We start from the raw sequence: 72,089 nt of genomic DNA, 5'->3' as shown, positions 1-72,089 counted from the left end.
TGTTAGTGCGCGTCAATGTCTGTAGTAAACGTCGTCGCTTGGACACATGTTGTGTTTTTCCTATGCTGACGTGGCCCATCTGCATTGGGACCCATACCGACACGTGGCTCCACTTGGACCACATTGTACGTTGTATTGTACCATCATAGTCATTGAATGATGAATTCCATGGCTCCAACCAATAACCAAAAAATTGTTCCTGTATTGTTCGTTTAGCAATCAATAACATCATCTCATCATATATCCAGTTATCCACCATAGTACTATGGACTACTATCTATACCTTATTTAATGGATAAATATAGCATAAATTATAGTATCTTACATTTCATTTCTCTGATTGAATTTACAATACTACTAATCTTTAGTTAATAATTTAAGGTAGTGTTTGTTTTGAGGTATTGAAATAGAGAATGAAAGATTGAAATTTAATATTATGTTTGTTGGTGTAAAAATTGGTATTAAATTTTTTGTATTTATCTCTAAAATTTCAGTATTTCAGTACTTCCAGAAAGCAGGGACATAGGAGACTAAAATTTTTAGAGATAAAGACTGAAACTTTAATAACATTTTATACCTAAAATATCCTCATTTCAATTAATTAATTCTAATTTTATCCTTTGTACAAATTAAATTAGAATTTTATTCTTATTTTAATTTCTGTCTTCCACTTTACACCAAACAGAATACTAAGATTTATTTCAATCTCTGTCTCTTAGTCTCAGTCTTTCAGTCTCAGTCTTTCCGTATCTGTCTCTCCACCAAACGCTACCTAAGTGCAATGTTTTTAAGTACTACATACATTTAATGTTGTTAATTTTTTTTAAATAAATATAAAAAAATAGATTTTAAATGTGTGATTTTTTTCAAATGTTAGAAGTGTAAGAAATTGTGTAAAATTTTCGTCGATTGATTTCTGTTCAGCAATAACTACCTAAATTGATATTGGGAGGACAAAAACAAATATACATGCAAAGAATTCTAACGATAAAATTAGTCATTATCCAAGAGGTATTAATATTAGCATAAATAACATTTTTTTTATAAGTATTTCTACCTTGTATATATATACGTGGCATATTTTGCTGAAGTTAACGAGATATCAATCTTTAAATACTTTGTGATCCAATTATGTTGCCATGTATATTTGGGTCGAATGGGTGCTTCAGATTCAAAATATTTTTTTTTAATTGGTTAAGACATTTTACTTCTACATGCCTATAAATACATTTAAAAACACTCATTTTTATACAAGATTTAAAATACACCAATGCACTAAGTAGTTAACTAATAATATTGTTGTGGCCTGTGATCCATTCATTAATTTCGGTAGCAAATGTTCATGACCACACGTTTTCACATTTAGACTTTAGAGATAATAATCATTTATTTTAGATGCAACTCAAAGGGACCCTAAGTATGCCCTAAGAAAAGAAAAGGTGTTTTTGAGTGTAGAAATTAGAGAAGTGATGAAGGCGACAGTGTGGACAATAAGAGCAAAAGATATCTACCAGCAATGAATGTGGGAAGAGTTAGAAGCACCACTATGAAAGTGACTTTTCTAAGTCTAATGTTTGATTCCATCCAAACCTAAACGAACTTCCCTCTTATACCCACCATGCATATCCACATTCCTTTTCCATCATCATCACCCATGGTTATGTTTCTTCATCCATATATGTAATAAACATATTTCATCTCATCAGTTTGATGAATTTATTATTAGGTTTAATTACAATATCGATCAGTTAGTTTTATCAAAATTTCAATTAAATTTTTAGTATAAATCCAAAGTTTTGTTTAGATAGAGATATAATTACAAAATTTGATATAATATATGAACCTAATTAAAAAAGAAAAAAAAAACATAAAGACCTACTTAAAAATTCGATAAAACTATAGATGTCGACAAAATAATTAAATCTTATTATTGTTGTTGAAGTTGATATATTTTATAACAAACTAACAATATGTAAGATTACAACAATAAAAAAGACAATATTAGATCTTATATAGTTACTATTATAGTTAAAATCCAATAAAAGTTCTCAGTTTAATTAAATAACTAAAAAAATATATATATTTTTATTGATTAAATTTTTAAAGTGATTTTTTAGATTCGATATGTGTACCAATTTAACTCCTGAAATTCAAATTGCATTAATTTAAACATCGAGATTGAACTCCAGACGACATACTAGTTCCTTAGTCTATTTTTTATGTGAGTCAATAGTCGGACTACTGATGTGGCATCATCACTCATCCCACATCGTCATCATCCTTTTTCTCATCCCTATCTCCATCCCTCTCTCCCTATTCTTCCCCCACCCCCCATCACCTCTCCTTCTTCTACCACTTTCTCTCTCATTCCCACCTTCCACCACCTCCTGCTGCAAGTCCCTTTGTCGCTGCACTATCCCCTCCAATCTCCTCCCCTTCCACCGACTCTGTCATCTCTTGAACCCCACACTGCCACACCTTTCTCGTCTCCGATATCACCTATTTCTCACAAATTACTTCAAGCACAAACAACTTCTCTAGCTTCATCCGCCAGCTCAACATCTATGTATGTATCTCTTTAATTTGCTTTCAATTTATATTTGTTTTTTCTATTTTATTCGGTAATAGATAATTGTCAAATACGCATCGGAGATTCAGAAAAATTGATACAGACCGCTGAGAATTCACCAATGACAACTTTGTCAATGGTCAAAATAATTTGTTGGTCAATATTAAGAAAAAGAAACATCCGCATGGTGTAGATCATCAAAAACCACTGACCATGAAAAACAATTCTGATGAAGCACCAGCAAATGATAGCCTTTGGAAGGAAGTGGAGAATCTAAAATCTAACAAAAATTTTCTCATGCAGAAGTTGGTTAAACTCAAGCAGCATCAAGAATATGTCGAGAATAAGCTGCTACTCCTCACTTATCGCCTTCAAGGAATGGAGAAGCACCACCAGCAGTTGTTATCATTTTTTGTCATGGTTGCTCAAAGTCCCGGCTTCAAGGTTCAACTCCTTCAACCTAACAAAAACATTGTTGGAGGAAATGGGAGTGGCGACAGGTGTTATGGCAGTGGAAGGGGAGGAAGAGGGGAGAAAATTAGAGGAGATAGTATGGTGGTAGAAAGACTTGCAGCAGGAGGTGGTGGAGGGTGGGAAGGAGAGAGAAAGGAAAAGGAAAGGGAGAGGTGACGGAGGGCGGGGATGATAAACCGCTATTTTATGGTTTATTTTGTCTTGAATTGAGCAAATTTTATCAATTATTCTCACACTTATTTATTTAATTCGCATGTTTTACATTTTCCTTCCTAATTCCGTGCTTTGATTGAAAACATGTTTTTTGGCCTTAAATTACTAATTTTTAATCTTCTTTTATTACCATTCGATGCCGTGATATATTTGTTAAGTGATTTCAGGTTTTCCAGAGCAGGAATGGCTTAGAGGATGGAAAGGAAGCATGCAAAAGTGAAAAGAACACAAGAAATTGAAGTTTGGAGAAGCTGGTAGCGACGCGCACGCGTGGACGACGCGTACGCGTGATCAGCGCATCAGGAAATCGACGCGTACGCGTGATCAGGATTTTGTCAAGCGACAGGCTGTGCGTACGCGTGACAGAGCGTCACGTGCTGCAGATATCAGAAAACGCTGGGGGCGATTTCTGAGCTGTTTTTGGCCCAGTTCCAAGCCCGAAAACACAGATTAGAGGTTGTATAGATTCAATTTCCTTTTTAATGCAATTTGAGGTATTTCATGTTTATTGCTTCTTCTTTTATTTGTTATCATTGATTCCTTGCAATTGTTGGTTGTAGATTTTACATTCTCTTATTATTTTTCTATGCTTTTATTTTGTGCCTACCAAGTGTTTGATAAAATATTTGGTTGGATTTTAAATTAGATTTTTATGTTCTTAACTTGGATTGATCAATTAGAGACTCTTGAGTTATCAGAATTCTTTTGTTGATTGGTGATTGAGACTTGCTAGTTGGCTTAGGTTTCACTAAATCTAGTCTTTGATTAGGACTTGTGTACTTAAATTGATTTTTGCTCACTTGACTTTCCTTCATTGTTAGAGATTAACTAAGTGAAAGCAAAAGGCAATTACCATCGCAATTGATGGTGATAATAAGGATAGGAATTCCAATTCTCAATTCTTGTTAGGATTGTTCTTAGTTGTTATTTTATTTTCTTGTTATTTATATTACTTGTCTCTTATTACAAAATCCAAAAAGATACCTTTCCATAACCAATAGTAAAAAACACTTCCCTGCAATTCCTTGAGAGACGACCCGAGGTTTGAATACTTCAGTTTATTTTTATTGGATTTGCTTTAGTGACAAACAAATTAAATTTTGATTGAGATTTAATTGTTGGTTTAGACTATACTTGCAACGCGATAATTTTTGTGAAATCTTTACCGACATTTTTCCTCCGTCAGGGGAAGAAGAGGGATGGAGATAGGGATGAGAAAGAGGATGATGATGTGGGGTGAGTGATAATGCCACGTGGTAGTAGTGGTGCCACATCAATAGTCCCGCTGTTAACTCACATTGGAAATAGGCCGAGGGATTAATATGTCGCTCAGAGTTCAATTTCAAGGTTCAAATTAGTGCAATTAAAATTTTAAGGGTCAAATTGGTGCATGGATAAAATCTAGAAAGACCACTTTAGGGATTTAGTAAACTTTTATTATGGCTAGCTGACTAGCTCACTATGAATGGACTAGGGCCGCACCATGACCTAGTAAAGATTATGCTTCAAATACTAGAATCATGCAGCAAAGATATAAACTAAGTGATAAATAAGATTGCCTTTTAAACAAGCTGCACTAGGTTCAAATTTAAGTTAAGACTGAGATGAGGTATAAAAATTTCCAAAATATGAATGTATAAATGTGTGAGTAGTATAATGACAAAAAAAAAACTGTATTCTACTAAATTATAAAAAGATCTATTATAAGAGAATTTTCAGACTAAATCCCCATTTTGGTATCTGAGATTCACGCGATTATCTATTTTGGTCCCCGAAATTCAAAATTACCTATACTGGTCTTCCAGATTCAGATCCGGTCATCAAAGTGGTGCCTCGACTCTTTCCAGCGATGACTAGGCAAATGGAGTGCTGAGATGGCATCCTCCTTACCATGCTGGACGCTGCAACGGCTAGCTGACGTGGCGAGAGTTGTATTTATACCCAATTTAGTCCTTGAAACCCTAATTATCTTATTATTTATCTGAGTTAGATTCTTCTTCAAGCTTCTCCTCCTTCCTCTTGTCATTTTATTCCTCTTTATGTTCTTGTTATTGTTGCTCTTCTCCTTGTTAAAGATTTGTCATTCGTCGCTATTAGTTGAGGCACCATGATGGGTGGTCGAAGTACCGCATATAGAAGCTCGGTTCGCTCTCCTTCGAACAGTAACTAGGTCAGGTCGCAAAGACAGAACAAAAGTGCGAAGGTGCTGGAATGGTGTGGGTGTGGCAGCCGTCCAGTTCTGCAATGGTCTAGAACATAATCAAATCCAAACAAGCCATTTTTTGGATGTCTCAATTATAATGTAAGTTAAACATATGTGAATTTTGTTTGTTTGTTCGTTTGTTTCATTTCATCTTTGGTCGGTTGATTTCAGACAAGAGAAAAGACTCGGTGTGGTATGTTTGTTTGGGCTGATATTAGACAAGATGAAGGTGTTGAGATAGCAAATTCTAACAAAGTCAATGGTGAAATGAAGATGAACCTAGCAATGAGGGTTGGAAGTTTGAAAGCTAATGTAAGGAGTCAAAAATTCATGATCCATTTGTTGCTGGTAGCTGTGTTCATGATGGTGGTGTTTTTGTCATTGATTTGTTACAGATTTTGAAGTAAAAATGATGGAGAAGATTCATGTATAATGTGATGTAATGGAAGGTGTATTGTGTAATAAATATTTGAATTGAATTAATAGTTTAATTTGTATAACTTTTGTCACTCACACATGATTCAACAACAAAAAAGATACATAAACTAACAAAGCTAACCTATGTTTAAATAGGGTTGCATAAAGCAACTTAAACCAACCATCCTGAGTCATATTAAAGTAATTATTATAGTTGAACAAAAGAGATGCAAAAATAAGCATCATGAGTATTAGCATCAAAAGATCTAGTTAGATAACAAAACAACCATATCTTAAGAGGGCTAATCTAAGTAGCCATTGTCTAAATTGTCTAAATTTTAACAAAATACCAAAGATCTAGTGCCACATACTAATGTTCATAACTTTTCTAAATATATTTAATTAATTTCTTCAAATTTTCTTTCTCGGTGCCTTGAAACTGAGAGTAGGCACAAACTTCATGATACTTGTCATTCTTGATGTTGTTCCTGAGCTAGCACCCTGCAATGGATTGACTGTGGCAGAATTTGCTGGTGGAGAACTTCTTCTTATTGCCGGTAACTTTGCAGGCTTTATATTTCTAGTAACCTATATGATGTAAAAATATTCAGGTTTCGAAGTCAGCTTACAGTAACATGTTATGATATAATAATGTCATTTATATATTTACATGCTGAGAGTTCTATTGTTCAGAATAGGTGGGTTGAGACAATTGAATTTCGACTGGTTGGATATCACTGGCTGCTTCAGCAATAGGTGTTGCATCAGTAGGTGGCACATTTCCTTCTTCAGCTTCTTGGTTGGTTCCATCAGGGGCAGCAGCACATGTTTGATCAGCTGGTGGATCACTTTTTCCTTCCCCTTTTTTATTTTTTTCAGCAGTCTTAACCGTAGCAGCAGCAGCTGTAGTAACTGCATCAACCAATTTCTTCTTTTTGCAGTCTCTCTTGATGTGACCTTTATCACTAGTAACTGCAACTAAATTTTTTAAGCTGCCTTTTCAAATGAGTATTATCATTTTTCTTAGTGTCAAGTCTTGATCTCTTTCCACCTCCATATTTTTCATCAGAGTCCATTCTTCTTTTCATCTCCAATTTTCCTGGTAGCCTCTTAACCTTTGGTGTAAGTGGCTTATTGAACTCTAAAACTTTTCACAAAGGTTTTCCATGTATTGGATTTATGTGGTAGTTATATGTTGTCTTGTATGATTCCATTGTCACCAATGTATAACAAAAATCTTCTGGTGGCATGTTCACCCTAGAATGGCAGCACATGCATGTACACAAGAAATTCCTATAATAATCCAGCAAATATGAAAATATTGAGATAACAATACTAAAAGAAAAAGTAGTCCAAACACTATAAATATTACCTGTCAGCATCCAAAATTGGCATATACATAATTTTCTTTTCCAGATCAACAACATGGTTTGTGGGATATCCATGAACCTCAAATTTTTCATATCCATCATCTCCTGTCCATATAGGGTGCCAATCTTAGATTCCTTTCTCACTTTCTCCAACCTACTCTTGATAACTGGTGGTAGTTTTTCAATATGGTTGCTCAATTTGATTTTATTCCTTGCGATGGTTCTCATGACAAATATTCGGACCTCCTCCAAAAAAGTAATGATAGGCTTTGCTCTACTTCCTTAATTTTGGAGTTGAACACCTCACATGCATTGTTGCATATGCTGTTCAACTTTGGGTTATGACTAAATTGGCACTTAGTCCATGACTCTCTTAGCCACTTGTCTAGATATTTCCAAGCATCCTCATTAATCCTTTTGATCTTGTCTATGGTATCCCTAAACTTTTAGAATGTGGTAGCCCAAGCACATTCCCATAGTAAACCCCTTAATTTCATATCTTTCCAGTTCTTGTTGAAGTTTCTCCACAAATGCCAGACATAAAATCGATGATGCACTCCAGGCATCACCTCCTGCAATACAGGAATCAGACCCTGCCACAAAAATGAACAATGTAATCTCATATGCATAAGACTCGCCATTAGAAAAGTCCCTAATTAATATTATCGATCCCTATAACAGTCCCTCACTTTCAGTTATGGCTCAGACATTGAAATTATGGTTGAAAAGCTTATGTAAATGTTACCTTCTGCATGTCGGATATGAAGCATCATCTGTTGTCTTTGTAGTATCCTAAGCCTTGGTGAAGTAATGCGAGAAACTATTTCCAATTTTCTTTGTTTTCTACATCAACAACTGCCCAGGCTATCACATATATACGATGATTGGCATCCTGCCCAACCGCGGATAGAATTTGGCCACCAAATTGAGTCTTGAGGAAGGCACCATCCAACTCAATTAATGGCCTACATCTAGCTTTGAACCCATCCTTACAGCCACTTAAACATACCTACATTTTATCAAATATAACGGTTCCATCTGGTTGAGGAATGGTGCCAATCTGAATAGTTGATCCAGGATTGGCTTTTAGTAATGTCAGACCATAGTCTCGCACCATTATGTACTGTTTCTTTTCATCACCATACACGATACCTCTCGCATCATACAATGCCCTAGAAATTAAATTTTTATTCAAAGTAAGATCAAATCTTGTCTTGAAATATGTCATTGCCTCACAATGCTTGAAATTTGGGTACATTCTAACATTTTCACCAATTTACTACACACCCAATTATTATTGGCAGCCCTATTTCTATCCTCTCTAGCACAAGTGTGATCATTGTTGAATGTTTTTATTTGCCAACAAGTATCCTTAAGGTTTCTTGAGACATATACCGGCCATGGACATTCCTTTACTTTACACATAACCCTCACTCTTTTGCTATTATTTTTTTTTTAATCTAATCCTCTTTTCTTCCTGAATTGTGTGCTCTTTAACAGCCTCTTTGAACTCTCATTTGGTGGTAAATTTCATACCAACCTACAGCACTAACTCTCCAAACCTACCTTCCTCTCTAAACAATGAACAACCATCATCTAAGTCAACATCTGTTAGCTCCTCATCAGAGTTGGAAGGGGTCTTCATCTCTTCAGAATGTCACAAATTAGCCCCATCAGAATCAGCACCAGGATCAAGTCCAAAGTCTGCACCATCACTCGTATTACCAACAAAATCAATGTCAATTTTACCATCTGAGACATCTTCCACTATTCCATCATCTTCAATAACAATCTTTTCCTTAAATTTTGCAAATGTAGAGGCAGGAGCATGTTTATACTTAAGAGAATTTTTCTTACCTGTGACAGGCACAAACCCTTCATCTGAAGATGAAGAACTATCCTCCAAACTTGGCCTATATAATTCATCTTCTGCACTTTTATAAGAGTCAAAAGAATCATCATCATGAACTGAGGCTTGAGGAACATGTGCTACTCCTCTCTTGGAAGCAGACCTTGTGCAAGGCTTTCTGACTTGGGTGGACTTGGTGGAATTTTTTGCCCTTGTGGAGTTGGTGGACTTTTTTGGGTTAGAGGGCTTGGAGGATATTTTTGGGTTAGTGGACTTGGTGTATTTAGTTAGGCTTGTGAATTTGGTGATGTTGATAAGCATGGTGATCATGGAAGGTATAAGGGACTTGGTAGTGCTGTTGGATTTATTAAAAATATTGGTAGGCTTAGATGGTTGTGGTTTAGGTTTGGAGTTAGACTCTTGTTCATTTAGCTTAGAATTTGGAAAGGGAGCATCAACTAAAGTGAGTTTAGAATTGGAAATTGGAGCCTCATTTGGTCCTGTCCAACATCTTCGTCCAAGTAGATAACACTGGTATTACCTTCTAATACCTCAGGAAGTGAGACACTATACTCATAATATACTTCAACCAACCCTTTGTTTCTCTGAGCATGGTAACATATTTCCATAAGTTCATTATCGTTATCTAGATTCCTCAAACCAACTTCTAGGTTCCTCCTAGGCACAAGCCACCAGCACTTTTGTATCTCACCATAATCAAGTTCTTTATAGTAGTTTCTCACATAAAATATGTCCAGAGTGTCCACATCAAAATCACCCAAACAAGCTTTGTTATCTGGAGAATAAACCAGTCTGTCATCTTCATTTTTTTAGAAATTATCCCCGTGATGTATCATGATATCAATAAATTCAGTCATCTATACAATAAAAAAAGAGAGAATATAACCTTAGATTAAAATTATGTAACATTAACATCATGAGTCACAGACAAATAGTATACATTATACACTATTTTTTGCATACTTCTAAAAACTAAAATCCAAAACTCAGTTTAAAATTGCAGAACTCTAAAAAACAGAAAAAAATAAATAAAAATAAATAGAGATTTATATTTTCTTATAAAGTATCAAGTTCTCCACAAAGGTTTTAACATTTTAAGTACTCATTTGTATACTCATTTGTTGAAAATTGAATGTAATGTAATTAAGGTTTACATAAAATTGTAGATAAAATTTTATCCGACTTTTTTTAAGTACTTATTTGATACTCTTATTTTAAAAAAGTAAAATGCTTTAGAAATATAAATAATACAATTAAAACTTTTAAATTTTTGGACAAAATTAAATTTTAGATGAACATTGAAAACATCTAATATAATTTTCTAATATATATTGGTACAATTTCTATAGATTATTGCACATTAGTACTTAAAAAAATAAAATATTACTAAAATTCTAACATAAATTTGTACATAACTGTATTACTATCTCAATTTTCATCGTTCTTGGTATACACATAGTTTTCACTACTTAAAATATTTTTTTTTTCTTTTTCAGCATACATTTAGTTATTTTTTCTTAGTAGAACTGCCTCAAGTAGAAGAAGATACATATAATTTCAATTGGACAATATAGTAACATGCTTAGTTATGGATAAAATTATAGTAAAAATTTTTATAGATGAGTACATGCAGATTTTGGTTTTTTATCAAAATTTACTCCACCGAAGTATTACTACAGTAGTAACTGATCACAATAATCAATAATAATTTTCTTTTAAGATTTCAATTGCAATTATTTTCTTCAAAATGTCAGAGCATTTTTCAGTTTCTATTTTATAGACTTTTGTTAATAAATGCTCTCAGCAACATGTATATTCAGTGTAAGTTTTAAAACAACTCAAAGATGAAAACCAAAATTCAAAAACTAGTTTAAAATTGCATAGCACTAACCCCATCAATATCATCCCATGTTTCATTCATAAAAAATAGAGCACCCCTAATAACCCAACCCAACGTATAAGCAATTAAAGAAACCTTAGAAAAAATAGTAGCAACAAAACATAAAGGTTTTCTATTGACAAGAACACTAACAATATAGAATACAATCATACATGCATTTCAAAAATAAATTTAAAAAAATAAAATCACTAAACTCCAGCATTAACGATTATCTTGGTTAAGAACGAGAGGAGAGCAACCTCCTATTCCTTTGAAACACTGTGATTTTCACTCTAACCTAGCCATGCGTTAATTCAACCTGGATGATAAATGATTTTAGAAATCCTTCACTGACGCCATTGATTAGAGATAAAGAAGAATGATGGAAGTAGAGAAAATGATGAATACTTTATTTGGGTCAAAACCGTTTTTCTCCCTTCATATGCATTAACGACGACATTTTCTACTTATTTGGGCGCCAAAAGGTAAACGACGCCGTTTCTTCATCGTCTAGTGTGGTAGGAAGAGTGCCATCTCAGCACTCTGTTTGCCTAGTCATCGCCGGAAAGAATTGATGGACCATTTTGATATCCGGATCTAAATCTAGAGGATCAGTATAAATAATTTTAAATTTCAAAAACCAAAATAAATAATCGTGTAAATCTCAGGAACCAAAAGAAAAATTTAGTCAAATTTTCAATTGAAAAAAATGAAGAAAATTTATACTCCTACTATAAATACCAAACACGACTTACAAATATTTTTCTAACATAACAAAAATCTTAGAATTTTTTATTCTTGTATTAACTTGTTTGTCGAAATTCCTTGAAAATATAATTTTCCATCAGAAGGAGAGGCAACAACTGACGTAATTAAGATTCACATTCTTCTTTCCCCACATTCTCATTAGATATAATTCTACAGTTGAGCAACTTTTAAGTTTGTTAATAGAAGCCATAAAATCCTTATTTTGAGAATAATAGGTCGAGAATAAAGTTAAATTATTCAAAAATTTATTTTTTCATCTAAATTTTTTTTAAATTAATTCGTGATAACACACTTTCAATATATAATTATTAATAAATATGTTTGCTTTAATCATGTATTTTCTTAGATTTGATCTCAAAAAAATAATTTGAAATAAGTATTGTTCCGATGATTACTTAAAATTAGGTTATTTTTGGAACTGAATGTGAGGTTTAGACTTTTTTGGACAGCGTCTAACTTTTGTTGGTTCCGAGATTCTGCCGTCCAAGTTCTTCGTAAGAAGGAGAAGATGGTACCTACAAGGGATTCTAATTCTTAAATTAGCAAAAATTTTAAGTAGGTTTTTAGTAGATTGGGTTCTGAATATATCTAAGGGTGTCAGTGTATTATTTATAATAGAATCAATAACTACTTTTTAGAGTAGTTTTAATTTTTTATGGTGGATAACCGTTCCTTTTTGTTAGAGAAGTTGTTAAAATCTCATTTCTAGATTACTAGGAAATATCTTAGGAGTCAGTTACTTATTTAGATAAATAGGGCTAGTTCCATGTCGTCGTGTCCGACCTCCATGAGGTTGGGTAAATTTTTTTAAATTGAGTTTTATTCATTTTAGGGTTGGCTGTATTTTTTGGCCAAAATATGAACAAGTACTACATTTGATGTTATTATATATAGGGATAAGTATTATTTTGGTCCCTAACGTTGAGGGTCAGAATTGAAATCGTCTCCATCGTAATTTTTTATTTAAAATCATCCTTAATGTTTTTTTTCGTATTAAAATCGTTCTTTTAATTTTTTCTGGACAAAAATACCCTCCACCACTACCGGCACCTTTACCTCCACCACCAGCACCAGCACCAACACCAACAAGAATAACAATATCAGGCACAAAGCAGAAACAAATGCAGAAGCAGAAATTCAACAAATCAAAGAATCAGAAATTCAACAAATCAACACAAATTCAACAAATTCAATAACTAAATCAACACAAGTAGAAGCAAAAAGCAGAAAAAATCAACACAAACAAAAACAGATACAGAAAAAGAAGCAGATGCAGAAGAAGAAGCAGATGCAGAAGTCGAAGCAGGACCACCGGCAGCTCATGGACGACGGAGCGACGACATAGGTAGTACAGCAGTGGCAGGAGCATGCATGAACGGCGGCGACGCACTCCACGGCTGGGTAGATCGGCAGCTAGAGCTCCCCTTCCCGGCGACGGCAGAAGCATGCATGAACGGCGGCGACGTCTTCCTCTGTTCGCGGTTCTGGCTGCGGCTCGTGGGCGGACCGGCGACGATGCAAGTGTCGGATGGTGGCGGCGGCTATGACAACGGCCTCCTCCCCTCCACTGGTGCTCCCTCTCTCTTTCTCAGATCTCCTCTCTCGCTGCTCGTGCTCGATGGCAAAGGACCCAAAGGTGGCGGCAATGGCAAGAAACGACAGTGGAGACCTGCGATGAAGGCGATGGCCTCCTCCCCTCCCTCCTTCGTGTTTCCTTCCCCCCCAAACAAAAACACGTTTCCTTCCCTCCCCCTCCCCCCAAAACACGTTCTGTTTTTTATTTTTTTAAAATTTTATATTTTTTATTAAAATAAGAATAGTTTAGGAATAAAATTAAAAATTTTATTAAAAAAAACGATTTTAATACGAAAAAAAAATGTTAAAGATGATTTTAAATAAAAAATTACGATAGAAACAGTTTTAATTTTGACCCTCAACGTTAGGGATCAAAATAATACTTATTCCTTATATATATATATATTCTCTCATTTTATTTTAGTTGTTTTTTGTTTTAAAAAAAGAAAATGAAAAGATTGTTGAATCTTCCAAAGGCTCGGTGGAAAATAAAGAAGTTTCATATGAATGAATGATGGTGTGTGTGGGACTGTGGGGCATTAATGGAAGCACGTGCTTGGCATGTGTCCGAGACTTATGGTAATTAGATTCATCTTCACTCACATCACATGCTCATTCTTGGAATGGTAACATCCCTAACTCATATATTCACACTTTACATAGAAATTTAATTTGTATACAAATTTTATTTTTTTATTGACATTTTGGATCAACTTCTACGGGGAACATTATTTAAATTTGACGTGTATGTGTAAAATGTTTGGTATATAAATAGTACTATTGACTATCTTTCTCTTGACTTGTTTTATATATAAAAACTATTTGGAATAATATCTTAAATCAATCTCTAGATAATTTTTAATTAGACACTTTAATTCTTAATAAAATTTTTTCACTAAATCAGTTTTTAATTTTTATTTCATTATTAGATAAATTAATTTTTATATTCAATTTCAAAAAAATAGACAAATTAATCTCTATTATTATTTAATAAAAATATAATAGTCTCTAAAAATTTTTAAATTTTTTGTATTAATTCTTTTAATAGATAAAAAGTAATTCATTTAATGAATTAAGAATTTGACGACTGATTTAATTATTAAAATTTGTTAAAAACTAAAATATTTGACCAAAAATTTTTTGAATACAAATTTAGAATATTGTTAACTAGACACATTAATATATCAGTATTTACTTAAGAACACTAATTAATGTGATGATAGGCTAATATCTTTTATTTTATCAGGATAAAAATTTAAGCCTTGAAATAAATTAAAGATTTTGTGTAATTTTGATATAAATTATTTTAAATAATTTTTAATATTCTCATTATTTAAAAAATTATTCAAATATATAAAAGCTCCATATCTCAATGACTATATATATATATATATATATATATAATTACAAAATAGGATAAATAAGTGTCACTTTAAGGCTGTATTATTACATAAAAAATATTTTATCTAATCACTCATGGCTTTAAAGGTCATAGAAATATAAATATATTGGGTTAAATAATAGGGAGATGCTCCCATAAAGATACGTAAAATGTCTTTTTGTAAAGACATTTACGTATCGCATTATTATTAGACGTATTAATAAATCGGTTATTTTTGAATTTTTTAACAAATTAGAATAAAACCGATTTTTTTATAACAATAACAATAAATTCAATTTTTTTTAGGAATTTAATTGTATTTTTAAATATTTAGGGATTTAAATGTCTGAAAAACAAAAAATCAGGGATATAATTATATTTTTATCAAAAAATTTAAAGATATTCGATTTAGATGATATAATTCGATCGGATCAAATCGGGTCTAATAATTATAATGCAGACAATTGGATTTATTATTGTTGCTATAATAAATCGATTTTGTTCTAGTTTATAATAAAAAATAAATTATTAACCAATTTTAATAAGAATATCCAATAATAACATGACATGTATGAACGTCTTTAAAAAACGACATTTTTAGTATCTTTATGAAAGTGATTTTCTAAATAATATTATAAAATTATTCTTTCAAGCTAAGTACCCACAAACGAAACACATATATAAAACCTTTTCTCATTTTAAGTGTCCATTTCATATCCATCTTTTTATAGTAGTGATGTGACTTCTTTACTTGGTTCCATATGGTTGGTATCAAAGATGCAACTACCTTCAAAATACAAGAAAACAAGTGTATTTTATCCTCTATTTTCTTGTATTAATTAACAGCACACAACAAACAAACATACAATTATTTGGCTTCAAAACAATCATACACATACTCATTAGCAAATTAATTATTAATTTTAACCATTTACATCAAAACATAACATCTTCCTATTTAATTTTAATATACTAATAACATAAAATATTTTACATTATCGTTTATTTATATTTATTTTTTTAGATAATTATTTATACAGTTAATATAAAAAATAATTATTTATTATTATTATTATATGATATTATATAAGAATTTAATTTTATGTACTGTCAATATAAAATAATTTTACACGTGTATCTAATTATATAATAACATATTAGTAAAAATAACTATTTTTTATATTGACGGCATAAATAGTAATTTTAAAAAATGAATGTAATTGTACAACTGTGTAAAACTCATTAAATAATTATATATATATATATATATATATATATATATATATATATATATTAAAATTAAATTCATACAAATATAAAAAAATAGAAATATATAGAATATTAGGGAAACACATGAAAAAGGAAGAGACATGTTGTAGCAGTTAGTACGACAAGGGTGGAGGCGTATCTATCTGTATCAGCGTTGGTTGCTGTCAAATGTAAGAACTAAAGAACACGTGTAACAACACAACAAGAAACAATACACTTGAATCTCTTTTTCTGGATTTTCAGTGATGCAATGCATCATAACTTTCCCTATTCAAACTCATTCACCTCATGCAACTTCAAAAGTCACTATATATATATATACCATTTAGTTAATGAAAACAAATAAATAAAAAATAAAAGTTACGTGTACATATGCATATATTTTTTTAGACATTAATAAAATTTTGGTATAACACTCAATTATTAAATTTTATAATTTCATTTTAAATTTTTAAAAGATACCATAAAATTTAATAACTAAATGTTATACCAAAATTTTTCAATATCCAAAAAAATTAGGCGTAGATATGAACTGTGTTAAACAGACAAATTGATATCATTAACAAGTAGAAATAAGAAAAACACTAAATAGATATTGATATTTGTATTTCTGTTTTTCAAAAAATATCTTAATTATCTTTTTATATTTAAATTTTTATTTTTCTTATCGCTATGGTTATAATTAAATAAATATTCATATCTACTGTTTTCATATTTCTGTGGAAAAAGTGTGATTATGCAAAATTTTCATGTTGTTTCTATTTTTTCAATCAAAATTGTTTTATGAACTAAAAAAAATCAATCATTTAATCATTATACATATTATTTTATATATTTTTAATAAAAATAACTCATTGTAATAAAATAATTAAATGCATCATACAAGAATAATTAAATTTTTTAGACTAATATAATTTTTTATAAATATTAAATATATAAGAAATATATTATTTTAATTTTTTTTCTTTAATTATTTTGTTAAGTATGATCTTTCATTATACATTATTTAACTGAAACAAAAAAATCTAAACAAATATTAAATAATAAAAATTACACTTGATAAAATAATTAAAAAAATATATAGAAATCATTCCCAAATATATATTAACTAACGATAATTTTTTTAAAAAAATATCTATTCAACATGATTGTTTTATCAATATTATCTCAAAATAATAATAATAATAATAATTCTACGTACAGACTTGTACTATTTTACTAAATTTCGAATAATATATAAAAATAATATTTATAGATATTACACCTCATTCTAGTAATTCACATTTGCTTTCAATACCCCACCTTTATCTTTTTTTTTTTTTCTTCCTGATTTGGTCCCTTGTATTATTTTGTCACTCCTATTTTCTTTATTGTTGTTATTAATTTCTTTGGTGAATGGCACATGAAATGAATGATTGAATGGAAGCAGTAACAAGAGAAGAGAAGAGAAGAGAAAAGAATGGAAGAGAAGTGAAGTAGTAATGAGTAAATGAAGCATGCTCGTTGGTCGGTTCTATCAATGTTTTTTCTGTCTCTCTCATTTGTTTGTTTGCTTATACAAGCGGCAAAGTTAACTGCTACTCACACCAAAGAACCCCCCTCTCTCTTTCTCTCTCAATTCATTTTCTTTCTCTTTATTTTTTATATTTTCTTTTGTTTTCTCTCTCTAACAAATTCGGTTGAAGCTGCAAGGAAGAGACATCTTCTGCAGCTTTCACTGAGAGCAAGGAATTAGAACAAAAAAAATTCTAAACTTTGAAGGTTTCATTCAAGCTTTACTCCTTTAGCTGTGATTCTTGTGCACATGATCTAGGAGAGTTCTTTATTACTTCTATAGTTGGTATTTTGAATCTTGTTCAACCATTTTCTGGTGTCTCTTTCAGTGTTTCCAAGCTCATTTTCCCAAATCAAGCTGGTTCTTTCTTCTTTTCTTCTCTCTGTTTCTTCCCAAATTTGTGGACTTTACCCTATTTTAGGTAAAGGGGTTGGCCTATTTTCTTAAAGTTATTATCTTTTCTTTCAAAGAAGTAGGTGAGTGTGTTTGATTCTGAGGATATTTGTGTGATTTCTTGGGAGAATGCTTGATTTGTAGCTGAGGAAAAAAAAAGGAGAAGATGCCTGAAGGGATCATCACAAAAAAGAGGATACATTTCAGCAAACTATATTCATTTTCTTGTTTGAAATCTTCATTTGGAGATGGGCATTCCCAAATTGGTCAGAGAGGGTACTCAAGGATTGTGTATTGCAATGATCCTGATAACCCTGATGCAATTCAGCAGAATTATAGAGGGAACTATGTGTCAACCACAAAGTACACAGCTTTTAATTTCATCCCCAAGTCCCTTTTTGAACAGTTTAGGAGGGTTGCAAATATATATTTTCTTGTTGTTGCTTGTGTTTCATTTAGTCCATTGGCACCTTATACAGCTCTCAGTATTGTTGCACCATTGTTGCTTGTCATTGGAGCTACTATGGCCAAGGAAGCTGTGGAAGATTGGAGGAGGAGAAAGCAGGTAATCTTTTTCTTTTCTATTTTATTATTAATTATTATTTGATTTGATGCACTTTTTTATGCCTTTTTCATCATACACTGCCAATGTCACAAAACTTCTCTTCCAAAAGCTTAGGAATATGAATTGTTTTATATCTAAACCTCACCTTTATGCAAAAGCCTCTTTTTGAATTGAAATATGGAAAGTGTCTATCAATTAAGATCTGGTGTATGCTCATATGTTTAACATTAGAAATCTGATGTTAGATGACTTTTTCAATTCCATTATCTTACAATGCAGAGCTATTTACACATTGTTTCTGGAAACCTTTATGTTTCCCTACTTTGATTCATATAATATAATCTCTTCTTTCCAATTGGTGGCAGAAAGTTTTTGTCTTCCTGACCCCGAGAGATATAATTCAAAGAAACAACATTGTTTCATAATTGTTCTAGAATATAATCTAATGTTGCTTTTTTGCTTTGCTTTATGTTTTACTTAACTTGTTTGTCTTTTCTTTCTTTTTTTTCTTCAGATACTGTTGGTGATATGTTTTCTTAAGGTTTTCCTATCTAACTTTGGTTTATTTCTTCAGGATATAGAGGCAAACAACCGAAAGGTTCTGGTATATGGTAAAAATTATACATTTGTGGAGACTAGATGGAAAAAACTCCGAGTTGGTGATATTGTTAAGGTGTGTAAGGATGAATATTTTCCTGCTGATATTCTTCTGCTTTCGTCAAGCTACGGAGACGGGGTTTGCTATGTCGAGACAATGAATCTCGATGGAGAAACTAATCTAAAGTTAAAGCACGCCTTGGATGCAACGTCTCATCTTCAAGATGAAAAACCTATCCAGAGGTTCAGGGCTATGGTTAAATGTGAGGATCCTAATGAAAACTTATACTCATTTATTGGAAACTTGCACTATGAGGGTAAAGAATATCCTCTTTCCTTGCAGCAGATCCTTTTAAGAGACTCTAAGCTGAAGAACACTGATCATATCTTTGGTGTTGTAATCTTCACCGGCCACGATACAAAAGTGATGCAGAATTCCACTGATCCTCCATCCAAGAGAAGCAAAATTGAGAGAAAAATGGATAAGATTATATACATCCTCTTCAGTACCTTGATTTTCATATCCTTTATTGGTTCTGTCTATTTTGGTGTTGAGACTAAAAGGGATACCAGCGGTCGCAGGTATCGAAGATGGTATGTTCGTCCCGACAGTACAACGGTCTTTTATGATCCGAGAAGTGCTACACTTTCTGCTCTTCTCCACTTTTTAACTGCTCTTATGTTGTTTGGATATCTTATTCCTATATCACTTTATGTGTCCATAGAACTTGTGAAAGTTCTTCAGAGTGTTTTCATCAACCGAGATCAGGAAATGTATTATGAGGAAATGGATAGGCCGGCTCGTGCTCGCACCTCTAATTTGAATGAGGAACTTGGTCAGGTTGATACTATATTATCTGACAAAACCGGTACTTTGACATGTAACTCGATGGAGTTTGTCAAATGTTCCATAGGAGGCATTCGATATGGCCGAGGTATGACAGAAGTGGAGAAGGCACTTGCAAGGAGAGGGAAAAATGTGGAGTCTCAAGTTGATGAAGCATCATGCGATTTTTCGGGCCAGGATAGTGACGTGGAGGACTCTCGGCCGCCAGTTAAGGGCTTTAACTTTAGAGATGAACGAATAATGAATGGGAAATGGGTTAATGAACCACAATCAGACATCATACAGAAGTTCTTTCGAGTTTTAGCTATTTGTCATACTGCTATTCCAGATGTAGATCAAGGGTCAGGAGAAATTTCTTATGAAGCTGAGTCACCAGATGAGGCGGCTTTTGTCATAGCTGCGAAGGAACTTGGTTTCGAGCTTTTCGCTAGGACACAAACAAGCATATCATTGCATGAATTAAACTACAAAACTGGAAAAAAGGTTGACAGGTTGGCTAGCTTCTTTTACTAATTTCAATGGTCAAAATCATCACCTTAAGTTTGATCTGGTTTCTAATTAAAAATAAATTTATAATATGGCTTTTGAAGTTATAATGTATAACTATTCAAACTTTTTCTGGCACAATTTTGTTCTTTTTCAAAATTGTGTTTAACTTACTGTGCAATCATCTGATTTTGATGAGCAGAGTGTACCAGCTTCTGCATGTCCTAGAGTTCAGCAGTTCCCGCAAGAGAATGTCGGTGATAGTGAGGAATGAGGAAAATCAGTTGTTGCTCTTATGCAAGGGTGCAGACAGGTTTTTATCAATATCCTCTATTTTTTTATTATTATTATTGTTATTATTAGAGTTCTGGGTAGTAAGTTGCATGTGGTGATGCTAAATTTTGCATTTATCCTGCATGTATTCAGTGTAATGTTTGAAAGGCTGTCTGAAAAAGGAAGACAATATGAGGCCGAAACCAAAGAACATATCAAACAGTATGCCGAAGCAGGCTTAAGAACTCTGGTAATCACATACCGTGAACTTGATGAAGAAGAATATAAGTTATGGGAAGTAGAGTTTTCAAAGGCCAAAACATCTGTTGGAGCAGACCGAGATGCATTGGTCGATGCCGCTGCTGATAAGATGGAAAGAAATTTGATACTTCTTGGGTCTACAGCAGTTGAGGATAGACTGCAAAAGGGCGTAAGTATAGATTTCCAAACTTTCTTTAACCTTTATGGTGAAAACTCATATGCAGTTGTTTTCATGTGAAGTTGATAGTTGAAAACCATTAGATGGTTTACATATTTGACTAAATTGTCATCTAACAGTTTTGAAGACAACTGTATGTGAGTTTCCATCTTATCTTGTTCAAACTTACTTGGGAAATACTTCTTGGATCTACAGACGATGAAGTTCGCTTTGTCTATTTGGAAGTGCAGGTTCCTGAATGTATTGAAAGGCTTGCTAAGGCAGGAATCAAGTTATGGGTGTTGACTGGGGACAAGATGGAAACAGCAGTCAATATAGGGTATTATGAAATACTACTTTTCGATTTTGTTTATATCTTCGATGCATGAAGTTTACACTATTTTGTTTTCCTTTGAACAGATATGCCTGCGGGTTACTTAGGCAAGACATGAAGCAGATAGTGATCACTCTTGATTCACCTAATATTATAGCACTTGAAAAGCAAGGGGATAAGGATGCTCTTAAAAAGGTAAATGAGCTTGAAAGTTTTTCGCAGTTGATTTTTCTCTTAATGTTGTAGCTTTTTGTATGATTAGGAATCTCTTGAAAGCATTAAGAAGCAAATTGGAGAGGGAATAAAGCAAATCAAGTTTGTGAAAGAGAGTACTAGTACAGATAAAGAGAGTTCTTCTTCATTCGGATTGATAATTGATGGGAAGTCTTTGGATTATTCGCTTAACAAGAACTTGGAGAATTCCTTCTTTGAGTTGGCAACTAGTTGTGCTTCCGTCATATGTTGCCGATCATCACCCAAACAGAAAGCTCGTGTAAGTATTATGAACATGCAATTTGAATTTCCATGGCATGCAAATAATGTAGTCTAGTAAAGAGTTGTTGGTGTTTCGAGTTGTGAAACGTTATAATCACATGATCCGAAATAATGCAGGTTACAAAAATGGTAAAATTAGGAACTGGGCAGACAACATTATCCATCGGCGACGGGGCAAATGATGTCGGCATGCTTCAGGAGGCTGATATTGGAGTTGGCATTAATGGTGCTGAAGGGATGCAGGTCCAAATATACATTTGCTGACATACCAATGAATGTCTCATAATATAATGTTTAATCAATTTCTAATGAATGAATGAGAAACATTTTATTGTTTTCTACAGGCTGTAATGGCAAGTGATTTTGCAATAGCCCAATTCCGTTTTCTGGAGCGTTTGTTGTTGGTGCATGGCCACTGGTGTTATAGGCGAATATCAATGATGGTAAAACCATGCATCCATCTAACTATTGTTGTGAATGCATTTAACTGCGATGTCCAAACCAACTTGGATTGGTTGATTGGTTAGCTCACTCGTCCGCTTAAACAAGTGTTAGGAATTCGAATTCCGCTTGTATATGCAGCAATTCATTGACCATCTTAGATCTATAACAGATTAATCTTTAGTCTGACAGATAAAAAAGACTGATTCCTGTTGTTGGCATATGAACTTAGGAACCATCATTGACAAAAAGCTTCTTCCCTGATAACTTGTTTTCATTTGTTAAATGCAGATATGCTATTTCTTCTATAAAAATATTGCATTTGGATTCACCTTATTTTGGTTCGAGGCGTATGCTTCGTTCTCCGGCCAAGCTGCGTACAATGATTGGTACATGTCATTCTACAATGTCTTCTTCACTTCACTTCCAGTTATTGCTCTCGGTGTTTTCGATCAAGATGTTTCTGCTAAACTTTGCTTAAAGGTACCAAATTGTCATTCATTTAGTTCCTTATGTTCATATCAATGAGTGTATTTGCTGAAATCTTTTTCAATCAATGTTTAAAGAGACTATGATCTACCATGTATCTATGGTTCCTGACTTACTGGTTTCTTTTGTTGGGTCCAATTTAAAGAGACTAATTTTCATGCTCTAAATTTTACATTATCATTCAATAGGAATCAAAAGGAATTGCCAACATGGTCCATTTTTATGTAACTATCCGTCACGATATGGCGTCAATTCCCATGATTTCGATGTGTTAGTGAATGAAAATCAGTATCTTAGTTTAAGTTAGTTGATTCAGTTGGTAGTTAAGGAACCCTTTGCTAACCATCCTCTCAATCTCTTTCTTACAGTATCCTTTTCTATATCTAGAGGGAGTAGAGGACACCCTCTTCAGCTGGCCGCGCATTATCGGCTGGATGGTTAACGGAGTCCTTAGCTCCTTAGCCATATTCTTCTTGACTGCAAACTCTGTCATGACTCAGGCCTTCAGAAGGGATGGTCAAGTGGTCGATTTCGAGATACTCGGCGTCACGATGTACACGTGTGTAGTGTGGACCGTGAATTGCCAAATGGCGCTTTCCATCAATTACTTCACTTGGATCCAGCATTTTTTCATCTGGGGCAGCATTGCATTCTGGTACGTATTCGTGCTGGTTTACGGCTACCTCTCGCCGGAAATATCGACGACGGCTCACATGGTGTTTGTGGAAGCTTGTGCTCCAAGTTTGCTATATTGGCTAGTTACCCTTTTGGTGGTTGTGTGTGCTCTTCTACCTTATTTTTGCTATAGATCATTCCAAAGTAGGTTTCTACCAATGTATCATGATATTATTCAGAGAAAACAAGTTGAAGGTTCTGATATTGAGATATGTGATGAGGTTCCTAAACAAGTCCATGGAAAACTAATACATCTAAGAGAGAGATTGAAGCAAAGGGAACTATGAAATGGATTTAGTTTCTAAGCTCATGTTATTGTTGGAGCTTTTTTTTTCACTCATTTTTTCCTCCCTCTTTGAAATTCCTATTGTTTAAAAATTTGTATAGTGAGGATTTGTGTAGCAATCACAATCACCTGATGTAGATTAGTTATGTAAAGTATTGTATCATAGTCTTTTGTATTTGTTAATGGAATCAAACAAAACATGTTCTACGTTGTATTTTTTGGTGTATATGACTTACTATATTAACACAAGATATTGTTTATGTCTTGTTAGTTTGCCATGTTGATTGAAAGATGTAACAGAGAAAGTTTGCTGTCAACATATGCAAAAAGTCAACCATGATTATTCTCTATTATTTACTATCTTGCCATCAAGTTGGAAATATTAGGAAGTGTGATTTCTTAGAGTATATTTTTTAAACAAGACAAAAAAATGCGTGAAAAAATGTAGGTAGATTATAAAATTCTAACAATCCAATTTTTAGTATGTTTATTAGATCATATTGAAAACTGAGTGTTATTAACTTATTTTCTTAATTATTATTTATTATTTAATAAATATGAATCTGATCGAAGTTAATATGTTGTCGATTTACGGATAATTTTTTTTTTTTGTTTAAAAACGTTAAGTCATTAATATAGAAATATACATTACAAAGTTATAGAAGGCTAGCAAATAAAGCATATAATATCAATAATATAGTTAATCATCTCAATATATATAAGACTCAAGTTTACAATCATACGTCGTTAACATCGTATGGATCTAGTGAGAACACTCATAGCATAGCTCGATAATATTTATTTACATATGTACATATGACATCCCAGATATTCACCTGTCCAAAAAATTTTTAAATTGATACCCAAGCTAGCCTAATTCTTTCTATAATCATAGTCTCTTCTAAGATCACAAAAATTAGTGAAAGACAGTTTAGGTCTTCAAATATGATTACATAGGGTGTTGACAAAACAACAGCAACTATATAGTCCTTCTTTTGGTCCTTCTCTCTGACGGGTCGTGGAGTATATACACGCGGTTGAGATCGGGGTCTTTGTAAGCAAAAACTTCTAGTACATCATAGAAAGGTTCTCCTGTCTCCATCTATAACGTGGAAAGATGGGGTAAAAACTGAAGAGTCCTTAGTAGGTTTGGGGTAGTTAATTAGGTTCATTTTATGTTATATTTAACCAACAGCAATAAACCGCATAATACAAAAAATTTTAACAAACCAAAAATACAGAGAACAATCAATCAGAAAGTACACATGCACAGTCACAACAAACCACCGAATACAGATAAATCATGTGAGAATACAAGAAGGCTAAGAGCAAACTTTGGGAGTAAAATAAGGTTTGCAAGGAGTTTTAATAGGAGAGAACTTGTAGAAAATTTTCATAGGAGGATTTTATTCTTGTTCATTGAAACTATAGTATAGATGATGCTATATATATTTCTATAGCATTGTAATTAAAACATCATCAAAAAATAAGAAAGAAAATTAATTCACATCATATTTTCTTATATTGGCTTTGTTATAGTTAGTGCATTATTGTGGGTAGTGTTCAATTTCATATTACTTTGTATCTATTAGAAGTCCAAATTCCGATGCAAACTCAACGATTGATATCAAGAGCCAATATTATATTATTCATTATTTGAGTGGTAAAATTCAAGTTTGAATACAATGACTTCTACTGACTAAAACCCCAAAGTGGTTCCTGAGATTAGGCGAGTTAACCATAATTGTCCTTGACTTTCAAAATTTTCTAATAGTATCCCTCACATTCAGCTCCGGGACCCATAGTTGTCCTGCGACCCTTTCCGGCGCACAGTCAGCAAACGGAGTAATGATCTGGCACCTCCCATGCCATGCTGGAGCCAGCAACGGCTAGCTGACGTGGCAAATCTTAATTTTCTATCCAGCACAGTCAGCTAGCCGTTGTTGGCTCCAGCATGGGATGGGAGGTGCCAGATCATTACTCCGTTTGCTAACTGTGCGCCGGAAAGGGTCGCAGGACAACTATGGGTCCCAGAGCTGAATGTGAGGGATACTATTAGGGAATTTTAAAAGTCAAGGACGATTATGGGTAACTCGCCCAATCTCAGGGACCACTTTGGGGTTTTAGTCAACTTCTACTAGTAAAAATGTCAAGGTAGGCAAATGTGAAATCAAGAAGTTTAATGGAAAAATGATTTTTCTATTGGAGGATGCAGATGAAAAATATGCTTATATAACAGAAATTGCACAAGGCACTGGCGAAAAAAGAGAAAAAGTAGAGAATATGAAGGATGAGAATTAGGAAGAATTAGATATTAAAGCGTGGGCTGCGATAATCTTATGCTTTGAGAGGGATGCTGCTTTCTTGGAAGAAGCAATTGCAGCAGGCGTCTGATTAAAGTTAGAGAGTAACTTCATCACAAAGACTCTAACTAACAGGATCTACTTAAAATCCAAATTGTATACATGCAAGATGGAGGAAGGCACCTCAATCCAAGAATATATCAATAAGTTTGATAAGATTATATCAAACTTAAAGGATATAGATGTGAAGATTGATGATGAGGATCAAGCACTCATATTATTACTTTCATTACCGAAGTCCTATGAAAATCTGGTGCAGACTTTGATGCTGGTGGGTGACACTCTAGCCATGAATGAGACGAGGGCATCACTTTTAGCGGATAATCTACGTAAGGTTGCTACGAGTGTAATGTCGTCTTCAAATGGAAGAGAGTATAATGATCAAGCACAAGGATTATTTGCAGCTAGAGGGAGGAGTAATGAAAGAGGAAAAGGTAAGCGTGGAAAGTCTAGGCTAAAATCTATACCTCACGCGGAGAGAACATGCTTTAAATATGGTGAGTCTGGACATTTTAAAGCAAATTGCCCAAATAAGAAGATAAATTCCAAGAAACAGAACAATGACAACTCAAAAGAAAAACAAGAAGCAAGTTATGTCTCAAATGATGATGAAGATTGTTACTGTGTAATAGATGATTCTTACGAGATATCCGGTAAGTGGATGCTTGATTCTGGAGCTTCTCACCATATGTGTCCAAATAGGAAGTGGTTTACTACCTATCAATGGTGGCATAGTTTTGATGGGCAACAATCATGCTTGCAAAATTGTAGGGGTAGATACTATAAGAATCAAGATGCATGATTGAGTTATAAGAACCTTGAAGGATGTGAAATATATTCCTGACTTGTGAAAAAATTTGATCTCTATAGGTTTGTTAGAGAAAAATGGTTGCAAAATTGTTGCTGAAAATGGGATTTTAAAAATTGTTCGTGGTTCTTTAGTAATGATGAAGGGGGTTCGTCATGGTAATCTTTATCCTCTTTTGGGGACAACTGTTACAGGTGAGCTAGCAGTTGGAATCTGTGGAAGTAAAGACTAAACAGACTGCATGAGGATTTGACACATGAGGCTTGGGCATATGTCGAGAAAGGGTCTATTATTGCTTAGCGGAAGAGGTTTGCTGAAAAATATGAAGAAACCATAAATTGAGTTTTGTGAACACTGTGTATATGGAAAGGCACACAGGGTGAAGTTTTCTACAAGCAAACACAAAAGCAGAGGATTGTTAGACTATGTGCATACTGATGTTTGGAGTCCGGCTAAAGTTACTTCAATTCCAAGTGTGGTTTCAGGTACTTTGTTACGTTTGTTGATGATTATGCAAGGTATGCTTGGGTTTACTTCCTCAAGCATAAGAATGAGATATTTCGATACTTTAAGCGGTGGAGAGCAATGGTTGAAAACAGAACAAGTGGGAAGCTAAAAACTCTGCGATCTGATAATGGCACAGAGTATACGGATGGAGCTTTCAAGGAGTTCTGTGATCAGGAAGACATTGTGAGACACTGGACAGTTAGAGACACACCACAACATAATGGAGTCGTGGAAAGACTGAATCGTACACTACTTGAGAAGGCAAGGTGTATGCGCTCTAATTTTGGGTTAGGCAGAGAATGATGGGCTGAGTCAGTTGCTACAGCATGCTACATAGTGAATCGATCTCCACATTCTTCTTTAGATGGAGACACACCTCATAAGGTGTGATTAGGGGAACATACAGATTACGAGAAACTCAGAGTCTTTAGATGCACGACTTATTATCATGTCAAAAACAATAAATTTGATGAAAGAGCTAAGAAGGTAATCTTTTTGGAGTATCCAAGAGGGGTTTAAGACTATCGTCTTTGGAGCGTAAGTGATTCTAAGTTTGTAATCAGTAGGAATGTGACCTTTAATGAAAGATCCATGGTAGCTTTGTCTAAAGTTATGACGCCAGATGATGGTGATGTTGGAAAAACTATAAACACTCAAGTGATGGAGATAGAGTCTAAAAACCAATCAATAGACTCTAGTCCTGTTCAGGTGGAGCATCTTAATGCTACTCATGAAGATGAGGAGGACGATGAACTTGATCATGAAGAGATTCAGCGAAAAAATACACATGTATTACAATAACAACAACAGAATTCTTTGGCATTCATTAGGCCAAAGAGGAATTACAAACTCGTACAGAAGCTTAGGCCAGACAAGCCTCTGAGGCATTATCGACAGTTAAATTTGGTAGAGTATGCACTCTCGGTGGAGGATGATGAGCCAGTCACCTTCAAACAAGCTATCATGAACAAGGATAGTGAGACCTGGTTAGTTGCTATGGAAGAAGAGATGCAGTCTCTTCATAAAAATAAGACATGGGAGGTGGTCACATTCCCCGTGAAAAAGACTGCTATTCGTTGTAAGTGGGTGTATAAAAAAAAGAAGATCTTACTAAATCGGAATGGTACAAGATTCAAGGCTAGGTTAGTGACCAAAGGATTCATACAGAAAGAAGGAGTTGAGTATAATGAGATATTTTCTCCTGTGGTTAAACACACTTCCATTCGGATGCTTTTAAGTCTTGTAGCTCATGGCGATCTTGAGTTAGAACAACTAGATATGAAGACATCGTTCTTACACGGTGATTTAGAGGACGAAATTTACATGTATCAACCTGAGGGTTTCAAGGTTGAGGGTAAAGAAGGTCAAGTTTGTCGCTTGAGAAAGTTGCTTTATGGATTAAAACAATCTCCTCGGCAGTGGTACATGTGATTTGATTTCTTTATTTTAAAACAAGGTTTCTTTAGAAGTAACTATGATTGTTGTGTATACATTCGTAAGCTTCCTAGAGGTAATTATATCTATCTTTTATTGTATGTGGATGAGATGCTCATTACTTCCAAGAGTAAGGTGGAGATAGATAAGTTAAAGTTTCAACTTGGTGAAGAGTTTGAAACAAAAGATTTGGGTGCTACGAGAAAAATTTTAGGCATGGAAATTAGAAGAGAGAGATCAAGTCGAAAATTGTTCCTAAGTCAAAAAAACTACATTGAACGGGTTATCGAAAGGTTTGGGATGAAAAATGCTAAGTCGGTGGTGACTCCATTGGCTCCACATTTTAGGCTCTCAGGTAAACAATCTCCTACAACAGCAGAAGATAAGGCTTACATGGACAATGTACCTTACGCAAGTGCTGTAGGCAGCCTAATGTACGCTATAGCATGCACATGCCTAGACATTTCACAAGCAGTCAGTGTTGTTAGCAGGTTTATGACAAACCCAGAAAAGACACACTGAAAAGCAGTCAAGTGGATATTAAGATACTTGAAGGGTACCATTGGCATAGGTTTATGCTTTGGTGGTAAATCATCATGTCAAATTAGCAGTTTTGTTGATTCTGATTATGCTGGTGATCTAGACCGACGATGATCTACAACTAGTTATGTATATAAAATATATGGTGCTCCGGTTAGTTGACGATCGATGTTACAAGATACAGTGACACTATCTACTACAGAGGCTGAGTACATGACAATAGCAGAAGGGGTGAAGGAGGCATTGTGGTTAAGGAGTCTTCTAGATGATTTGAGTCTTAAGCAAGATTGTGTGAATCTTAGTTATGATAGTCAAAGTGCGATTCATTTGGCTAAAATCAGGTTCATCATGCTCGTACTAAGCATATTGATATTAGGTATCACTTTGTGCGTGATGTTATAGAGAAAGGTGACATTTCTCTCGTGAAGGTACACACAAATGAAAACCCATCAAACATGTTGACTAAAGTAGTGTTGGGAAACAAATTCTAGCATTGCTTGGATTTGCTCAACATTATTCCATGTTAAGTATTGCATGGCGAATAAAGGAACTACGTTTCGTTTGATCCTAGTAAAGGGTATGTAGGCAGTCATTGTTAAGATGATGCAACCGGATACGACTACTACAATTTGTTCGTTTAAAATTTGAATCAGTTTTTTAAATTGTGCCTGAGGTAGAGAATTGTGAGAATAAAAGAAGGCTAAGAGCAAACTTAGGGAGTAAAATAAGGTTTGCAAAGAATTTTAATAGGAGAGAACTTATAGGGAGTTTTCATAGAAGGATTTTATTCTTGTTCATTGAAATTATAACATAGATGATACTATATATATATTTTTTATAACATTGTAATTGAAACATCATTAAAAAATAAGAAAGAAAATTAATTCACATCATATTATATAGAGTAATCACATCATATTTTCTCATATTGGCTTGGTTATAGTTAGTGCATTATTGTGGACAGTGTTCAATTTCATATTACTTTGTGTCTATTAGAAGTCCAGATTCCGCTGTAGACTCAACAAAACACAAGTCAAGAAGCACACACACAATCACAGAAATACATATCACAGAGAAGTATGCGCAAACAAGTATGATGCATGTTTGTTCTATGTAGGCCATGAGTTCGTGTGTCGATTTACATCCCACAACCTGACATTACCTGAGAACAAGTCCCAGATATGACTTTCCATTGCGTACTGTACCTGCATATGTGTCGATATGGTTAAGAACACCATCAGTACGTGACCACCAGGCACCAGCAATCGTCGCAAAACTAGACGCCATAATATACGCATAATGGAAAACAGAAATCAACAGTGGGCGTCCCCCAGTTCAATAATAAATCATTACGTGAGTTTTTTCGATTTCGACAATCAATCAGTACGTGGATTTTTCCGAATTCAACAATCAATTAGTACTTGTACTAGTAGGGCTGGCAATGGGTAGGGTCAAACCCTAACCCTACCCGCATGTTAAAAATTTCATTAAAACTCTACCCTACCCTACCCGTACCCTAAATTCTAAATCCTACCCTACCCTACCCTACCCTATCCGCAGAAATATTAATTTTTTCAAAGTAAATATAAAATTCAATCATTCCAAATTTCATACATATTAATAATAAAAAAAAAAACTAATGCTCTAAATTACTAAGTTAACTAACTAGTTTAGTGATTACTTATGTATTACAAGTCATTACATAAAAGAGGTTGTGGGTTCAACTCTCACTTCTTTCTCTATATTTAATTTTTATAAAACATGTGTTATATATGGGGGCAGGTAGGGTAGGATAGGGTACACCCTAAACCCGTACCCTATCCTATCCGCAGGCATATCCGGACCAAGCTCTACCCTACCCGCAGTGGGTCGGGTAGCCTACCCTATCTGAATGGGTTGGGCCGGATTGAATACATGCGGATAGAGTATATATTGCCAGCCCTATGTACTGGAATATATATTTTTTTCATTATTTAAAACTCTTCTTTATCTTTCACCTCTTTCAATGTCTTACATACTCTTATGTCTTCTCTCGTACTTTTTTTTTATATGTTTTATGAAGAGGATTCAAAGATTCTAAGATTAGGTTGGTCTTTATAAAGTTTTTAAGAAAGATTATTGTTTACCATTTTCAGTCATATTATAATTTTTATTATAACATTACTTGAGAAAATTTTCAGCCATGTGATGATGAAATTTTTAATTAATGTCTTATGTGCATTAGGCTAAGCTTGGTGCATTATACAATATAGTCTTTAAAATACTTTTTATATGAATAATGCACTAAATTTGAAATTAGGTTCCCCTAAATGTATGATGAACTGGCTATTTGTTTATCTAACTTTGTGCAGCATAGCTATGTCCTTTCAATTAAGAGGGTAAAAAAATATTCAAGTATTTATTTATTTTTGTTAAAGTCAAGATAGTAAAGTTAGAAATATAGTTTGAGTGTTTATTTGAAATAGAGGAGAGAGATGAGAGTTCAATAGCAGATTTCAAACTCAAATCAAATAGGCAAATAATTAACTACTAAACTATAGGCTTAACAACAAGAGTCTTAAAATATTTGCCTATAACCTTGGGATATTTTTATATATCTCTAGAATTTTGTAACCATTCATTTTTTATTTTTGTTTTTATTTTTTTAAATATTGTACATTATCTACTTTTATAAATTATTCATCTTTGAACACAAAAAAGGTTTGGTCCTTGTGTCTGGGCTTAATAAATTATAGATCGTAGATCTAATCATAATTTACTAATTATCTGATTATTTATTTTGTGGATCTTCTATTTTTGGTCTGAAATTAATCCTATTACGGGAAATTTAAAAAGTTTAACTTAATCTTAACGAGTCGGGCCGGCCCATTACTGAAGTATCTACAAATTTGGGCCCTATGAACCCACAACCGAACCAAGATCCAGATATGGATCCGATCCTGATTGAACCGGGTTCAGAGATTCAGTAGTCCAGAGACAGTGACACTGGTTTTCCGTCTTCAAAATCGCGTGGGTTTCTCAGAGATACGATACGCGAAAATGGAAATTGGCGGATTCAGCGTCAAGCGTCAATGGCAGCTCCAACTCGCTCTCTCTGCTCTTCTCGTAACCATCTCTATTCTCAACTCACCGATTTTATGTTACTTGCTTCTTTTTTTTATTTTTTTGATTTCGGTTCATGTGATTGAAAAGGAAATCAAAATTGAAGTGATTATTATTATTATTTTCGAATACTTGAGCAAAAATATCGACACGGAATCTTAGAGATGTTCACGGTTAAGTATGATCATTTCAATTTAACTGTTGACTGAGCTGAGCTAATTGTGCGGCATTCTTAATGTGTGTGTTCATTGTTGAATTAACGTTCTTGATGATGAATTTTAACTAATGAATAATGATAAATTTCCGTTTTTTTTATTTATTTATTGATATTGATTATTATCCATTTATCTAGCATTGGTGCTTACATTCAGCTTTATTTGTAGTACCCTTGATCCTTCTGCATCATGATGATGATGATTATTATTATTATTGATTTATTATTTTTGGTGATTTCATCACATATGATGATTATTGTTTTATTCTTCATTCACATTTCTAGTGCATGTGCTTATATTCACCAATCACCGTCCCTTTTCATGTGTTCGTGATTTTTGTTAGACATTCACCACCTTTATGTTTGCTGTGGCTTGCTATTTTTTTTCGCTTTTCATTTTCTTTCTTTTTTTTGGTATTTTTCAGTTCTTAGCAGTTAGTTCACCTGGATTTTCATATGAAACTCGGAAAAGTGGCAGATCATCTGTGTTCTCACTATTTAACCTCAAAGAAAAGAGCCGATTTTGGAGTGAGAATGTTATACATAGTGGTATGTCTTGATATGTTATTTGAATGACTGCGTCAATATTCATTCTCTGTGGTTTTGGTTTCTTTTGATTGTCTAAATATGTTGGTTCTTCAGATTTTGACGATTTGACGTCTTCAAGCCCTGACAAAGCAAGCGCATTGAACTACACGATTGCTGGTACATGTTTCATGACTCTTAAAACTAGCTTTGTATCTTTGATATTGTGCTTTTCTATTTTTCCTTTTTTTCCTCTGGGTTAACTGACCTTGGTATACTTTTAAAATATTTCTTGTATCTTGTAAATATTTGTTATATCCTAAACAAGTTTGCGGTATGCTCCTTGTTGAATTCTTTCTACATTACTATCTGGATTTGGAGAATTCTGTTATCTGTCCTCCATGTTTGTTGTAATTTCCTTCTCTTCTTATGAGTAATTTTCTTCTTTCATATAAAAAGGCACCTAAAATAGTAATCATAATTATTAGTATTGTTTTCAATTTTTGTTGCATTTCAGGTAATATTGCAAACTATCTAAAGCTTCAGGAAGTTGATGCCATCCACCTTCCGGTTCCTGTGAATTTTATATTTATAGGATTTGAAGGGAAGGGACACCAAGGTACATACTTGGAAGACTGATGAATCATTTGTACTGTTATGTCAATTTATTGGTATTGTGGATTTTGGAGAGTTTTTCTTTTTATGTCCTACAGAATTCAAGCTTCTCCCAGAAGAAATTGAGCGCTGGTTTACAAAAATTGATCACATCTTTGAACATACACGGATTCGACATGAAGAAGTGCTGACCCCATTTTACAAAACCAGTATAAATAAAATGCAATTGCACCACCTTCCTCTTGTCAGTCACATAAATTACAAGTAATGCTTTCTATCTAAACCTCTAATTGAAAAAAAATAAAACATTTCATTTTGCTTCCAATCTGTCTCTTCTTAAATATAAAAATGATTTATGTTATTCTTTTCCATTGATAAATTTGCTAGACTACTATGGCAGCATTTGATCAATATAACCAATCCCACCTAATGGAACAATGCTTAGTTTTTGTTGTAGTATGTTCATCTAAAGTGTACGCCTTAACATAAACTTTTATGGCTAAATTTAATTTCTTAGTATCTAGAGGTGTTTATCTCTTTTTGTAATCACTGTGGTATTGCCTGGTCACATAGTCTTCCTCATCTAGGTGGGAGAAGGCTTTGGTTGTCTCCTTTCTATGTATAGAGGAGTTTGTGGGAAATAGATTGATTTGGTTGTCTTCCTCATTCTGTAGCGTATCTTTGATTTGTATATATCTTTTTAACAATTGAGTTGATAAGCAGAGTGAAGAGAATTAATAGAAGGAGGACAAAGTGTTATTCTAAATGAACTCTAACTAAGTGAGGTTACTGACTCAAGTTTTTTACCAGCCCTTTGCAAATCCATAAGAGAAACTCTATTAAAGTGACTTTTTCCTTTGGCTTTTTCTTTGGGTGTTGAACCTATATAATGTTGCTCGTGCAAAGTAGATCTGATATTGTGAGTTTCCTTGTAGTGAGAAAATGTGTACTATTTCTTGCTTTTGATGGTGGACATTTTGGTGCAGCTTTTCTGTCCATGCTATTGAAATGGGAGAGAAGGTCACTTCTATATTGGAGCGTGCCATAAACGTTTTCGGTCGCAAAGTTGATCCAGCTGGCAGTGGGTAAATTATGTTTAATATTTTATTTGTTTAGATAAGAACTTATAAGTCCTCTTTGAACATTTATGCTTATCACTACAAGCTCTCTTTCCTTTTTGATTAATGAATCCTTTCATATTTTCCATTCTCCAGCATCATTTCTCGTTTCTTGATGACATATGGTGTTGAAGTTTATTAACCCTATTAGTTTTATTATGGGTTGCGCATCCTAGATTGCACTACTTTCACTTCATTGTTGGTGCAGTGATCGATACTGATTTCTAAAATTCTAGAAGTATACGAGAGACTAGAGTGAAGGAAGAGAGAGAGGTAGCTCAAAGATGGGAGGATGCTGGCTCCCAATGCTTGAATGGAGATGGAGTGCGTGCAATTGCTGCTTGGAGTTAAGTATTGCGAATAAAACGGGGAAGGAGGTTGAAGTGCTAGTGGGAAATGAGAACAAAAAATTCATTTATGTCTAAAAGAAAGTTGAATAAAAAAAAAACTTAATCTAGGACCTTGACTCTAATCAAAATGCATAGTTTGGGATCAGAAAAGAAGAAAAAATTAGCATAGGGTAATTATGGGGTTAAAAAAAATTGATTTCTAAATGTATACAAAGATTGTTAATTGAAAAAATTCGGAGCAACATAAGAAAGAGGAATACGTGTGTGTGATTCATTCAAAGATTTTTAATACTTCGTTAGCAAATCATAACATACCCACCGACACCTTGCCTCATGTTTGTTTTCTAATGTTCAATGTCATTCTTGTAATCCCTCACATACCAAACCTCTCAAGATCCAAGTAACTATCTATCAAACAACTTGGTATATCTTGCACTCAAGCAAAGTCCAAATACTGCACTTCATCAAGTGGGCAAGCAAGATGACCAGCCAATCGTGAGAAACATAAGAAAGTGACTTCTACTGCACTAGCTCATAGTTTTTACGGGAAAATCTTAACCTAGTTGGAAATGAGATTTTAAATGAATATATGATTCATGAAAAGGATCTCCTAAACTTGCAAATAGGTCTTCAATTCCAACAGTTTCTTTGTTTCTTCTCTTTATGCTTGACAACACAATGTGACTTCTTTTGTTTTGTTTTTATACATGGCTTGGTTTCTTATTCTTTCAAATCCTCTTTTGCAGGGATAATGGTGGTGTTTTGCAAGTAGATTTAGACATGATAGATGGCCTTTTTGCTAGCCTTGTTGAATACCTTCAACTTGAAAATGCATATAATATTTTCATTCTGAATCCTAAGCGTGATGGGAAGACACCCAAATATGGGTATAGGTAATGAACTGATGGTACTTGTCAAATGTTGTTATTCACTATATATCTATCTTGTAGTATGGATATAATTCTAAGTTTTAAATGGATTACTTATACAAGATATTTAGCATGTGAGGATATGGTCGATGCAGTATGCTCTGGCCAATGGAAGTTAATTTCATTTGCATTCTTCATTCCATTTTTTTGTTGCTAAATGCATTGTGTTTGCTCCAGAATTGTTTCTCCCTTGTACAAGAAGAGTCCGTGCTGTTAGATTTGTTCAATGTACATTAATAATTGTTCGTCATTTTAGGCCTTTGTTTTGGGTTGTGGATGCGCATGTTTATATTATCTGACTAGCTTGATTTTTGTTCATTTACAAAATATTTCAGGAGAGGTTTATCACAGCCCGAAATAAACTTGCTACAAGAGGTATATGGAACTTACTTTCTTTTCTCCGTAGAACTAACTTCCTGGATGTAATGTTATTGCTCCTTTTGAAAAATGGATCCATATTATGATTGGCATTCCTTTGCAGTGTTTCTGGAAAATTTTCTTGCAAAAGTTGTGATTGACAATGATTTCCGTTTGTTCTAATTATGTTGTTAGAGCCAGCACTAATAGCTTCCATATCATGCAGAATAAGAGTTTGCAAACGAAAATCCTTCAGTCAGAAGGCATTCCCGAGAATATTCTTGGTATGAAATTTCTCCAACCTGAAGCTTTTCAAACACAACCCTAAAAATCATCATCAACATTGTTACATATTTCTACATCTTTTCCTAAAGGAAACTATCTTAATGAATGCAATGCTTCTTAACATTTTAACTCTTTATTCTCTGGACCCCTCATTCAGTAGAGAAATTGTTTTGCAGCTCTTAGTAAGATTCAGCGACCATTATACGCAAAGCACCCAATGACGAAATTTGCATGGACAAGAACTGAGGACACTGATATTGTTAGTATTTCTCTCCTCTTTATGGCATCAGTGCTTATGTTGTGTCTTAGATGCATTAATATCTACGGTGATGCATAGAATTCATCAGTGTTGCTCTGCACCATAAGTGCTCTGCCAATCTTTACATGATTCAATGAGCTTGTGAAAAAGGTAGATTTTACTAGGAAGAGAATAGAAATGGAGAGAAGGTTACAATTACAAATGATGATAAGGCATCCTCAAAAAGAAAGAAAATGTTAACAAACTAAATGATGCCAATTGAATACTATTAAACTGGCTGAGTGGAGCTCCACATTGTATGTCAGAGCAAATTGATGCACCATAGAACTAGTTGATACTGCTGACTTACCTACACAGTGATTTACCTAGTTTATTGGACTATCTTGCCACAGAATTCCCAATATTATGCTGGGGAACTTTCATTTTTTCTTGTAAAGTAGCTTGCAAGTGGTTGGGTGGGTACCCAAAATCTTAAGCAGAACCTATTGCACTATTTTTAAGCCAAATATTTGGGAAGACCCATATACTTTCTACGAATATGAGACTACTCGATTTACTGCAGGTTTTGCCATTTGTCTGGGGGAATCATGCCCTGGATAAAGGAAAGAGGCATGCTTGATTATCAACCTAGTAATACTCCACTGTATCCCCTCTTTTCTCTATAATGGTGTATCTCTATTCCAAAAAGATGTGTTTGTAGAAACCAAAAGAAGACTTGCTTTTCAATCATAGTTGTTTGCTCTCCTTTGTTTCTGGTTTGGTGCCTTTTCTTGATTTCATGGAAGAGGTAGTGTTCATTTTTGTTGGTTTGTTGTTTTGTGACAACCTAATGCAGGCAGAATGGTATAATATTTGGTTGGATGTGCTAAATAATGTTGGAAGCTTGTATCAAGGGAGAGATGCAGCTGGTATCATTGAAGTCAAAACATTACAGGTATCTGCTCATTGGATATGTTTCCAAACAAAATATTTAAGGAATCTAGAGTTAATTACAGATTTTCCCCTCTCTTCTACACGTTTCTTACCTGAACATTTTTTATATCGTTTTTTTTTTGTTCAAGTTTCTAAAAGGGAAGGATCAAGACCAGAAGATCCGTTATGAAAGAGTATTAAAATCTGGGGACTTTAGTGGCCTTCAAGCAGAATGTCTCACAGACACTTGGATTGGAAAGGACAGGTGCAAGTTCTGTCACATCACACCATTCTAAGTTTTCTTTCTTTCTTTCTTTCTGTTTACAGTATTCATGTTTGTATCAGATGGGCATTTATTGACTTAAGTGCAGGTCCCTTTTCATGGGGACCTGCTGTTGGTGGAGAAGGTGTGCGTACAGAAGCAAGTTTACCAAATGTGGACAAGACAATTGGTGCAACTTCAGGTATTAAATTTATGAGAAAAGAGAATGTATAAAAGACGATGAGAAATCCTTGGAGATACAAAAGATATGGTTAACACCTAGCTAAGTTGTATCTTGTTTATTTGATTCATCTTGCATGGTTATCATGCCTTTAATAATGTATTACTGTTTTGACAGTTTTCTCTTTGCTGATTGCAGAAATTTCAGAAGCAGAAGCTGAAGACCGGTTGCAAGATGCTATTCAGGAAAAATTTGCTGTATTTGGTGATGTATGTGCATATATTGGCTGACAACAGTTTGCATATTCCATTTTGTGCTTCTAAGAACAGGTTTTCAGTAAGTTGTTGCAATACCAGATTGTAATCATTTAGCAGATCAGAATCCTTCCTCATGAACCCTAACTATTAAGGGGGAAAAAGTATAGCACTATGTAGTTGTTGTGGGAGCTGTTGCTTTCTTTGTTTGGCAATTAAGAGGGCTCGATGAAATACAATTTTGTGGCTCAATAAATAATTGATATATGCTAAAAAAATTGTTAACATAATGTGTAAACAGTTTTACTATAGACATAATACATGATAGGGCTCACTGGCACCATTGGATCCATGTAGCCGATCCCATATAGTGGATATAGGCTTTATTGTTTTTTTGTTTGTAAAGTTTAGTCATACCGATATTTATTGAAGTTTACAGGGATCTTTTGCAGTGTTTGGAATTTAATTAGGAAGTGGAGAGGAATGTGCCTGAATACTTGTTTAAGAAAAGTCCCTTCTTACGCTACTCATTTTTCTTGTTGGAGTTTCAAAGTGGGTCATTGTTGTTTTCAATGCTGCAGAAAGAGCACCAGGCCATTGATATTCTTCTAGCTGAGATTGATATATATGAGCTTTTCGCATTTAAACATTGCAAAGGAAGGAAAGTTAAACTTGCTCTTTGCGAAGGTAACCTCATTATTTAGTATGTTCTGTCTTGGTAGCTTTTGGACCTTGTTTTCTGGATTCAGCTCAATTTGTTTAATGCCTTTTCTCCCTCACTTTTATTTACTTTTTTGGTACAATGCCCTGTTTTATTTCTGTTAAAAAAATGTTTTCATGCCAGTTGAAACTTGTTTTTCCAATAGGTTAGCTAACCTATCAGCATAGCATTATTTCGCATTGGCATTTGAGCTAAAACATGTGTAATGCTGGATGAGGGTTCAAAATTGGCGTGGGACATGGACTAATCTTGAAACATATAGGACACAGCATAGATAGACTACATTTTATGTAAAAAAAATAAATAAAATAATGAAATGCAAATTTTTATTGAAATTTAAAATATAAATACAAATCCAAACATGAGCACATATGTTTTAAATATAACAATCACTACCTGATAACTCCTAGTATAAATTTTAAGGAACAAAAGAAAAGAAATGAAATGGGACTTTAATATTTCACAATTATATCAGTATATTCCACCTACATTAATGTAATAACTCAAAGAATAATAGTAAAGATCTGTAATATAGATTAGGATCATTGTATAGATGCCTGAGGACTATCCAACATGACACATGACTGGTGCCATTATGTCCATCATGTGGAAGTTTCTGTGCTTCCTGCCATATGGGATTTTCTTATCAAGTCTTTCCTTGATTTTTGCGAAGTACATTTTTGTTCTCTTTATTTCTTTTTGTTTTAACTATCAAATCCTGCACATTTGCATCTCAGTGCTTAAAAAAATTCCATATCCACAGGAATTTTATTGCAGTTTTAGTTTTAAAAAATATATATATTTTAAAATATTGAGGTATGGCCATTTCAGAACTAGATGAGAGAATGCGGGATTTGAGAAATGAGCTACAGTCATTTGAAGGTGAAGAATATGATGAAAATCATAAGCAAAAGGCCATGGAAGCATTAAAGAGGATGGAGAGCTGGAATTTATTTAGTGACACACAGGAGGTAAGCCAAATGTGTTAATTTACTGGATTCTTCTAATTAATTTTAAGCCTGCCATATTAGTTGGTAGTTTGAAAGTCTGGTTATACCACAATTTTTAGCTTTATTGTTGGTGTTGCCCCTGTGCAGGAGTTCCACAATTACACTGTTGCACGTGATACTTTCCTTGCACATCTTGGTGCGACACTCTGGGGGTCTATGAGACATATCATATCACCTTCTATTGCAGATGGTGCCTTCCATTATTATGAGAAGATATCCTTTCAATTATTTTTCATAACACAGGAGGTAAGATGCCTGGCTAATCATTTGAGTAGGTTTGCAAATAATAAAATATTTATGTTTGCATTGCAATTATATTTGCAGAAAGTTAGACACATTAAATATCTCCCTGTGGATTTGAAGTCTATAATGGAGGGATTTTCCTCATTGCTGGTTCCATCTCAGAAACCAATTTTCAGTCAGCAAATGTATGATACATGTTTAATTCCCTGTTGTTTGACTTCTGGTTTTTCTTCTTTCTTACTTTTCTACTGACATAGCTAAGGTTATCAGGTTAGCATTATCAGATGACCCTGCTTTAGCAATGGCCTTCTCAGTAGCACGACGAGCAGCTGCGGTCCCTCTATTGCTTGTCAATGGAACCTATCGAAAGACAGTTCGAACCTATCTTGATTCTGCCATTCTTCAGTATCAGTTACAAAGGCTGAATGAACATGGTTCTCTTAAAGGTACATCTTATGTCCTCAAATTCTCATTTGTTTTAGACTTCGGTTTATAGGTACGTGGAAAAAGAATAGGTTTTGCAATCATTTCGAATTTGAAAGAAAACCATAAGCAAAATTATTTATCCGATTGCCTGTTATATATTATAGTCTGACAGAAAATGATAGAGTATTTAAATTTGTTATTTTTATGGTTACCTTGAGCAAGCCAATAAGGTGATAAGCATTGACATAGGTTTCGACATTTAGCCTGTGTAGGAACTGCCTTTGGTCATTAGACATAGTTTGTTACATGAGATCTTTTAGATCCCTGCATTTTAAAATCGATTCGAGAATTAAAAAATGTTGTCTCTCTTTTGTTGCTTGATATTCTGGGAAGTCAGTAAGATAATAAATTAGGATGATGCAGGTGGGCATGCACATTCCAGGTCCACACTGGAGGTCCCAGTCTTTTGGTTCATTTACAATGAACCGCTATTACTGGACAAGCATTTTCAGGCAACATCACTTTCTGACATGATTATCGTCGTCCAATCAGAACAGTCTTCCTGGGAAAGCCATCTACATTGTAATGGGCACTCACTTCTACTTAATTTAAGGTAAGATTCAGAAACATTCCCCGTTCTTTTCAAAGTGGCTTATGTGCCAGGCCTTTAAAGCAGTTATAAACTTATTATCAAATTAGCTCTAGGGGACATTGTATTGATGATGGATCTAAAGAACTCAGGATGTTGGTGGATGTTAATTATCTCCATCATAGGCTTCAAATTTTCAATTTTAAGGGGAAGGGAAAGAAGTGAACTTCTCGGTAAAATTTTATTTGTCTAAAGTCATACAATGTTACAATATTATTCAAATATCACTTGGCTGATGATGGGCATCAACAATTTTGAACCCTATTTTCAATAATTCTGATAAGATTCTTTTTTATTGAACCAAAGCCTTTATCAAATAATTATGTATTTCTTATTATTTAATTGTTTATCTCGAATAAAGAGAGCCTGTAAAAGCTGCTGTGGCTGCTACTGCTGAGCACCTTGCGGGATTGCTTCCCCTCCATCTTGTTTATAGTCAGACCCACGAGAGTGCAACTGAGGTACAATTTTTATGTCTAACCTCTTTCTATATGTAGTGTTTTTAAGTCAAGCAATCCAGATACCTGCCATTTGTTTAGGGATTTCAATTCTTGTGCAGAAACTGTAGGTAGCCATACATGTCTACTTTTGGTCATACATTAGCCTTTTAAAATGACAAAAAGAAAATGACATTCACATATGAAATGGATGCGTAGTAAGCTGGCCAACTTTTTCAGTTTTTTTCGAACCATATGCTTAATGCCTTAGTTGACTACGTATATTTTTATTTTTAGAGACTTTGCATTCTGTGTTTCCCTGTCCAGGTTCCTAGAATAGTTAATGTGCTAAATGTACTGCATTATCTGGCCTAATTGAATTACTGTGTCTTAAGATTTATTTCTGAATATGACAGGACTGGATATGGTCAGTAGGATGCAACCCTTTCTCCATTACATCACAAGGATGGCACATTTCACAGTTCCAGTCTGATTCAATTGCTCGGAGTTATATCATCACAACTCTTGAAGAATCAATACAACTAGTTAATTCAGCTATTCACCTTCTAATGGTGGAGCGTACTAGTATCCTTTCTGTTGAGTAGGGTGGCTGTTAATGACACAAATTTCATTTTCGTGAAGACATTTATGACTTAATTCTTGGAATGTGCCCCATCCACTATTTCTATCATATCTTTCCTCTCTAAATAGTTATTCTTTTTGTCAATAACATACAAAAACCAGATATTTATCAGGCATAACAGAGTTATATAAGCTTGTCTGAAAATAGTTGTTTTAAGGGGCAATTTTTCAGCCTTGAGTTATGTTTTTTCTGCAATATGCCACTGATTAATGTACAATTTTTCTTGGTCCATCCACCCGAAAGTTTAAGCTCATGTGATGATTGGTTCTTTAGCAGACATGATATGAAAGCATTCTGTGACCAAATGATTGTGGCACTAATCTCCGGCCTTCTAAGGTGATTGTTGGATAAGACTCTGTAGACCACTCATTCATCTGAGAGTGTATTACCTTCTCTGGTTGAGTAATATTTTTCTTTGCATTAAAGCATAATGGGTTATTCTTTCAGATTGATTTCTTTATTATCAGATAGTATTTGTGGGTGCTTAAGATTAATGAATAAGGTGTTTGTTATTGAGTAAAATAATGGGAATCCAATCCTGTAGGTTTTTTATCTTATGAATATTGTACTGCTTTTGTTTTTGTTGTGATATGAGATGAATAATCTGTTCATGGATACTTAACCAAATACAGCCAAAAAAACTTTCACATTTTTCCAGTCCCAGGAGCATGAGCTTGTAAATAAGTACAACTATATTGTTAGTCTTTGGAAAAGGGTGAGTACTAGTAATTTGTAGCTTCTATCAAATTTATAATAATCTTATGCTTAAACAGTTGATGCCGTTAAATGGGTTATATTGTGTCTTTTCAGTTATCGACTGTAACTGGGGAATTGCGTTATGGTGATGCGTTGAGGCTGCTAATCACCTTGGAGGATGCATCCAAAAGGTTAGGAACCTAAACCATTCTGCAACATGCATTTTTATAATTCAATGAAGTTATTGGTTCCTTTGTGGTTCTTGGTTAATTTTAATGGGATGTATTTGACCGTTGTAGATCAGTAGTCCCTATTACATTGGTGTCCCTTTTTTTTCTTCTCTATATTATCATTCATATATAGTAGCACAGAAGTTTATTCCCAGCGTGTAGAGGAGTGGAAGCAAAACTGTATTCTATTTTGTTCTTCATTGAATGAGCTTGCCCATTTGTGTTCCCATGTCGGCCTCTTCAATGAAGAGACTGCACTCTTATTATTTTTCTGTCTCTATCAAAGGCAATTTAAATTTCAATTTTCCTGTATATCTGGTTCATTTTGTCTTAACAATATCCCTCAGGTTTGTTGAACAAGTTGATGCAACTCTTGCTCTTCTCCATCCAATTAACTGCACAAAAGAGAGAAAAGTACACATGGTCTTCGATATGACGACAATCCCTGCGTTCTTGATCGTTCTAGGGTGCCTTTATATGGTATTGAGGCCAAGGCGACCAAAACCAAAGATTAATTAAGGTTTCAAGATACTATAATGAATTTTGATTATAGCAGGTTACTAACAAGAGTACAAGGCTTTGTGGAAAGATATATCTTTGGACCGGAAAGGATTTTTTTTTACTATGTCTTTTTGATAGAAGTACATAATCTTTTCTATTTGGGGTTACATAGACGTACATAATTTTGTAGTTTGATTGTAAAATTTTCTGCTATGAGAATGATGCCGCAGCAATTTGTAAGTTTATTTAAACTTTAGTTTAGCTAGCACTTTGATGCAGTACTTTTTTTTTCCTGTCTTAATGTTAAGCTCTATAAAACTCTAATTTATTAGTTTCTTTCAGCACATTATTCTCACCTATCTTATGTTAATATAAGGGGAAAACTTGAAAAAAAGTGGGGTCGTCATAAGATTGGTGGTTTTTTTTCCTTTTTGGTCATTATACTTTGTTTTAAGAATAGTTGTCTAATGATCTTTTTGCTGAAGGAAAATGCTGTTTTATTATGCAATGTTTGGTTTGAAGCACATGCAATGTAATGTGGTTATGTGCTAAGCTGCTAGGCATATGCAAGTTTCAATCATAGTTTTAGTTATTCCAAGGTGTCAAAGTGCAGTGAATCGTTTTGACTTTTGAATTTCCTAATCACGTATTGGGAAAAACGATGATGGTGTTGAGCAAAGATTAATCAAAATATTATGCAAGCAAAGAACTATTCAGAATCAAATAGTCTACAAGATCGATGAAGCTTTAGTCATCCTTACTACGGTTAAGAGAGCATCTGTTTTTTTCAGAAATGGATCCTCCCTATTTTTTTTAACGAATAAATGATCATTTGTACCTATGATAGATGAAAACGCTGATATTTGTACCTATGATATCTTGAAACTAAAGTTATACCCATAATAGATGCCTTTCGTGTGACAAAAATGTCCTGACTTGGATCTGAGCTTGGTTCGTGGGAATCCGATCCTAGGTGACACTCCCTCCCTTATCTTTAACCTCTCTCTCTTTCACTCTCACACACACACTCTCTCTCTCTTCACTCTCCAATATCCACTCTGACCCCTTCTTCCTAAACACTCCGCTCCCTCTCGGAGGCGACATTGCCGTCACAGGCGTGACGGCGCTTCCTCGACGGGGATCTGTTGTTGTTGTTGTTCCCTCCCTGATGCTTCTTTTGCTAGTTACTTCTCTCTTCTCCGTAACTGTGGTAGCGGTGGAGAAGCTTCCGCTGATGCTGCATAGTTCTTCTGAAAGCTGAGACACTACCTCTGAGACTTCACCTTCTTTTTTGTTGATGATAATGGGGTTTGGAATGGGATGTGGGTTCTTTGATTCGATTTTGTCATCAGGGTTTTGAAGAGGAGGCAGAAGGGTGTCCGATTCTGGCTTCAAAATTAGAACTTGATTTCGTTTGGCAATGGGTGTTTCTGATATGACCTCTTTCACAAACTCTTCCTCCAACACTGGTGGTGGTTGCAGCTGTGGTATTTGTTGGTTAAGGTTTGAGTTGGGGAGAGAGGGTGTAAGGTATTGTTGGGGGGTTTGATTATTTTGGTGATATGGATTTTGATTTTGGGTCTGGGATTTGCTGATCTACTGTTAAATTCAACCTTTTTCTTGTTCCAATTATCAGAATTTGCGCCGCCGCTAGAATTCCTAAACCCACCGTTCCGCCTCGGCTCGTCAGAAACCCTAGAGGAACCCCACCTCGAATTGGAGGAATCATCACCACCATCGGAGCTTCTGTTGGCGCGGTCACCGCCGTAGTTCCTGAAGCCGCCGCCAAGACGGTTGCTGTCACGGTCGAGCTCCTCGGCAATGCGCTGGCACGGAACGGTGGGGAGCACGATGGGATTTTAGTAGTCGGTTTTGGCGGCAGTGAACTCAGCAAGGGAAAAGGTCTGGCCTTTCTTCTTCTTGGGTACTGGGGAGTGGAGAGAGAGAGAGAGTGGGAGTGAGAGAGAGGAGGGTTGAAGATAAGGGAGGAAGTGCCACTTAGGATCGGATTCCTACAAACCAAGTTCAGATCTAAGTCAGGGCACTTTTGTCACACGAAGGGCATCTATCATAGATATAACTTTAGTTTCAGGCTATCATAGGTCTAAATGTTAGTGTTTTCATCTATCATGGATACAAATGATCATTTATTCTTTTTTTTAACACTTGAAAATATAAAGTGTAATTTTTCATCTTTAATTTTATAAGTGGGATCAAAAATAAATAAAAAAAAGAGAACAATAAAAGATGAAATTAAGCACTGGACACCATCTATTTTTATTTTTTTCATTAGATAGGATCTACTTCTATTTTTTTCTTGCATTTTTCCACTTTGTTTGTAGTACATAGATAGATAGATAGATAGATAGATTGATTGTCAACCACTGGATTTATAGAATTTAATTTTGTTAAAGAAACGTGAAAAACATAATTTAATTTTAAATTTTTAACATATAATTTAATAGCCAAATTTCACTTGCAACACCGACTTCATATGTTAATCACTTTTATGTTTTTACTTATAAGACTTTTGGTTTTTACGTTAATTAAGAATAGGTGGAGACTTACTTATTGTAATTATTTTCATGTGAAATTGATAGTTAACAAATATTAGATAAAAATTTAGTCAAATTTATTAAATTATTTAACGATTTTTACTGTCAACTTTACATAAAAATAACTATAAGTAAATTTCTACCTTTTGAATAATATATGCACCAAAACTGTGCAACTTGTTATTACACTGAACATAGAACACAACAAAGACAGATTTAACGTTGATAAGAAAAAAAATTGATGAATATGATAAAGTTTTTGTTTTCTACATTAGTAATGATAGCATTATAACTATAGTGATATTAATGCTAACCAACTTGGATTGGTTTAGCCGTTTAGTCGTTAGTTTATTAATATGCTCATATAAATATCAAGAATTCGAATCCTGTTTTGTGCATGTAGTAATTTATTGGCTATTGACAAACTCTTAAATAAAACTCAGATCCATGACAAATTAATTTTTGTGTTAGATTAGAGGATACCGTGAAAAACAAAAAATAGCGATATTAGTGATTGTCTTTTAAATTAATAAACGGTTTTTATTTTTTTCTATTCAATTAATTAATTAGATATATATGTGTTTTTTATTCCATAATATATATCAATAACTCGATAACAATGTTCATTACAAAATAGCCAAGAAGTAATAGTTCAAATGACATAGTCTCTCCATATTCAATTAAGAAATTGCGGGTTCGAGTCTCTATATATTCGGTAAAAAAAAAAATGTTCATTACAAAATAGTCACGTGCATGTGCATGACACGGTTATTACAGTTGTAGTTACTAGTTAGTTAAATTTTGACGAACCCTAAACGGCTAAACCCAAACAATAACATAAGAAGCTGCACGGTAATTCGGTGAATCCTGCTCCTTCTCCGACCTTGTGGAAACTTCCCGAACATCAAACTACCAATTTAATTAAATAATTAAAATTAAAATAATAAAAAATATATAAAAAACATGTTTTCGCGTGTTTCCCATTTTGTATAGTTCAAGTTTGACGGCCATTTGTCTCCTTCCACACTTCTCGGTCTTCTTCTCTATTCTTCATTTCAGCTCAACTTTTCTTCCGTTTCGTTTCGTTCCCGTTTCGCTCTCCATTCTCGCGTTTCGTTTTTTTTTTTTTTGGGAGCGAAATGACGGAGGCTGTGGTGTCTTCTTCTTCGGAGAAGGAAGAACAAAAGGGAGCTTCTTACACTTATTGGGTTCGCAAGATTACCGAAGACGCTGCTCCTTTGCCTGTTCCTCACAAGCTTTCTCCTCAAGATCCCCAATCTCAACCTAATTCTGCAACCCTTGGTTCTGCTTGGAATCGCGTAATTTCACATCTCTTCTCCTCTTCGTTTTTTTGTTCTCTGATTTTCTCAAATTTGTTTCTTATTGGTCAATTAAATCTGAATGTGTACTCTTTTATTTTTGAATAAAGGCTGGAACTTGGGAAGAGAAAAGCCTCAACAATTGGGCAACTCCAAGAATTAAGGTATGTATATTGGGGATGTTTTAAATTTTCCAGGGTACTGGTATTTCTTAATAGATCTTGTTAATATTTAGTGATATGTCCCACCTTTTAAAAAAAGAAAAAAATGAAGTTAGTGAGTGTAGTATGTTAAATGTTATTGCTCATTAGCTAAGGATAGTAACCTAACTAGTAATCACTATCTAAGGGTACCTAAGGAATCTCATATTTTGGGTTATTTATTTACTCATTCTTAATTTGAAGTTGTGTTATTTTTTATGTTTTGGTTGCAGGAGTTGCTTGTTTCAGTGGGCTCCATTAAGTTATCCTCTGGCACAGCAAAAGTAGAAGAAGTTACCAAATGTATTGGGGATGTAAGTGTGTTATTATGTAATTTACTTCTATTCTATGGTGTTGTATTCTATTCATACTGACATATGCATGTTCAACTTTGGCTCAGTTGATGCCCACCTTAAAGTGGGTGACAAGTTTTGGACCAAGAAGTTTATGAAAAACTAAATCCTACTTCAAGTTTTCATTTTTCATCCCCCCAAGTCTTGCAAGGGTACCAAACTGGCTCCCTGGAGTTTCCATGTCTTGGATTTGTTACTATGGTTTTTCTTTTTATTGTCATAACATTGGAAGTAGGCTTATATTCACATTCACCTATTATTTGTTTTTTATGATGTTAATGATGTGCTTGGGTGATGGAGCCTAGAGAATCTGGATTATTTGTTCTGTTAGGTTGGAAGTTTGAAACAATAGGGAACTTAATTCTTTATGTCCAATACATTTATTGGTGAAGATACCCAATAGTCTTTCCAAAGTGGATTGCCTGTTACTCAAAAGACAATACACAAGAATGAATGCAGTGGTTGTGGGTGATTTAAACTGTGGAGTCTGTGAATGAGATTTTGACAAAATGAAAATTTCTCTTGTTAAGAACATTTTTGCCAGTTTTTGGTCTATTCCTTGATTTGTGCTCTTAGCCTCTTTTTTCTACTGAAGTTATATGCTGTATGCAAGTTTTTGGTCTATCTGTTGATTTAGTTCTTTGTGATTGTTCTTAGGCATTCTTGGTGATAGTTCGGAATAAAAAACGAGTTGGTTACACATATGAGTTGACTTTAAAGGTCAAAGGTAAGTCACTATCAATCATTTTTGGTTCAGGACTTCAATCTAACTGTTAATTTTTAGTGTGCATTTCAACTACTTGCCTTTTTTGAATCGCATACTGATTTGCAAAATTGAAACAGGGGAATTGAATTTGAGAGGAGAGAAGAAGTCGGTTGGAGGCCATATAGATGTCCCAGAATTCTCGTTTGGCGAGTTGGATGACTTGCAGGTACTTGTTATGTTAATATTTATTTGAACACTTTTGAAGCACTGATAAATTGAAAAAGGGCTTACTTCTATGTGTAGCTTTTAGATTTGTTTTTTGTATCCATCATTTATATTGTAATTTGTCCTTTTGCATTTGGTCACTGACTTGATGGTCTTCCTAGAATTAGTTATTCATTATGACATAGCAAGTTGGACAGCAACCCTTTCTCATGAGGTGCATTAGGAATTTCCCAATACATGACATGCCTAATTGTTTTTGCATGCCTTAAAACTTTGCCAACTAGTTCTGTCTTCCTGGGACTAGATTGAATAGTGTGGGATCCCAAACCAGAATTATTTCTGACGGTGTGTGTCTATTTGTAATGCTCTTCCATTTCTACTTTTCTGTCTACATTTCTCTTCATAAGGAAGTGCTCTCTCATTTTCTATATTCTCTGTTTTCCTTATTTAGCATTCCTATGTCACTTTTGAATTCTTCTTTCACAAGATTGTCCAAATGCGAGTAGAGGAAGATGATAAAATGAGCTTGCTCTAAATGAACCTACATGGCAAATTCTGTTTTTCCATAGAGCCTATTGTAGTTTCATCATCATATGATCTATATGGCTGACCCCCACCTTGAAGGATGAACTGATGAAGTGTAATTTTTGTTTTTTATATATTTGCAACAATCAATGCACGACCTTGCTGGAATGGTTAAACTTAAACAGTTGCTCTACCTTGAGCATTGAGTATGATGGGCAAATTGAAAGTGTTGGATTTTGCTGCCTGCAATGAGTTTTATGTTATTTTAATTATTTCTTCTCAGCTCATATTCTCTTCTTTCTAGATTTAGGCTATGCATTGTGCTGAACTGACTACTGTGGTTAATATCATTATCAATTTATCTAACCTGTCAAAAACCTATTATCCATCCACACCTTGAACCCAAATTCTGCAAGGACAGATTCCGGGTGTAAATTATCATTGACTGATCCTTAAGAACACATTATTTTGATTTTTTAACTCCTCAAGCTTCTTTTTTTACCAATATTAACCTGTAATCTTACCAAGAAGTCTTAATTCGGTCCCCCTCTATTTCTTTGAAGGACAACACATCCACTAAGAAAAAAAAAAAAAAAAAACGGCCCCTAACCCGCATTATGTGTCCCTTCCATGAAGTCCATTGTGAATTGTTAATAGAATTTGTCTAGCTGGCACTTAACGGCCATGTCATCACAATGACATCATTGACATGTCAGCAAGTTCCATTAACAGTTTAAGGTGGATTTCATGTAGGGGCCGTGTTGTCTCACAAGTCGCAACAAATGTAATGTAATGTCGCTGGCTATCATTATAATCTTTCCGATTACTTATCTAAGCATTTAGGTGGTTGAGACTTTCAATTTCTATGGAAAGCATCTTGTTCTTCTTCCTCTTTGAATTATTGTATGGTACTAGTCACATTCCTTTAAACATGTCAGTAGCAAAGTCAATGTAGAATGAAAAATCAAGGGGATTCACATATAATATCACCAAAACTCTAATTGACCCCAACTAAAACTACCGCCAGTGATAGACTTTGATGCTTGTTTCTTTTTGCGGCAAATGATTTTTGTGCAGATGCAAGTGAAACTAAATGAAGATAAGGATATGTTGCCTCAAGATAAGACAGAGATATGCAACGACTTGAAGAAGCTATTTTTAGAGCCTGTTCGAGAAAAGTTGCTTCAATTTGAGCAAGAACTCAAGGATAGATAGGAAAGGCATTTTTTTTCTTTGTTTACAAAAGCCATGTATTAGTTTCACTTTTCATTGCTAATATTCTACTGGGGACATGTGATTTCTATTTACTGTCTCCAGAAGTAGTGGTGTTTTTAATGTTATTTTTAAAGTGTTATGAACTGCATGATTAAGCATTGTTATCATACATTTTAATATGATACATGTGGTGTGTTCAAGAGTAAATTGCATACTAGTTTCAACTTTCATGCAATTAGGCTCCGTTTGGTTGATGTATAGGATGAGACATAGACACAAAGATACAGACATTAAAGACATAGACATAAAATATTTGTGTCTATGTATTGTGTTTGGTAAAAATAATGAACAAGACACAAATATTTGAAAAAGACTAAATTACCCTTCATTTAACCACAATTTTATCAACATCACTGAACACTTATCACCTCAAATGCTACATATCATTATTATTAAATTTTTATTTCTTTTCATATTTTTTTTCTTCTAATATCATCTTAAATTATCATTCAAATATTAAATATACAGTTTTTTTGAAAAAAAAATAGAAAACCAAAGCCTAAAATTTATCAAAGATTAATTAAAATTTAAATAAATAAAAAATTAAATGTATAATTTTTTTTTGAAAAAAATGGGAGAACAAATTTGGTTGTAAAATCTAAAAGAGGAAGTAAAAAAAAGAAATATTTGAAGAGATAAGAGGACAAATTTTGAAAATTAAAAAATTGAATAAGGGTAAAAGAGTAAAAAATTAGTGTCTCACAAGTTGTGTCTCAGTGTCTCATCAAATTGGAGGTACACAAATTTAGTGTCTCCGTGTCCATCCGTGTCCTCCCGTGTCCATCAAAATTCTGTGTCTCACCAAACCAAACAGCAGACATGTGTCACCGTGTCCATGTTTCAATGAGACATGGACATCAACCAAACACTACCTTAATTAATTCGAGGGATCCAACCATGTTAGCATTTGTCTCCGGAATATCCAAAATCTAAAGAGGTTCCTGCAAGCTGCATTATGAACCCAACCACAGATGCCCATTGCCAAAAAGTGAGGTAGGCATGAGGAATTGCAATCCAACGTGTGCATTACGAAGAAGTTATCTGTGAATTGTGCATTGCCAAATAGTAATTTATATAATTTATATGCACTTTTGGTATAAAAATATTAATTATATTAAAAATGAGTCATTAATTAATCTCCATATATAAATAACAGTAACAGTTACTTATATAAAAAATGCTAACATAACATAAAAAGACAACACATTCAAATGATAATGATAATGACGGAGGATGAGAAAGAAAAAAGGGTAAAGTATTAAATTGGTTAGGGTAAAGTATTAAATTGGTTTCTTACGTTTGACCGTAATTCTATTTTGGTCCTTAAGGTTTAAACTATCTTATTTGAATCCAAAAATGTTTCATTTAACTTTAATATAGTCTCACCATAAGGTTAAAATTAAATAATTAATGAAATGTCTTACAAAACAACAGTACAAAAACAGGTTGATAATATGGAGAACAAGTACAAGTTTTAGAGGTACAAAATTAACTGTACATGCATCAATACATTTAATTAAGTTATATCAAATCAACCTCAAATAAAAAGATTCTAATACCTCAAGTTTTCTCCCCAATTAAGTTTTGATTTGAGATAATTTCATAAATTTATCATACTAATAGTCAATTAAGACTCCAATGTATATGTTGTAGTATCACTTAACGTATCATATTAACAAATTTTGATATCGTCAATAAAAAAAATGACAGAAAAATTAACGCGATTAATTTAAAATATTTGAAGAATGAATCTAATTAAAAATTTTTTTGGATTAATTTAAAACACCAATGATGTTTCAGAACGAATTTGACTATTTATTATTTTACCTGTAATAATAATAATAATAATAATAATAATAATAATAATAATAATAATAATAATAATAATAATAATAATAATAATAATAATAATAATAATAATAATAATAATAATAATAATAATAATAAAGGACAAATTAGTCCCTGAGGTTTTAAATCGTGGACAAATCGATCCCTTAAGATCTAAAAATACTAAAACGCCTCTTACTATTCAAATCGTGTGACGGATCGATCCTTCCGTGCAAAATGATGTGCCAGACGTAACGGAGAGGGGTGATCTGTCGCTTAGTTGGCGTGTGTTGGGCCTAGGTGGCAAGACGGGACCGTTGAGGAAGCTTGGTGTGTCCATTGGGAAAAAGTCTTGGACAAATAGGTCCCTATGATTGAAAACGGCAACGTTTTGAGAACGTTGGCTGTAGTCACAATTTCAAAGAAGCCCATATCAATGACACACAATTCCGAAGAAGCCCTAGCACACATATGTATGATCTTTTCCCTAAAAAAAAACGATTGATCTTCTTCCCGTCGTGGTGTTCGTGTAAGGTTGCGCTAGTGAAGCTTCGTTGGTGGAGTTGCGGGTGTCATCGGTAGTGGTAAGTACCCTTAATGCGAAACTGAATGTGACTGTTACTTTCGAACGTTATCTGTTGTGCATGTCGTGGGTTGGGGTTTAGGTGTAATGTAGTGTTGGGAGGGGCATGGAAGATGAGTTGTGTGTGGTTTATGGTTAAGGTAGTTGTTTATTTGCTAATGCTTAGTGGTAATCGTTGAGTCAAACAATGATTCAGATGGTAGATATTTTCGTGATTCCTGTTTTTCATCACGGGGGCTACTTTCAACGAGCTCCGAATGGTGAGTTAGTTTATCTCGATGGTAAGGTTGAGAGGTTCCCCCCCCCCCCCATGGACCTTGATTTTGTAAATTTTGGTGATTTGATAACACTGTTCAAAGGATTGGGATATCAATCATACAAGGAGGCATACTGGTATGATCCAAAGAGCAAGGATATAGAGTCAGGGTTGCATGTTCTGAGGGGAGATGCAGGCATCAACCAGATGCGGCAAGCAAAGATGACAAACAAAGATACTGATGAGTTCTATATATTCTTTGATCATCCTATTGATGACCCAGAACCTGTAGACTGTGCTGGAAAGGAAAACGTTGAGGCAGAGGAAGATGATGGTCTCGAGGTGGATGAATTGGGTGAGTCGTCGACGGAGCACGATAGTTACGAGAGCGCAGAGGATCAGCCGTATGCACCTCCACCTCTCGGTAATGAAAGTAACAGTGATAGTGGGAAGATGTTGTCAGTGGGTCTGTGTCTGGCAGAGGAAACAGGAAACAAGTGCCTCATTCCTCTAAGAGAACCCCTCAGCCAAGTAAGCAACCCAGGAAGCAAGCGCGACGTGTGTCTCAAAGAACAAGGTCTGCTGCAAGAAAGAAAAGGGCCTGTCCATGAGCCCGAGGCAGGTGGGCCTGGTGGACAACCCAGTGGATGTAGGCCTGCAAGGGAGCCCAATATATCTAGGCCTGCAACGGAGCCCAATAGGGCCAGAGGACCAAGGCCAGCACTAGTAGACTACGTGAGTGATGTAGACACGGATGGTGATGATATTGTATGGGAGTATGAATCTGAGGAGCTGCATACACCTGTCTCTTCTGATGATGAGGGAAACAAACATCATTGGCCTGAGTTCAATGACCAATATAGTTTCGGAGAGGGAAGATTTGAGCTTGAAACAAGGTTTGCAACAATTGAGAGGTTCAAAGAGGTGGTAAAGGACACCTTTATTGCTGAAGGCCGAGAGTTGGTGTGGATAAAGAATGATAGGGAAAGAGTGAGGGTTGGATGCAAGGACGAAGAGTGTGGTTGGATTGCCCACTTGTCTTACAATCGGCAACTACAATGCTTCCAAGTGAAGACATATAGAAACGAGCACACTTGTGCAAGAGACCTTGGAAGCAATGCTGCTGATCAACACTGGATCAGTAAAAATGTGGAGAAGAGGATGGCAACGCACCTGCATATGACAACCCATGAAGCCATTGATTTTCTAAGAGAGGACTTTGACCTTACTGTACACCCAAAGATGGTGTATAGAGCTGTGAAGGAGGCAAGGGAGAGGATGATGGGTAACAAAAGGCAACAGTATGGTAAATTGAGAGATTACTTATTAGAGATACATAGAAGTAACCCTGGGTCTTCTGCATTGTTAGACCTGATCCCTCAGCCTCAAGCTGCCCCTATGTTTGACAAGTTATATGTTTGTTTTGAGGCCTGCAAGCAGGGATTCAAGAGTGGCTGTAGACCATTGATCCACCTAGATGGAGCATTTCTTAAAACATACCATGGGGGACAACTACTTTCTGCCATTGCACAGGATGCCAACAACCAGTTTTACGTGGTTGCATACGCAGTTGCAAGATCCGAGAACAAAGAATCTTGGAAGTGGTTCCTAACATGCTTACAGGAGGACATTGGTGATGTAGGCAACCACGGTTGGAATTTTATGTCGGATCAACAGAAGGTTAGTTTCTTTTTTGTCATTTCGTGTTTGTTGTCTTAGTCATTTACTGTATTATATATTGTTGTAAACATGGCTTCATGCCTTCATTGTTGTTAGGGACTGCTACCTGCACTGAAGGAGGTAATGTCTGGTGCACATGTTAGAAACTGCGTCATGCATATGTGAAAAAATTTCATAAACCGATTCAATGATCTGTATATAAGAGAAATTGTGTGGGAATGTGCTAGATGCACAACCATCTCAGAGTTCAAGACAACCATGGAAAGACTGAAAGTAGTGAACATGGATGCTTGGGCCTATCTCATGAAATTTGAACCTGCTACCTGGGTTAGAGCATACTTTAGCCATGGTCCCAAGGTTGACAACCTAACAAACAACATGTGCGAGTCGTTTAACGCAAAGGTGGTGAAGTACAGAAGCAAGCCCATACTTACAATGTGCGAGGAGTTACGGTGCTACGTGATGCGGCGAATGGTTCAACACAAGAAACTTCTGGGGACTCATGAGGGAAAACTGGCACCAGTGCAAGAGAAAAGGCTACAGAGGCTTATCAAACCAAGCAACAAATGGACAGCGAATTGGATTGGTGATAATGAGCACAAACGGTTTGAAGTCACTCACAAGGGATCCAAAGTTGATGTGGATCTGATCAAACACAGCTGCTCGTGTAACAAATGGCAACTCACAGGTTAGTCATGTTCCTGAATTTCAATCTAACCATGCTGTGTATTTTTTTAATTTAAGCCTGCTGTGAATTCATAGTTGATGTGAATTTCAATTTTACTCATAGATGATGTTAACCATGCTGTGAATTTGGACATGCTTGGTGTGAATCTAATTAACATGCTGTGATTGTGTTGATATTAACTATGCTGTGATTGTGTTGCTATTAACTATGCTGTGAACCTGTTAGCCATGCTGTGAATTTATATTAGTTCATTCAACTTTTAGTCATGTTTATGCCATTTTGTTGTTGTGAAACCGCTGTCCTGCTGTGAAGGGATGCCGTGCATTCATGCTATAGCAGCAATAAGAAAACGGCATGATAATCCCGACGATTATGTTCATCCATGGCTATGTATGGAATCCATTAGAAAGACATACGAGCACTTCATCCAGCCGGTAACGAGTGAGGAATACTGGACAAGATCTGAGTTTACTAAGCCTGCTCCACCTGTGTTAAAAAGGCCAATTGGACGTCCCAAGGTACATAACAAACAGAAAGACCCACCTGAGGCTGTTATTGATGGGGACAAATTGAAGAGGAGTTTCTATGTCACATGTAGCAAGTGCGGTGAGAGGAGACACAACTACAAGACGTGCAAAGGAGCCCCATCCAACCCAAACTGGAAGCCAAAGACGAAAAAACCAAGAACAAAGGCCAAGGACTCTCAATCACTTGTGGTTCTACCTTTGTCACAGTCAGCCCCCGAAGAAGAGGTAATACTTACTTGCCTAGGGATGTAATTGTCCCCCCGAAAATAAATTCAGGGATTTAATTGTCTATTTTAGTTTTAGTTAGGGATCTATTTGTCTATTTTTTTAGACTTCAAGGTTTTAAATGTCTTATGATATAATGTGCTTTACTAGGACTGTTTAAACTAACTGGATACATTTTACACAATGCCTCATCTCAGATTGTGGAAGAGAGTCCCCCTACTGCTACGAACCCTCCTCATGTTGAACAAAATTCTGCTAATCAGTCAGTTGCTAATGAGGTAACAATTTTGGTGACATTTCATTGTTGGTGCTTGCTGGTTTCATTGCATTTCACACTTGTTTCGACCTTCATGCAGGGTAATTCCAATGCAAACGCTGCACCGATGAATGAGCAAGAATCTGGTTCCTCAGTAGCAGCGATTGAGACACAATCAATGCCTCCAAAAGCACCATTCAAGCCCCCAGCCCATTTTACATCACGCCCGGCACGAGGTACATTTAGGCCTAAGCAACCAGTTAGGAGGAAGCCTGTGACAAATAAACCCTCGCAGCCTGTGCCACCTGCCCAGAGTAAGCATCATCTCCCCTCTTCACAACAACCAACTGCATCAGGAGCATCTCCACAGACTTTGGCAGCAGCAGGCAAAGCAACTCAACGGCTGTTTAAGTTCATCCCCACTCCAGGACTAAACAAGCCAACTAGTTAATGCTACATGTTTAGAATTTAGTCATGACCTCAACCCCTTTTTGAGAAACACTGTTATTTTACTAAGCAACTCTTTTTGGAAACAATGTGATTAGTTATAGCTGGCAGGCTTAAGTTATGCCTTACTTTGGCAGTAGACATGTACTTGACTTCTTTTGTCAATATTAACAACTCTTTCATGAGATTAAATTATACTTTACATATATAATGATGTCTCTAAATAATTATGCCACTCACTTGCTTAGGGAAATGACTTTGCTGAACATATCATAATTTACCTTACAACATTGTTTGTTCGAATAACATACAACAAAATGGAAACTCATCCCATACTAAATTACAAGATTTTTTTTTACATACTTTTCAGCCAAGATTGACAATGACATAAGCAAAAATTACACAAACCACTGCTACAATAACCAAATACAGATTAACATTCTTCTTCCTCTCTAGATACAACACCTTCTTCTCCAAATCAATCAGCTTCTGTTTCACTACCTTCTTCCCAAGATACACTTTCAGATCATTAACCTCGTCCTCCGTAGTAAACTTTTCAAGGACTCTTACTGTTGAAAGATGGTCATCCAGCCATAAGAAGAACTTGCAATGACTGGGATTTTTCAGCTGCATGTTCATCGTTCCAAAACAAACAGAACTTAATCAACTCTCCTATAATCAAACTGACCAAATAAAATCACCAACATATCTTAAAGAATGGACACCCAAAGAACAATCTATTGGGGTTCGTCGTCGTCCTCGACTTGTACAATATGGCATACACACGACATTTACACATCGGAGCAATCTCGTCCTTCTCCTCTGAAGCTTCCACGCATTTCACGGTTGGCGGCAGTCGAACTCGTCGTGAGCTGGAGGAGGCTCCCTCACTGACCATTTAAGCTTGCACAATATCCCCACACTCAACCACTCACAGAAATGAACAACGGTAATGGCGAACGAGTTCCATTTGAACAAATAGGGCAAACATCAAAACGTTGCCGTTTTCAATTATAGGGACCTATTTGTCCAAGACTTTTTCCTAACGGACACACCAAGCTTCCTCAACGGTCCCGTCTTGCTACCTAGGCCCAACACACACCAACTAAGCGACAGATCACCCTTCTCCGTTACGTCTGGCACATCATTTTGCACGAAAAGATCGATCCGTCACACATTTTGAATAGTAAGGAGCGTTTTAGTATTTTTAGATCTTAAGGGATCGATTTGTCCACGATTTAAAACCTCAAGGACTAATTTGTCCTTTTCCCTAATAATAATAATACCAAATTCATGACTATTTATTATTTTATCTGTAATGATCATAAAGCAGCAAAAGACAGCGTCCACCATTCACGGCGCCTCAAGCTCCTGCTCCACCGTCCACAATTAACTGCGCCTGGAGCTCCGCCGCTCGCCATTCACCACGCCCGGAGTTCCACCATCCGCGTTTCACCGCGCCTCGAGGTCTGCCATCCACGATTCACCGCGCCTCAAGCTCCGTGGTCCTCTAGTCCGAATATGCATTCCTTCGGTTACAGAGCGAACGCTCTGTTCACGTTCGCCATTACCATTCTTGCCCTTGTGTGCGCTATGGCTTCCCTCTCCGACAGCCTCAACTCCCCCTCTCCCTCTGCCCATGTCCAGGTCTTGAACATTAACTGGTTTCAGAAACAGCCCAACGGAAACGATGAGGTTTAATTTCTTGTTCCGATCTACGATTAGGGTTTAATTTCCCAAAGGGTTTTGCTAGTAATTTATCAATATCACTGTTTTATATTCAATTCTGGTGTTTTCAACTCGTTGCTATAGTCTACGCTTAGCAGCAATAATTCTTGTAGCTTTGGCACTTCATTCTGCCATTGAGCCAAATGTTTGAATTGATAAAACTTGCCCACACTTGGGATACTGAAATGGATAACATATGTGGCTGTGATTAGGTCTGATAAGATCTCTAGTTCTTAGCAGTGTGAATATATAGCCAATGCCTTATTGTCTGAAATGAAGGTTTATGCTGAATTGGGATCATTTTATTACTTGAGTTTTTGAACTATTGCTTTGTAGAATATAGATAAATTTGATGAACAACACGTCTTGACCTTTATCCGAAACATTTCCTATGTCATTGCTTAATTACTTTTTAGATATTCATATATTTGAAAATTGGAAATAATCAAAGCATAAAGCCAGGAATAATTGGACTTGAAACCATCACAATGGTGTCATCTAATAATTGTAACCAACACAACCTAGTTCAAAGATGTAACAAGGTTTAGATTTTTTTTGCTGTTGAAAGGGGAAGAAGGCAACTATTTAGTTGCCCTGTCATGTTAGGCCTTCTGATACATGCTTCAAATGTTCGGAGTTCAAATATTATTTAGAAATTATTAGTTTATATTTTTAAACTGTTCAATTTAATTTGATGTATTTTAATTTTGTTTATTTAGTTATTTGTGTTTGTGGGCTTAGGGTTTTCTTTGTTTTGACTTATTAAGAGGTTATAAATACCTCATAAACTATTGTAGTCGTAGTATTGAGAGACTATAGGTTTTTGGTAGATGAAACCATAGTGTGAACAAGTGAGGTTGAGTGAGTTCCTTTTTTGTTCCACGGGAATTTGATAAAAGGTTGAGGAGTCCTTTCGATTTAATTCCCAAACTATGATGTGGACAAATTAAGTTGATGAGTCCCTTTCTTATTGCATCAAGAAATTGGATAAAAAGCAGAGTGATTCTCTTTGTATCCAATTTCAATCTATCCCTTTTATTTTCTATTTCAATTTTAATGTATGTTTCTTATTCAATATTAATTCATGTTATTTTGTTTATCTTTTTTTTGTATTATTTGGTATCAGAGCTCAGGTAAAAAAAAGATAAACAAAAAGATAAGAATTCAAACCGAATAAAAAAGATACATTAAAATTGAAACAGAAATAAAAGAGATAGATTGAAATTAAATACAAAGAGAATCACTCTACTTTCTACCCAATTTCTTGGCGCAACAAGAAAATGACTCCTCAACCTAACTTGTCCACGCCATAGATTGGGAATTGAATGGAAGGGACTCCTCAACCTTCTACCAATTTCCCAATGCAACAAGAGAGGTATTCACTCAACCTCACTTGTCCACATCATGGTTTCATCACGAAACCAAAAAGTGCTTTGACATCTCTAATCACTCAATATTACGACTTATAATCTCTTATTAGGTTAAAACAAAGAAAACCCTAAACCCACAAACACAAAGTCCAATTTAGTAACTAAATAAACAAAATTAAATTGAACATTCTAAAAATATAAACTAATAACTTCTAAATAATATTTGAACTCTTCATATCACGAACATTTAAAGCACGTATCACCTTCTCAAAGTTCTATCTTTTACCATATTGTATGCATGTGTTTACTTCTCTGTACCAGCTCTGAAATTTTAGCTGCATATGATACTTTGATATTAATATCATATTGTGTCATAAACAACCTTCTTGTGATGCCATTCTCTTTTATATTTATACAACATTTCTATCCGGTGTTTAATCTGAAGTGGAACACCTTTCTTTTCTTGCAGGTCAGCATGACAATGAATATATCAGCAGATTTACAATCTCTTTTCACATGGAACACAAAACAGGTTTGTGAATAGAATTTGCATTACTCGTTCCCTTTGGTTCTTGAAAAGTATGGATGCGGAAGGTAGGAAGATAAGTGGGAGACTGCAAATTAGTGCATCAGGATGCAATGGGCAAAATCTGCATGATCTTCCTCTGTTCCTCCCTTAATAATGCATGTCGTAATTTTTAATAAGCCTTGCCCACTGTTATATCTTGTTTAATTTTCTGAAATATATTTCTATTCTTGCTCCCATCTTTGCATTTCTATGGTGCATAACCAAATGTATTTCCATGTTATTGTTGTAACTGCCTGATATAACATAAAATGTATTGGATTGGGATAATAATATTTGATCAATTTTTCTAAGCAGTTAGGCTATAACTTCAGGCTGCCCTGGCACTTATTTTGCTTCTCCATATATGCTTGCAGGTTTTTGTCTTTTTAGCTGCCGAGTATGAAACTCCAAAGAATTCTTTAAATCAGGTACGATTTGAAATATAAAACACTAATAAGTTTGTCTGCTCCTTTTGAGGAGGGAGTAAAGAAACCAGAGTAGTATTCATCTCGCTAAGATAACACTCCCATCACCTATTAATATGCTGCTTCTCTGCCATAGTATGTTATAGCATTTGTTTTGACTTTTGAATACATTCTTGATTTGCCATTTGCAGATATCGCTATGGGATGGTATCATTCCCTCTAAAGAGCATGCAAAGTTTTGGATTCATACTTCAAACAAGTATCGCTTCATCGACCAGGTACACAACTCTGAGAATGTGACCACTGGTATGAATTGCTTTAGATTTCATCAGGTCCTGATATTTGACATTTTTCGTTTGTGTTCAGGGAAGGAATTTGCGTGGTAAAGAATTTAACTTGACTATGCACTGGCATGTTATGCCAAAGACGGGCAAAATGTTTGCAGATAAAATAGTCATGCCGGGTTACCGTTTGCCAGAGGAATATAGATGATTCTTTCTTGTCTTGTTAATGATGTATTACTTTAACTTTAGCCTTTTCTATAATGGATATAGAGGGTTACCTCAAGGAACTAGAATCAGGAAACCCGTGATTTGACAAAGTGGAAATGAAATTTTCGTGTGGTATTTAATTGTCTCCTCCACTGTTCCCGACATTTTTCGATTTGAAACACCTCCCCAGTAAGAGTCTCAGATTGCGTCACAGTTTTGAAGCACTATTAGATTGAAAAGGGGATTATTTCTATGTCTAGCTTATTTCTATTAGCTTAGGTTTTTGTTAATGATCACCCATATTAGTTTGTCCTTTTGCATTTGGTGAATGACTCAGTGGTACTCCTAGAATTATTAATTATGACATAGCAAGTTGGACAGCAACTCTTTCTCATTCAGTGCATTAGGAACTTCCCAATGCACCACATGCCTGATTGTTTTTGCATGCCTTAAAACTTTGCCATCAAGTTCCGTCTTCCCAAACCAGAATTATTTTTGAGGTTGTGTGTCAATTTGTAACCCCTCCTCCTACTTTTCTGTCTACATTTCTCTTCATAGGGGTAGTGCTCTCTCATTTTTTATATGTTCTCCATTTTCCTTATTTATCATTCCTATGTCACGTTTGAATTCTTCTTTAACAAGATTGTCCAAATGAGAGTACAGGAAGATGATAAAATGAGCTTGCTTGAAAAGAACCTACTTAGCAAATTCTGTATTTCCATAGAGCCAGTTTCATCATCATATGATCTATATGGCTGAACCCCACCTTGAAGGATGAACTGATGAACAATAATTTTTGTTTTTTATATGTTTGTAACAATCAATGGTCATGACCTTGCTGGAATGGTTAAACTGAAACAGTTGCGCTAGCTTGAGCTTTGCCTTTGAGTATGATAGGCAAACTGAAAGTGTTGGATTTTGCTGCCTGCGATGAACTTTATGATATTTTATTTTATTTTGCTGACTGCTGTGGTTGATATCATTATCAGTTTATTTAACCTGTCAAAATCCTCTTATCCAACCACACTCTAAACCCTAATTCTGCAAAGGAGAGTTTCCTAGGCTTAAATTATCATTCACCCTTGAAAACAAATTGTTTTGATTTGTATACTCAAGCTTTTTATTACCAATATCAACCTGTAATCTTCCCAAGTCCCTAATTCTTAAGTAAATACCAATCCCAATTCCCAAGACAACACAATCCTTGATGAAAAAAATAAAAAACAATTTGACCTGTTTGAGGTTAGATGATTTGGATTCCCTTTCTTAAATCTACCATGAACTATTAACGAAATTTGACAGGCTGACACTTAATTAATCTTGATGAGTTTGGAAAATTCAAATTTAAATTTGTGATGATCAAATATTATTAATACAATTAATTACAAAATTATTAATTTGATCTTCATGATTATATCTACTAATTAATAATTTTGTCATGTAGAATTTGATGCTGGGCCGAATTGCAAGCCTAATAAGAATAAAATATTCAGCATTGGCTATCAAAATGTTAAAAGATGTGGCTGAATTGTTACTTTACTAGTTGGGCCAAATTTTAACTATTACTGTTAGTCCAAAACAATTTTTTGGTTTGAAACCAACTTACTTGATCCGAAACCAAAGATAATGGAAGAAAGCTTTGCATGCTTAATTCGGTCACTCATTTCCTCTCATTTGATGGATTCCAAATTTAATTCAATTAACATTAAATGCATTGGAACCATGAGAGAGAAATGACAATTGATTTGATTGCTGCCTTAATGATACACGCTACTTAAAGCAAAGGGGAGTAAATTAATTCATTTTAATTGATCAAATCCATTGAATGCTTTCCTTTTACTCTCTTTTCTCTCCCATTCCTCTTCTTCATTTGGTCACTTCACAGAGAAAGCATAGAAGCTTTTGCAAGCTATCAGAATAATGAAGCAGAAGCTAGAAACAAGCTAAAGACCATTGTAATGATGGCAAGAAAAAGAAAAAGAAAACAAAAAGTATGTTGTGGTTGAGATTTTCATCACAAATGGTAAGATTTGGTGAAGAGATCTCATGCTCTCCATACCAAAAATGAAAGAAGATGATCTCGGTCAGAGGAAGAAGATCCTTAAGAGATGGCTTGTCTCAGCTTTTGATCAACCACCACAGGAGGTAGCTACAGTAGCTACGTGATGGAAGATGCAGAAGATAGAGCAGAAGAAGCTATCATCATCAAGAACTCATCAAGGGTTAGGGATCCTTCTTGGAGTGCAAGTCAAGATGGATGGCTCGGATTGGTGAAGCTTTGTGTAAAGGGAAGACACAGAGGTAATTGCATGTTGGGTTTTACATTCAGTTTCCTCTCCTCTCTCTCTGGCCGAACCGGTTTGCATGAAAAAGAAGAAGTTGGCTCGGTTCAAGAACTTCAATCTTGGAGGCTTCCCCTTCTATAAATAAAGGAGAACAGTCAGGACTTGAGGCAAGGAATCAGAGTGCAAGGCACAGAGTTCTCATAGCTACCTAAGCTAACAGAAGTTCTTCTCCTTCAATGTTCTTCATTTTGTATTTTTCTGTTTAATTTTGTCTGTCTTGAGTTTCATGGAAAAGGCAAACAGTGAGGTTTGTAAGAAAAAGCCATAGAGCGGAAAAAGGCAGAGAGTGCAAAATTAAAAGAAAAAGCCATAGATGTCCTTAGAGGTCCTTTGTACATCTGTGTTGTGTTTCATGATTCTGTGAGAATCCCCTTGCAAGTTGGGTTAGCACTTAGCAGTTGAAAGCTTGGGTGTGACCAAGTCAAGTTCAGGATTGGGGTTTAGATTCTGGACTTGTCCTGGATAGGAAAGGTAATTCCTAGGGAGTATTGGTGTATGTAATCATGATGATTATAGTGAAATTCCATCATTGTTGTGATAGAGACTAGATGTAGGCTGCATTGCACTTTGCAACTGAACCAGGATACATCTTGGTGTGATTCTCTCTCTTTCTTCTACTCTATTTCTGTTTCTGTTGCATAGGAGATAAAACTGAAAAATATCTCGTGCCAGGTTACGAGATAAAAAGAAAAAAGTCTCGTGGCTGTGTACGAGACAAAAATAAAAAAGTCTCCAACAGTTGTTTCAAAGACCAGCAAGTTTCAATAAGCGAAAAATGGGCTAAGATTCAACCCCCCTTCTCTTAGCCACTGAAAACCATCAATTGGTATCAGAGCTTGGTCTCAAAGAGATCAAGCTTTGCAGCTTGGAGAAAAGATCCAGATGGCAGAAAACAGTGGCTCAAATTTGGTGTCCTACAACCTGACAGAAGGACAGTCAAGAGAATCTGGAACAGAACAACCCACTGAAGCTCATCAAAGCTCAACACCACTTTGGAAACCAAGAGAATGGAAGTCCATGAGGGGTTATCCTCACAACTTTATCATTAGTGATCCCTTACAAGGTGTAACAACAAGATCCTCATCCAAAAGACAAATAGAACCAAGCAATCTTGCTCTCTTGTCACAAATAGAGCCTAATAATGTAAAGCAAGCTCTTGAAGATCCTTTTTGGGTCAAAGCCATGCAAAAAGAGCTAGCTCAATTTGACAAGAATGAGGTTTGGACACTAGTACTTCATCCGGATGGTAAGAAGGTAACGGGTACTAAGTGGGTTTTCAAAATAAACTAGGTGAGGATGGAAAAGTTGTTCGTAACAAGGTTAGATTAGTGGCCCAAGGTTACAATCAAGAAGAGGGTATAGATTTTGATGAGTCTTTTATTCCGGTAGCTAGAATAGAAGCAATTAGGTTGCTTCTTGCCTATGCTGCCCATAAGGATTTTAAAATGTTTCAAATGGATGTCAAATGTGCTTTCCTTAATGGCTTTATTGATAGAGAAGTATTTGTGGCACAACCCCCGGCTTTGAAGATAAAGAATTTTCAAACCATGTTTTTAAACTCTCAAAGGCTCTTTATGGCCTTAGACAAGCTCTAAAAGCTTGGTATGAAAGGCTTAGTGCCTTCTTGTTGGAAAATCAATTTCAAAGGGGTACCACCGACACTACTTTATTTATTAAAGCGTCTAATAATGATATTTTCCTAGTTCAAGTTTATGTGGATGACATTGTGTTTGGATCGGCCAATGAATCCTTGTGTGAAGAGTTTGAAAAACTCATGACTAGTGAGTTTGAAATGAATTTAATGGGAGAGCTAACATTCTTTCTTGGTCTCCAAATTAAACAAACTCCTAGTGGTACATTTATTCACCAAGAAAAGTATGCTAAAGAATTAATCAAGAAATTTGGCCTAGAAAATTCCAAACCAATGGGAACACCAATGCATCCAAACACTAAACTTGAAAAGGATGAAGATGGCAAAGATGTGGATGAAACAAGGTATAGAGGAATGATAGGTTCACTCATGTATCTAACCTCCTCTAGACCGGATATTGTACAAAGTGTGGGTGTATGTTCAAGATTTCAATCTCACCCAAAAGAATCCAATCTTTCGGCCGTTAAACGCATCATTAGATACATTAAGGGAACTAGTGATTATCGCTTATGGTATCCAAAATCTGATGATTTTTGTGTAGTGGGATTTTGTGATACAGATTATGCAGGAGATAAGGTGGATAGAAGGAGCACATCCGGCATGTGTTGTTTTCTTGGAAGCTCACTCAACATGTGGTCAAGCAAAAAATAAGTCACAGTGGCTCTATCCACAGCCGAAGCTGAATATATTTCTGCATCTGCATGTTGTTCACTATTAATTTGGTTGAAAATACAGTTGGAAGATTACAAATTAAAAATCAATAGTATACCCTTATTTTGTGACAATATGAGTGCTATAAACATTTCTAAGAACCCTGTCCTGCACTCAAGAACCAAGCACATTGAAATCAAATATCATTTTATTAGAGAACATGTGCAAAAGGGTACTATTGATATTTAATTTGTAAAATTCGAAGACCAACTTGCTGACATTTTTACAAAATCCCTATGTGAAGACAGATTCTGCACTTTAAGAAACAGTTTGGGAATGATAGAATTAAGTTCTGTTAAAAATTTATAAATTTTTTAATTCTGTTTAATTTTGTCTCGTAGAAAAGCAGGAGACAAATTTCAGGATATGTTGAACGGGCCATGATTCAAGGGGAGACTGCGCTGACATTAATTATCTTGGGCCCCACCAAATTATTTTGACCTTAATTTGATCCATTTTGAGTTCCTCATTTTTTAATAATACTTTTAGGAAGTCATCATTTCAAAACTTGTAGGAAGAAGTGATTGTTTCCTCATCCCTTGATTCTAGGAGCTAACATTTCAGTTTTTTTAAAACCCTTTCTTGGTTAATAACCGCGCTCATTAGTGGGTATTAACTCCTTCAATTCTCTCTCCACTCAACATTAAATGCTTCCCTAACCTCCCTCCTCTCACCACACTCTTCGGCCTCTCTTCACCTTCCCCTCTCCACTTCTTCATTTCTTTAATATCATGAAAAAGAAAATTGTTCCAAGGAAAAGTGAACGAATTCTCCTTTCCAAAAAATCTTTCACCCCTCAAACCCATACTCATATACACATTCATTCTACATCCTCTTCATCTCCTACCTCTCAATCTACTAAAACCATGCGCAGAAAGGTCATTGCTCAGAAGACTTCATCAAGAAAAAAGAAGGAACCCGTGGTTGAGGAAGAAGATGAGTCTCATACGTCCTTACCTCAGTCTCCACCAAAGAAAGATACCCCTGGCCGCAGTTCTCATAAGGCAAAAGGTTACGCGTTACGTGATATTAGGGAGCCCCCGAATCTGGAGTCCCTGGATTTCAAGAACAAGTACAACAAAAGCCATTCTCATTTTGATACAGGGAGGTTTAATTCTTGTGCTTCATACTTGATGAACCTGGATTCTCTGGCTGCCAAAGGGATCAACTTTACCACTCTTTTTGAGAATATGAAGTGGTCTCCTTTGTTCAAAATTCAGAAACCAGTATACCCTGCCCTGGTCCGAGAATTTTATGCAAACATGAGGCTGATAGATGGTGCGATTCACTCCTATGTGAATAAGGTTTATTTGACTCTGAGCAGAGAGACAATAAGCACTGCCCTTGGGTACGTTGATGAAAGACCAGTAGCCTACATGTCAGAAAAATGGGACTCACAAGTGGGAGTCACTCTTCAGATTGCCTTGAATCAAACATGCGAGAATTACTCTGCTTTGGATAGTACGGTTCTCACTCACAAAGCTCTTGGACCTGAGAGAGCACTTCTTCACCGAATCATCACTCACATCCTGACTCCACAGAGTGGCTCACACAATAGAGTAACCATTTCTGATACCTTTGTACTTTTTCTATTATTACTTCCTCTCTCATTTCCTTTGCATACCTCATGGTTAGACATATGTGGGATTGTGTTAGAAGCACCAAAAAGGCTAACCTTCCCTATGGCATATTTCTTACCTGTATTTTTGAGCACTTCAATGTTGATCTAACTAATGAAGAGGTTGAGAACAAAGTTTCATCAATTAAGGGAGGAGGAATTTCAGGTACAATGAAAGAAACCAAAGGGAAACGATCAATACCTTCTGATAGTGATCTTGAGAGTCGCCCAGCCGAGCCGTCCAAGGTGGCAGAATCGATCAAGAAAGTCCTCACTGAATTCTCTAACATGTCCAATCTGATGGTGCAATCATACAAGGCCGCTTGTAAGCTAGCATTCGAAAATGAAAAAATTTGGACAAAATGTCAAGAAAGAGTGGGACTGATGCTTCAAAATTTTGAAGAAGAATTTGGGGCTGCCGATGATGATGATGCAGATGGCTCTGAGTACAATTTATCTGACGATTGATCACTATGTTTCTTGTTGATTTCTGGTTCTATTTGGCTTATTTTGATACTTTATAGGCTATTTGGATACTTTAGACCTGTGACATTTTGATAAACTCTTGGTTATTTTTGTGTTGTTTATATTTTGGATATTTTGCATACCATTGTCCTTTTTGCAGGTTCCCTTTGATGACAAAAGGGGGAGGAAAGCTGGAAAATTGAAATTGAAAAGTTAAAAGAAACGGGGCTGAAATCTCCTGTGATTTATGATCATCCCTGTGCACAAACTGATGATATGTTTTGATCACTGGTTTTAGAACTTAGATATTGTTGATCATGATATACTCTGTTGATGCCTGTTGATGTTGGTAATTTATATTCTGAATTGTTGAAATAACTGTTGGAACTTAGTTATTTTTCTGATAATCCATTTATGGTCTGCTGTGTTGATGATGCATCATACTCTGATTTGTTGAAATATTTGTTGTATTTGGGATTTAGTTGTGACTTGATAATCTCTTTAAGCTTTGATATGTTGATATATTCTTTATGCTTTGAAATAATTATGGTTGATTAAAAATGTTTTTCTTGCTATAAACTGATAATTAATTTGCTCTGAAATAGTGGCTGGAAAATATTGTTTAATCAAATATTTTGGCAAGTAGATTCTTAGAATTATCAAGTGCTTCTCTTTATTTCTATGTACTCTGTACTCAAATTTTTTTTTATTGAAATTGAGCAGGAAGTCATTTTTATGATAACAAGTCAAGTTGTGTTTATCATGCCATTTATGCTCATAAATCAAGATATTCAACATCTCAAGATTACATATGTTGAAAAACATAGTTGCCTTAGGCTTGATAAGATTTGTTACAGGTGAAGCTTCCCTTGGTAAAATAGCATATATTAAGGGAGAGCCATGTAACAATTGGAAAGGGAAGGAATCCAAATATTCAAAGGGAGTACTCTAATCTTTGATTTCTTTCCATTTCAATTTTTAATAATGTTTGTTATCAAGGGAGAGATTGATGAGTTTAGAAAATTCAAATTTAAATTTGTGATGATCAAACATTATTAATACAATTAATTACAAAATTATTAATTTGATCTTCATGATTATATTTACTAATTAATAATTTTGTTATGCAAAATTCGATACTGGGCCAAATTGCAAGCCCAATAAGAATAAAAAATTCAGCATTGGTTATCAAAATATTAAAAGATGTGGTTGAATTGTTACTTTACTAGTTGGGCCAAATTTTAACTATTACCATTAGTTCAAAACAATTTTTTTGGTTTGAAACCAACTTACTTGATCCAAACCAAAGAGAGATGGAAGAAAGCTTTGCATGCTTAGTTCGGTCACTCACTTCCTCTCATTTGATGGATTCCAAATTTAATTCAATTAACATTAAATGCATTGGAACCATGAGAGAGAAATGACAATTGATTTGATTGCTGCCTTAATGATACACGCTACCTAAAGCAAAGGGAAGTAAATTAATTCATTTAAATTGATCAAATCCATTGAATGTTTTCCTTTTACTCTCTCTTCTCTCTCATTCCTCATCTTCATTTGGTCACTTCACAGAGAAAGCATAGAAGCTTTTGCAAGCTATCAGAGTAATGAAGAAGAAGCTAGAAACAAGCTAAAGACCATTGTAATGATGGCAAGAAAAAGAAAAAGAAAACAAAAAGTATGTTGTGGCTGAGATTTTCATCACAAATGGTAAAATTTGGTAAAGAGATCTCATGCTCTCCATACCAAAAATGAAAGAAGATGATCTCGATCAGAGGAAGAAGATCCTTAAGGGATGACTTGTCTCAGCTTTTGATCAACCACCACAGGAGGTAGCTACAGTAGCTACGTGATGGAAGATGCAAAAGATAGAGCAGAAGAAGCTATCATCATCAAGAACTCATCAAGGGGTAGGGATCCTTCTTGGAGTGCAAGTCAAGATGGATGGCTCGGATTGGTGAAGCTTGGTATAAAGGGAAGACACAGAGATAATTGCATGTTGGGTTTTACATTCAGTTTCCTCTCCTCTCTCTCTGGCCGAACCGGTTTGCATGAAGAAGAAGAAGTTGGCTCGGTTCAAGAACTTCAATCTTGGAGGCTTCCCCTTCTATAAATAAAGGAGAACAGCTAGGACTTGAGGCAAGGAGTGAGAGTGAAAGGCACAGAATTCTCATAGCTACCTAAGCTAACAGAAGTTCTTCTCCTTCAATGTTCTTTATTTTGTATTTTTCTGTTTAATTTTGTCTGTCTTGAGTTTCATGAAAAAGGTTAAACAGTGAGGTTTGTAAGAAAAAGTCATAGAGCAGAAAATGGCAGAGAGTGCAAAATTAAAAGAAAAAGCCATAGATGTCCTTAGAGGTCCTTTGTACATCTGTGTTGTGTTTCATGATTCTATGGGAATCCCCTTACAAGTTGGGTTAGCACTTAGCAGTTGAAAGCTTGGCTGTGACCAAGTAAAGTTCAGGATTGGGGTTTAGATTCTGGACTTGTCCCGGATAGGAAGGGTAATTCCTATGAAGTATTGGTGTATGTAATCATGATGATTATAGTGAAATTCCATCATTGTTGTGATAGAGACTGGATGTAGGCTGCATTGCACTTTGCAGCTGAACCAGGATACATCTTGGTGTGATTCTCTCTCTTTCTTCTACTTCATT

The 72,089-nt window shown here is 35.0% G+C and overlaps 4 protein-coding genes and 1 pseudogene across 5 annotated transcripts; 4 read left to right on the top strand and 1 right to left on the bottom strand.

Moving 5' to 3' along the window:
- The first annotated feature begins 17,343 nt into the window (after nt 1-17,343).
- Nucleotides 17,344-24,107, top strand: LOC107641349 (ATPase E1-E2 type family protein / haloacid dehalogenase-like hydrolase family protein). 2 transcript variants are annotated; one of them, XM_088488075.1, is made up of 14 exons: nt 17,386-17,749; nt 17,872-17,964; nt 18,065-18,501; nt 19,076-19,361; nt 19,445-20,436; nt 20,634-20,744; nt 20,858-21,134; nt 21,374-21,462; nt 21,543-21,651; nt 21,719-21,949; nt 22,069-22,194; nt 22,296-22,394; nt 22,684-22,875; nt 23,250-24,107. In XM_088488075.1, the coding sequence occupies exons 4-14, from the start codon at nt 19,302-19,304 to the stop codon at nt 23,841-23,843; spliced, it is 2,880 nt and encodes a 959-aa protein (XP_088344201.1). In that variant the 5' UTR covers nt 17,386-17,749; nt 17,872-17,964; nt 18,065-18,501; nt 19,076-19,301; the 3' UTR covers nt 23,844-24,107. The 2 variants fall into 2 exon arrangements, with proteins under 2 accessions (XP_020958687.2, XP_088344201.1); XM_021103028.2 differs by having other exon boundaries at nt 17,344-18,501; nt 19,076-20,436.
- Nucleotides 24,108-32,456: 8,349 nt separating this feature from the next.
- Nucleotides 32,457-44,691, top strand: LOC107644518 (uncharacterized). Its single transcript, XM_016348386.3, has 25 exons — nt 32,457-32,599; nt 33,236-33,359; nt 33,453-33,515; nt 33,853-33,954; nt 34,049-34,214; nt 34,937-35,035; nt 36,165-36,311; nt 36,683-36,722; nt 36,931-36,988; nt 37,166-37,248; nt 38,084-38,182; nt 38,310-38,425; nt 38,506-38,624; nt 38,802-38,872; nt 39,439-39,544; nt 40,410-40,549; nt 40,676-40,834; nt 40,913-41,016; nt 41,102-41,277; nt 41,681-41,870; nt 42,268-42,367; nt 42,760-42,928; nt 43,619-43,701; nt 43,797-43,873; nt 44,260-44,691. Exons 1-25 carry the CDS (start codon nt 32,534-32,536, stop codon nt 44,429-44,431), a joined length of 2,829 nt encoding a protein of 942 aa, XP_016203872.1. The 5' UTR covers nt 32,457-32,533; the 3' UTR covers nt 44,432-44,691.
- Nucleotides 44,692-45,485: 794 nt separating this feature from the next.
- On the bottom strand, nt 45,486-46,151 carry LOC148566239 (uncharacterized; annotated as a pseudogene).
- A 1,800-nt stretch (nt 46,152-47,951) lies between these two features.
- Nucleotides 47,952-51,718, top strand: LOC107641348 (chaperone binding / ATPase activator). The gene is made up of 6 exons (XM_016344843.3): nt 47,952-48,287; nt 48,398-48,451; nt 48,721-48,801; nt 49,498-49,567; nt 49,684-49,772; nt 51,374-51,718. Exons 1-6 carry the CDS (start codon nt 48,108-48,110, stop codon nt 51,509-51,511), a joined length of 612 nt encoding a protein of 203 aa, XP_016200329.1. The 5' UTR covers nt 47,952-48,107; the 3' UTR covers nt 51,512-51,718.
- A 7,635-nt stretch (nt 51,719-59,353) lies between these two features.
- On the top strand, nt 59,354-62,777 carry LOC107644517 (signal peptidase complex subunit 3B). Its single transcript, XM_016348385.3, has 5 exons — nt 59,354-59,755; nt 61,628-61,690; nt 62,101-62,154; nt 62,343-62,429; nt 62,518-62,777. The coding sequence occupies exons 1-5, from the start codon at nt 59,354-59,356 to the stop codon at nt 62,641-62,643; spliced, it is 732 nt and encodes a 243-aa protein (XP_016203871.2). The 3' UTR covers nt 62,644-62,777.
- Nucleotides 62,778-72,089: the final 9,312 nt, after the last annotated feature.

Source organism: Arachis ipaensis, chromosome B5 (genome assembly GCF_059453495.1).
Source record: "Arachis ipaensis isolate K30076 ecotype BB chromosome B5, ASM5945349v1, whole genome shotgun sequence".
In the NCBI taxonomy this organism is placed as follows: domain Eukaryota; kingdom Viridiplantae; phylum Streptophyta; class Magnoliopsida; order Fabales; family Fabaceae; genus Arachis; species Arachis ipaensis.
The sequence above is the reverse complement of the archived record's forward strand: the minus strand, read 5'-3'. Positions and strand labels throughout refer to the sequence as shown.

Coding starts and splice junctions, on each gene's coding strand:
- LOC107641349 (XM_021103028.2), top strand. CDS start 18,103: ATGCCTGAAGGGATCATCACAAAAAAGAGGATACATTTCAGCAAACTA. Junction 21,652..21,718: donor ATAAGGATGCTCTTAAAAAG/GTAAATGAGCTT, acceptor TTGTATGATTAG/GAATCTCTTGAAAGCATTAA. Junction 22,395..22,683: donor ATAGGCGAATATCAATGATG/GTAAAACCATGC, acceptor TGTTAAATGCAG/ATATGCTATTTCTTCTATAA.
- LOC107644518 (XM_016348386.3), top strand. CDS start 32,534: ATGGAAATTGGCGGATTCAGCGTCAAGCGTCAATGGCAGCTCCAACTC. Junction 36,989..37,165: donor CATTCCCGAGAATATTCTTG/GTATGAAATTTC, acceptor ATTGTTTTGCAG/CTCTTAGTAAGATTCAGCGA. Junction 42,368..42,759: donor CCCACGAGAGTGCAACTGAG/GTACAATTTTTA, acceptor TGAATATGACAG/GACTGGATATGGTCAGTAGG.
- LOC107644517 (XM_016348385.3), top strand. CDS start 59,354: ATGACTATTTATTATTTTATCTGTAATGATCATAAAGCAGCAAAAGAC. Junction 61,691..62,100: donor TCACATGGAACACAAAACAG/GTTTGTGAATAG, acceptor ATATGCTTGCAG/GTTTTTGTCTTTTTAGCTGC. Junction 62,430..62,517: donor AGTATCGCTTCATCGACCAG/GTACACAACTCT, acceptor GTTTGTGTTCAG/GGAAGGAATTTGCGTGGTAA.
- LOC107641348 (XM_016344843.3), top strand. CDS start 48,108: ATGACGGAGGCTGTGGTGTCTTCTTCTTCGGAGAAGGAAGAACAAAAG. Junction 48,288..48,397: donor TTGGTTCTGCTTGGAATCGC/GTAATTTCACAT, acceptor TTTTGAATAAAG/GCTGGAACTTGGGAAGAGAA. Junction 49,568..49,683: donor GTTGACTTTAAAGGTCAAAG/GTAAGTCACTAT, acceptor AAATTGAAACAG/GGGAATTGAATTTGAGAGGA.